Source organism: Clinocottus analis, unplaced genomic scaffold (assembly GCF_023055335.1).
Source record: "Clinocottus analis isolate CAN_PGR_092001 unplaced genomic scaffold, fCliAna1.0.p SCAF_19, whole genome shotgun sequence".
NCBI lineage: Eukaryota > Metazoa > Chordata > Actinopteri > Perciformes > Cottidae > Clinocottus > Clinocottus analis.
This window is the reverse complement of record NW_027175920.1, coordinates 4,710,955-4,783,043: the sequence shown is the minus strand read 5'-3', so window position 1 is coordinate 4,783,043 and position 72,089 is coordinate 4,710,955. Positions and strand designations below refer to the sequence as shown.

The following is a 72,089-nucleotide window of genomic DNA, read 5'->3' as shown; positions in this document are numbered from 1 at the left end:
TTATGAACTAGATTGAGGACAATTTTCCTGCTGAAAGGTGGTCTACCTGGAAGGCCGGGGCTCCCTGCCAGCTGCATGTCATTTCTATCAAATGTGGCCGGGGTCTGTCAATTAAGAAAACACAGGGCAATCTGTGGCTGCTGAAAGAGATCCCCTTGGCCTGCTCCCAGGCTGAGAGACGGCCTTTTGTTCCCAGGCATGTCTCACATACTTTCAGAGCCCAGATAAGCTCAGGCTTCATGAAGCCCTGCTTTATATTTGCCCACTGTAATGTCTCTGTGGGGTCAGGGAATATGGGGAAGCACTGTCGGAGAAAAGGTAATATCCCCCCTCCCTCACACACATTATGGGGTCAGGAATAGAAGCCACAGGTTAGGTGGTCCCGAGGCCTGGCCAGGGGGACTTTTTCGCTGAATGATCCCCTCCTCCCGCGTGCCCACCCTCGATCCTTTTCTACCTCTTTCATACCCGTAAACTGCACAACAAGCAGCCAGCTTTAGCCGTTTCCTGAAATCGCATGAACAGGTATACTCTATTCCTGGATCCGGCGGTGTGGGGGGATGGGAATTTGTTTTAGTACCAGCCGGACCACCCACAGACAAGTAAACAGGTACATCAAGGTGGGTTGAAATTTAAGTAGAGGGGCAAGGCAGGGGGAGGTTTGAAGCTGGCAGGTAGGGGGATCAGAGGGGACTGGGACCTCTTGATGACTTGGCGTCGTGGTTTATCAGAAAATATGTCTTGTAAGAGAACAAGGACTAAAAAGGCAAATACCAGGCATTCCTTTCACAAGCTACTCTTACCTGCATCAGATGCATTTCTAACTTAGAGTGTAAAGAACAAATGTATGGAAGTATATTATTTACATGACTATTTGCACCTGTTTCATATCTCTGGGATGTCCGTTTCCAAGTTTAATAAGTCATTTTGTATGATGACTTCTCAACAAGTGTGATGTAATGTTGTCAAATTTCATATTCGATTTAGCTCTGAGAGAGTTGTTTGCACAATTTCAAATGTTTTGCTCAACCTATAGAATCAAGAGTCCAATTTCTATGCATATATGGATATAAGGATATATGTAGCACATTGTAAGAGGAAAAGAGTACTTTTTTTTTGGTTTGGTCCAGCAAAATTTTTGTTGCAAGATTATTAAAAAGGTAAAACATGAAAATGTATTTTAAATGTGTTCATTTTCTCGACTTTCTTGGAGTGAAATACAAATAATATATAATAAATAGCACATATGTTTGCCTTTTAGATCAACAATTTTCCTATCTGGCGCTGTGATTGGCTTTTTTCCCAACATTTTGAAAAAAACATTTCATGGACGAAACAATTGATAAATGAATTGAGAAAATGTTTGACAGACTAATCGATTTCGAAAAGACTGGCCTCAGTTCCATCCAGCACCTTTGGGATGAGCTGGGATGCGACTGCGTGCCAAGCTTCATCACCAACATCAGTTTCCTCACTAATGCAGCCACTTTCCAAAGTGTTGTGGAAAACCTTCCAAGAAACACGGAGGCGGCTATCGCAGCACATTAATGCCTGTAGTTTGGGGATTAAATGTTATCAAATACAAGTAATGTGTCTAGTGTATGCTAGGTATGTGCCTTTTTTATTTTGATATTTATCTGATATTTTTTGGAGATTACATTTTTATATGACACTAAAGTACTGAATGTTCCATTTCTTATTTTTTTGTCTTAAACGCTAGTAGCCTACATAGTCATTTCCATTATCATTGTCAGCAAATTACCCATGCAGGAGTGAGGTATTTAACGTCCAGTCTGGGTGTGGTTCCATTAGATAGCTTTAAGACCATGCTGAGTGCTCTTGAAAATTAGTTTTTTGGCAACTTCCTTGGATGCACAGTCTCCCAGCAAGCCACCAAGGCTTTGTCAAGACTGCGCTGGTTTAAGCTCGCAGCTTTTCAAGCCTCCCATTATGCCTGACTCAGTCGGGCAGAAAGCAAAAGAGCCTTTTCTGCAGTCATGTGGGCATACTGGCATTATACACAGTTCAGTATTAGATATTTGTGAGTCATATAAACAGAAGGGAGGGCACTGAAGCTTCTTGAAGAAAAAAAGAACTTTATAATTGGGGAGTTATATAAGTGTCTAAATCCTCCTCCAGGGATTTAATTTTTCCCCCATTGTGTGTTTTGAAATGCAGGAAGACCTCACAGCAGAGGTGACAAATCCTCTGACACAGAAATCAGTGTGGTACAGTTTAAGGGCTGTAAATGAAGTCTTTGAGTCGTCAGGTGAGGTGTAGTTAACTGCCTCCTACTGTGATTCTTTATTCAACATTTTACAGTATTTACCTACAACCAGCCAATTACATTATGCTGCCAGATTTTTTTTTTTCAATGTGTGTGCCAATATCCAGTAATGTGGATGTTTTACAGCAGAAACTACTATTTCAATCTTGACCCAAATTGGACCAGAACAGAAAAAAAAACACTTAATGGTGAAACTGGAAAATTATTATATTAAAATACAATATGCTGGTTATTTAGATCTTTGTCTCTTTCTGCGGATAGTATAGCTTCAAATGTGTCTATCGCACCTCTTCTCCTGAAATCGTCCCACTTTTTGAGTCTCCTTTTAGACATTCAGGTCTATTTAGCCTCATGCACCCTTGTGTAGATTTGTTATGGTTCTCTTCTTCCTTCTGTAGCCTCCCCCAATTATAAACTGTATAGATTTCCCCATGGTGAGTCCCTGTCCTCTCCTCACATCTACAGTGTGTGCATGTGTGTGTATCTGTGAGCTGGTTGTGTGTGTGGGCGTGTGCATGGATGTGTGGCTCCCTGTTGGCCCAGATGCTGGGGTGTGTACAGTGTGTAAATCTGGGGCTAGTCGGGTCGCTCAGGCATGACCTGGACTATGTCGGGCCTTGTCTTCTGAGCGCCTCCAGCAGTGTTCTCCTCCTCAGCTCCGACCATCCAGCCTCACAAACAAGGATTTAGGTCATCTTTACCCCCCCCTGTATCAACCAAGGCTGGGAGTCACTGCCTCTGATGATCTGTGGCGGTGGAGTTTAGGATGTTTACCAGTTGTATTTCTGTTCCACAGCCTGTTAACATACTGTTTGCACTTGTTAGTATCATGTGAGTAAGTAAGAATCCTGAACATAGTAATAACCAATTTGGTTCTTCGAGGCTTATGAAATGTTCGCTGAAGCAGGCTGGCCCATACTTTTTGACCTAAGCAGGATTTAATTCACACACAATAACAAAAAACAATCATGACAGTAACTAGTTTTCTTGTAACTCCTCCAAATTAAAAAAATGTGGTAAAGCGGCACCAACATTTCTTATAGGCTGCACTATATTTTGATTTGATGCAACATTTTCTCATCATATCAAGAATGACACAGATCTGACATGCCAAACAATACATTGGCTTACTGGGCTCTATTTCTCTATAAACAACATTGTTTGCAAAGAAAACAGCAATCATATAAATAAATGTTAACACTGCAAATACACCTAGAAATAAATAGAAAGGTGCACTCAGAGTGCAGATCTCCCCCAAGGTGTGTCTGCAACGACCACTATTCTGTGATTAAATGAATACAACCCATAATTGGCGAACTCCCCGTCTAGACTCCACTAGGCCAAGTTGTTGGAAAACACACTTTCATTCCAACAAAAAAAAAAAAAACAGGCAGTTCCATATGCATGCAATAAGCTCAAGTCGTTGTATAAAATGTTTTATACAATCTTGCAGAAAACAACATTAAGCTCACCATGCTGTCTGACCCCTTAAAAGTGGCTGAGTGGTGGCGAAGTACTCGGCATTGTAAAAAAAAAAAAAACAGTGTCCAAAACACTGAAAGTATTTTCCCCTTTATGGCTCTGAGTGCACAGTAGCGGATGTGTGTTATCATTAGCAGCTCCTACCGGCCGGTAGTGAGTCAGGAGTCAACAGGCAGTCAATGGCAATGTAAAACAGGTAATAAAATGTGTTTTTTTTGAGAAAGTGTGAGTCACTGCAATCATGAGAGTTTTTTTTAACATGCAGCAATAACTGGCCACCCGAAATATTATACAGTTTGCTTCGGCAGAATGCGAGATCTGGTGTCGACAGACAGAGAGAGAGAGACATGCTCACTCACTCATTCACTCACAGACCACGCACACACATGACCCATCATGATCTTCCTGGTGGAGAGAATGAACAGAGAAAAGCTTATGAACATACTGGATATCTTTTTCTTTGTTTATGTTCTGCAAAACCTGCAGAGCCTCACCCGAACCCCAAGCACCTGAACCTTGACCTTAACCTATACCGTAGTTACCGTGTGCTTGTAGAAAACGAGAACTCGACACACCTAAAAAAACAAAAAAACATTGTCATTGACATTGGTTTTGCAGACCCGTTCAGTATCAACGTTCTTGTGAACGTAAACAGTTGATAGGACATATCTTTGAGCAGCTTATGATGGACAATTTCAGTTCAAAAGCGAGGGCAAGAGGAAGTAACATGTTTTATATGCTGTTCCTGATCCAGCTGTAGTGCTGTTAGCAGTGCAGTCACACAATCCATCCTCCATCCTCAGTGACAGGTAACAGAATAAAAAAAAGTTCTTGCTTTTCATTACCTTTGTGCTGCTTGGCAGAGGCAACTCATGAAGTGTCTCAAGTTCAGCTGGTTTTCTTGTGATACTGTGTTTCAAGAATATGAATTGTTTGAGGGTGAGGGTGAGGGATATGGTCTTGTTTTCACCCTGTGAGTCGGTGTGCGACATCATGGAACTACACCACAATAGCGGTTTTGAATACTTTGCCAGGTGTTTGTACACAGGTGGAAACCTCCAGGTCTGAAAAGTGAAGCCAATGCTGAACTGTCTTAAATGTGCAGTCTCTCTAAGGGCCATCAGGGGGCGACTCCTCTGGATGCAATAAGAAATCTGAAAATATGGAAATGTATGAGAAAATTACCTTACTTCTCACTTTATATATTACCTCAGTAAACATTGTGAACATTTAGGTCTCAAGCGTTAGTTTCAGGTCGTCGTCAATACAGCAGGATGGTCATTTTGTAGACGATGGTCCCATTTAGAATAAAACAGACCCTGACGCTTGGTCTGCTTTAGGGCGTGGCTACCTGACAGGTCGCTAACACTGCATTTTCCTGTCTGGGAGTATTTTCATTTTTACCCTTTCACAGTGTGTTTTCAGTACTAGAACATTTATTGTTTTCCATTGTGGTTGTCTAGAAGTGTTTGGGGTATTTACTTCCACACTCTCGTATCACATCTTGTTGCAAAAATCCAGTACGGCGGCGACCAAAATGCTCTAAAACGACTCTCCACTAACCAAAGGGTGACGTCACAGCGACTATGCCCACTTCCTATACACAGAAACCTGCTATTTATTTATTTAGCGTATTTACTGGCTTACAGGCGCTCCTCTACACATACCAGCACACCACTTGCACTTAAGGGAGTGCAAAGGCCTGTCCTAGAACAGGCGTATCAGTACATTTACATGGTGCCTCTGAAATCAGATTATGTATGGGTTCAATTGACTTAATGGATTTGAAGAGACTAGATCCTATTAATGAATAGGCTGCCCTACGGCACTGCCCCAGCCAATAGCAAGCTAATCTGGCATGCAAATTAAATCCTGCCTCAATATGCCTGCCTGTTTAATGCGATCCATTACACAGTTTCACTTATTTATATATACTATTATAAAAGAATAGGCTTATAAACAAACAGAGGGAGGGGGTTTGTTCTGCAGAGGGTGCTGTGTTGGCTTCTTTCCCCGTGTAGTGGCCCCAGGGCCATTCGAGGTGGAGCGCTATTCACTGACACTCACTTTATTTAATTTCACCTTTCCGTTTTCCTACAAACGTACTCTTTATAATATACTTTTCTGTATTTTACGTTGCAAGGAGTGGAGCTTTTTCTGTGTGAGGATATATACTGCATCATGAGAATATCTTGAGATTTGACCTGATTGTATGTGAAACATCAAATGTGATTTTCACTCCCGATTCCCCACCGTGCTGCGGGGAGGTACATGATTTGTGTGCGGAGTGTATTCAAAGTCATAATCTGGCCCATGATCACGCTGAAGGCTGAGCAGGACGTCTGCTGAGGAACTCCGGTGCTTCCAGCCTCTTCACTTCTGCCAGGCTCTTCATGCCTGGTTACCTTAGAGGCTGCTTTGTTAGTGTCGGAGGGAATAGGGGTCAGGGAGAGGCCAGATTTCACCTGACCTCTTCTGAAATATTACAGCCGGGTTTACTTTCGTCTCCAGCTGGGGAAGGAGCGGGGAAGCCCTGGGAGGAATCAGGCGGCGGTTAGTGAGAGTATTGTCACAATCTGATGAGGGTTTTTCCCACTGATGAGGTTAAATCATTGCTCTACAAGCATAATTTCAGTGTGTTGTTCCCTTGTAGCCTGTAGTCTCATGTAGCACCGGCCTTACTGAGGATCAAAGTCTGATCCAATCTGGTTCAACCACTTTCGGAGCATACGTCAGCACAACTGGCTTTTTGAGCAAAATTGAATAAGACGTGAATTGAATATTTTCTGTTTATCTGACACGGGTTCCCTGACAAATATAAATAAATAAAGCCTTCCCAATGCAGGTATGCTTGAGTGTTTGCACCTCATTTCAAGCACAATTAACTTGAAATGGAGTGCTGCAGGATCAATAGTCCCCATTTGATCCAGGGGGGGTCTGTCACTCCATGGAAATGGCACATATATGGTAATACAGCCAGCTTAACAACAACTTAGAGGATTTACTGTTGCCGTTTTCAGGCCAACATGAATAACAAACAGTGGGCCACTCTTGGGAGCCATCTTCTTTTATCTCAGCTTCAATTAATCTTAAAGAGAGATACCATTTAAAGCTAATGAACAGGGGGTAAAACTAATGCATATTGATACCAAGAGGTGAAAGCATCAGAATGAGATTGTCTGTAATATTAAGAGGCACGGGAGGGGAGATGTGTTGCAGGATGCGTCGCTATAGGCAGCATGGCTATAGTAGCTTCCCTCAGAACACAACATAAAAAGATAAATGAACACTGAATGACCCTGACGTAGCCCTGTTCCTTCATCATATAAATAACAAAAAGCAGAGCGAATAAAGCAGACTGTGCCGGGGCCAATTCCCCAACGGGTGCTTATAAGAAATTCAACTTTCAGGCGTTCTCCCTGCTCAGAATGTGGCATTTATTTGCAGGACTCTGTTTCAATTTAAAGGGAATGGCAGCTGAAGGAGGCACAGGGGACAGTGTCTCATCACCGCCACTTACCACTCTTATAGGCCTGCTGCCGGGGAGGAAAACCTCAGCAGGCAGCTCCACTTAAACAGTGAAGACCTCCACCAGTCAATGTAATGTGCAAGGCTCTGATAGCCTCATATTCTCAATCCTGTTTGAGTGTGTGGATGTTTGTAGCAGAGTGCTGCACACTGAAAGGTCGGTTGTGTTTTGAGGAACACATGTTTTTGTAACGCTTTTTTTCATATTCTTTCATATTTGGTCTTTAACCACAACTAAGAAGAATCAGACACCAACGAGGTTTCATCTCGTTAGAGTGGATTTATTTGTTAACTTCACAATCTAGTGTGAAGCTTCCATTACATAAAAAATACATTCGGAAGTTAAATTCCCATGTCCTTCACAAATGTAATTATTCTTGCAAAAGACGTTCACATGCTGTAGCGCTTCATTTGGCCAGCCCATGCCAACCCTTTAAGTTTGACGTTCGGATGAAAACATATATTAACTTTGACGCCACACATTAGACGAGAAGATTAATATCTCACTCTTATTCTTGTCTGGAATATAAGGCTTCAACCTGCTTAGCCTAACTTCGCACAAACACTGGCAACAATTGAAAACAGCTATCCTTCCTCTGTCAAGCAGTAAAAAAAACAAAAACCTTCCTTCCAGCACCCTCAAAGCTCCTAAATAAGGGCTGTATCTTGTTGTTACCTTTGGACACATTACTTCAAACATAAACACACGTTCATCAAATAATATCTCATCGTTTTACACTTTTTAGTAATATATCCTGCTATTATTAAGGCCTCCGTTTTAATGAGCTATAATAAGTTAAAGATCTAATAGGTAACATGCTCTGATGCTGAAAAAATAAATTAATGATCTCGTATTTTCACCCCAGGAGTCGCAGAGCAACCAGACTAACTAAAACAGTGGGACTTCCTGCCCAAGGACGTTCCCGGTACCGCTCTTGAAAAGACGGCATACGGACGTTCCTCGCCCAAAGGGTTAATGTTGATGAAAAACAAACAAACATGTCCATAAATAGGTGCTCTCCCTGGAAGAAAGACTTTATATGCTACAAGCTCATTTGAAATTCAGCTGAATGTCTCACACAATGGTCGAACATACAGGGCTGACGATGGGGGGTAAATTAGAGCTTGGAGATGAATTATCAAACAATTAAAAAAAAAAAAGAAAAAAAAAAGCCAGGCTGAGCCAAAAGGAAACAGAGCACAGATGATATTGGCAATGGTCTTGGTGATGCTCTTGTCTTTCTGGGTTAAGTCTGTCTGTCTTCTGATTTGTTTTATTCTCTTGTTTTCATGCGTTTGACTGCCGTAATGCAGCGAGTCACGAGTTGGGTTGAAGCCCAAACAGTAGTAAAACGAATGGTTTGTTTCCAAATCTATTTCTCAGCAATCAACAAACCAAATACGAAGTCACATGAGCCGCCAGTGAGACCGGTGAAATGGCAAAGGACGTGTCCACCCCCACCGTCGCTCCAACCTGCTCTCTGTGTTCCAGCGATATTCATTTTGATTTCAATTAAAGATCCTGAGTGTGACTCTCGGAGAGAAATTGCATGCCTTTAATTAGGTAGTCTAAGTTCATGGAAGCAATTGTTGTTTCCCCGGCACTTTCAATTTGATGAGCCAAGGACTTCCATTTTATAGCTGTGAATGAATATGGTTTATACCCCTCAGGTTCCTTGTCCTGCTAACGGTCTTGCAACCAAACAGAGAATATTACTTGTGTGCTTCTCATTAGTCATTGGCGTTATGCTGCTGTGGGAGAATAAGTCGGTGTGTGGACTGCAAGTGGGCTCCTCCATCTGTGATGAAGAGGTCAGTAGCTGGCTAGGACCACATGGTGTGGTGCAGGCCGCTGCCCGCTGGTCAATAATCTATTACGGGACATCCCTCCTCCTCCTCCATGTGACTAATGCACTGCACAGAGATGGTCTCTCAGAGGTTAATGCGGCTCGGCTGACCCCGGTCCCCTCTGACAAACACTGTCAATGCTTGATTCGGAAAAGCTCTTCCTCAGCCAAATGTGAGGACGATCCACTTTGCGGTTGCTTGGGGGGTGTTCAGGGATTCACTTGTGAGTCCTAAAGTCCAGTTGTATGTCAGTGCAGCTAATTGCCGAGTACAGTTGCCTTCGTGGTCCAGATATGATCCAGTGAATGTCCTAAAAGTGCACAACGGATTCTTTAATCCGCACAAGGTAGTAAGTTGAAACCATTTCTCACCAGTGTGATTCGAGGCGACGCACTCCGGTTCCGCTGCAAATTATCCGCGTTGGCATTTTCCATTTTTGTCAATAAGGCCCAATCAGTTTCCTCGCGAACAATGCCCGTGTGAACTCCACACAACTAAAAGCTATCCAGACAATGAATGTCTAATGGGGCTAACATTTACTTACACAAACTAATCATAAGAACCCTAACCCTGTTTTTGTCAATTTCTGTGCAACTTTTTTTGGACAAACGTTCAACGGCTTTTAGGGACCACTTTAAAACCAACAGCTTGATTTAGAATCAGCACATCATTTTCTTATAGAACAGATTGAAGCTCTTGGGAAAATACTTTTGGGTTGAGTCCTCCCATGGACTATCTGACTTCTGACCTTTTATAAGACTTTATAGATTACTTTTGAAACTTTATAGATGCTTTCTCATATTTGCTGCTGACTAATTTGAACGTGAGAAACTGTACTCCTTATCAATTACTTTATAATTGGTTCAACAAAGACATTTTTCACAACCTGGCAATGCAAGTGGTTATCAATGACTTGAAGTGTTTTATAAAGGATAACTAAATCATGTATCAACCCTACTTTACTTTACAAAGGGTAATGTATTACTACTGAATGTTTTTTGGGACTGAACAATACTTGAACGGTACCTCAATGCCGCACTAAAATGAAGTCAGATGGGACATGAAACAAAGGGTTGGTGTGATTGGAAAAGAAAACAAAGGTGGACTCTAACAGATATTTAATGTTTGGTAACTTTTGGTTTTACTAGCAAATATAATAGATTGTCTTTTAGTTTATTCACAATCTGTCCTGTCATTTGAATTTAGATCTCAGCATGGTGATGAGTGCAATATGATTATGGCAAATAGACATTATACAATAATACAACGATTAAGGGTGTTTCAATCCACCATGGAGGAATTGTTGCCCTTTTGGACATAAAGTAGTCAAACAATTTAAAGGCACAACAAATCACACACATTTCACCTGGTATGGACGTAAACAGCATCAATTTGAAGCTAAATATCAGCAGTTTACCCTCACAGTCATTGCTTCACAGACTGCACTGTACCTGTCAGGTATGACGGGACTACACTCTGCTGTGATTGTGTCTGTGTATCGGGATGTAAGGTTTAAGGTGCCTCCCTTGGTACTGCTGTTATAAACAGATCTCTGGATGGGACTCTGATTGGTAGAACATCATGTTATTCTGACAACCCTCACTTCCAATCAATTTATGCCACAAATTCTGACTCACGTTCACTCAAGCATTGACTGTGGCCTTGTTCCTCCATTTCCTTTTCCCTCGTCGGCTTCTCCATTCTCTCTCTTTCCCGTCAGTTCAATAAGCAGCAATTATTTGCCACATCCTCACACAAATCCATCCAAATTAGTTGTGTTTTTCCATATAATTTTCACTCAGGGGTATTTGCTCCGTAGTTGTAAACCTCATAAACGAAGTGGATCATGGTTTGTGCACATCGCACACTGTATTCATTCTGAATATGATCCACAGTATAAATGTGATATCTCTTTGTTTCACTGTTCTCTTATAATATATCACCTGCTGCCTTCTGCAAGGAGCTGTCATTTGAAATTCTAGCAGCGGGTCTCGTCTGAGTTGCGATGAGGACCACGGGCAGGCCTCATGTCTGCGTGTGGAGCAGAAGGAAATTAGCCGCACCTGAATGACAAGGCAAAGGCTCCCACCCCCAGAGGGACTGTGATCTACACACAAACTCCCTTTTAATAGACTTACACCTCATTTGGCCTCTAAAGCTTGTTGAAGGGTCCCAGAGGACGGGGAGGGGGGAGGCGGGCCCCTCAGAGGTCAGCCCCGCTGCTCGCTGTAAACCAGCTGCAGTGAAAGGGAGAGCTTGATTAGATGGCCATTCACACCCAGAAGGGGACCGCGGTGGAGGGACAATGCCACATTTTCCCTTGCAAAACAACCGGGACATTTTGTCTGGCCTGTCGCGAGCAATATCTGTTATGTTGTTGAAAGCTGTGTGAAGGAGGAGGCCGAGTGACCATGTGACCATGTATCCTAGTGGGTTTGGTACAGGCCGAATTTAAATAATATCTTGCTTGTATAAAATTTTCATACTGAGGGATATCGGTAGGTCGATGTAGCACCGCAGTATGGATTTGGGAAGAACATGCTCTATATAACATGAAAATAAACATACTGTGGTGGTACGATCTGCTAGAAACAGATTATGAGCTGGATCCACCCAACTTTCTACTATAGTTTCATGATAATCCTCATTTTAACACAAAAATAATATGTTTTTGAGAAATACACTTCTCTTTATCTTTAGATGAGAAGATTTAGACCACTCTCATGTTTGTGTGCCTGGTATGAAGCTACCTATAGCAGCTAACTTAGCTAAGCATAAAGACTGGAAAGCTGCCTGGCTCGACTTTTTTTTATCTGTCTCGAGGCAAGAAACAAATAATCATATTTCACAAAATGTGGAACTATTCCTTCCATCAGCCAAAGGGTATTTTGAATGTTTCTTTTAAAGTACAGCAGAAATTATTTGTTTTTGGACAATTTATGAACACAATGGGCAAATTTATTTGAAAACTGCCAGATTGAACGTATTCATTTTGAAGCGCCCTTAATTAAACACATATTAAGTGTATGCAAAACATTTGAAATCAGTTAACGTATTGGTTGAGATAGAAAATAAATGTCCTGTCAGCAACTATACCAAGACACACTTTCTCCACATTTCACTCTCCTCTTCATTGCTTTTCATGCTGGTGCTCTAACAGCGGTCGGCAGCGTATTCCACACTGTAATAATACCATGTTCTCTGTCTCAGCTTCAGACGTAATATGAATTCATTTTGGTTCATTTCAACATTAAGGGTTCTCAGATGCTTGTAATTGGAGAAATGAACTCTGTGATCTGGACAATGGCAGGGCAGAGAAAAAGAAGTATAGACTATATGTATATATATATATATATATATATATATATATATATATATATATATATATATATATATATATATATATATATATATATATATATATATACATAATGTATATATACATAAAAATATATATTCTACAATGTTAAAGCAGCCAAAAAAATACTCTCGGAAAAAAATCACCTATGACTACAACTATATAATTGTTGAAGGGCGAATATTTTTCAAGTGACACAAAACAATAAGCTGGGAATTCATCGTGCCCTGTGTTCTGACTGTCTGTTTTTTTCTTCACACTTCATTCAATGAGATCCCAAACCATTGATGGTTAATTATTTCTGAGGAGGCTTTATGCATAGCTCCTGTATCCCCGGGTTAATTCAGAAGCATTCCCTTGTCTTCCCAGGGGTATAGAGTTTGCATTTTAAGTGAGGCACAGCACAGACACGGAGCAGCATCTTAACTTCCTAAGTTGAAGTGTGGCCGGGGTTAAGTGGTCCCTATGCTCACAGCACCTATCTCAGCCCAAACATGACAGCTGGGGACTTGACTGTTGCTATGGAAATCCAACCCTCCTCCTCACTGCCCGTCCACCCCCACGGGTGCATGAAAATGGCCCAGACTGCTCATTTGAGACCATACAAGTCCTCCTCCTTCTCCCCGTGTTAACAAGTCAACTTTTCTGTTGTTCTGCCCTGTTTCAAACGGGGTTTATTGCAAATGGAAAATGGCTCGGGGTGCACTCGGGTGCTTAACGGTGCTCAGCTCGGCTTTGCAGCTGGAAAATTTCCTAGAATGGTCTCCAGTTAGCTGACTAGAGATGGAGACTGAGCAACTGCTGGCTTAACAACAGTCTTGCTCAGATTTAAATAACCCTGGTAGGAATGTAACACAAGCACTGTTTATTGGTACGATGGATTCCAGATCATTAACGTGATGAATAGTTGTTGTTTGTTTTTTTACATCTAAAGTGATATTCCTCATGATTTTCATTGGCAAACCTTTCTTTTAATGATATTAATGTTAAGCACCAGGCATTCAATGCATCTGTATGCTAGTATAATAGTGGATTTACTGGTAGGCTGCATTGTTTCTGCAATCCGTCTTTCCAGAGAAGGATTAAAATCCTGTACAAGGGAATCAAACATTTCCACATTTCACAAGATGAGTAAGACACAAGCCGATTTCACATAATGCAGAAGACAAACTAAACCAACTTGTACGCGTTCATCTTTATAAATAGATCAACACTGGTTGCCAACTGGGATGCGTTGACCATATTGCAAATCCAATTTTCAGCGATCCCCTTTATTTGGAAGGCAACTGCACTCTATAGGCCCGAAACATCCTTAATCAAATGAACTATCATTATCAGGTTATTGGTACTCAGTTGCTGCCTTCACATCACGTCTCTTGGTCTGTAAATATGAACTGCTGACTGGGAAAGACATCTTCATTCAACTCCCATTGGTAGCCGCGGGAGGGATGTATGTCATTTTAACAACTTCCACCTGCATGGTGTCAGGAATATTTCTTCAGATGTTGTAAACATAGCATGAAGTCTAATAAAGCAGTTTTTTAAAAATCAGTTAAAGGAAAATGTATGAGTCGAAATATTTGTGTTATCTATTTCAGGTTACACCAACAGGATGACACTGATAAACAAAAAGTCTGTCCAAAGCTGACTTCATGTGACTTTAACGTTACACAAACCTTTTCAAATTGCTGTAAAATAAGGAAAAACTCACAGTTTGACTTAATTAGGCAACAAAACCACTTGATTAAGTTTATGAAAATTAGGTCTGGACAACAAAAGCACAACAACACTTTAGGACATAAGTGGCGATCGCCAGTCTCATGTTTGAATCTCCTGTGCTTGTTAGACCTTCACCCTTCACCTTCACCCTTCTGCCCACTTTAAGTGGTCTTTGTCGATGTTTAATACTACTTCACTAGCTCTGACTCTTGTATAGTCACTTGATGCTTTTAATGTGTGAGCCCACCACTACACAGTATCCTAATTGACTTTCCATTGACATTGTAGCACACAAAAGCACACAAAACCAATAGACTACCTTTCATGACTCTTTTACAGTGTGCCATGATACTGGGCTGGTCATTGGGAATTCATATTAAAGTTGTCCATTTAAAGCACTGACACTCAAACTTGTTATATAAACATAGTTTATTCCCTTTGAAGCTGCCTGAAAAAAGTGCCGGAGGAGCTCCGTAGCATCGCCACCATAAATAATTATGGGCTATACATTTCATCACTCCCACTCCTTTCCTGTCTCAATCAATCCTGAGCCGCGGAGCCTTGCATGCTGCTGTAAAATGACTGGAAGCTGATGGATACAGTCCCCAGCAAGAACACGTGACCCGTCTCCATCGGCGCTTATGGCACTACTCTTAATCTAAATGTAGTCCTTGACAACGAGCGGATGCTCACTTGGCTATGTGGGATCCTTTGAGTTGGAAATTTATTATATAGGGAGTTCTTACTTGTGGTTTTTATTCGGAAAATTCTCAGTTTACGCCATCTGTTTTCTGTCACCTTGGTTAAAATGGTTTAATCTGAGCACCCGGGGAGGAAGAAAACAAAACATCAGTTCTCAGACTAATAATGACATGCTCTAAAGTTTAAGTTGTGTTGGCTGTGAGGATGCAGGTGGGAGCTGACCAATACCGTGCCAGCTCATCTCCACTCAGCTCCTTTCTCCAGGGCAAAGCGCTGGCCTGCTGAGAGCACACATGAGCGGTCCACGGAAGGGCCGGGATCCCCCCACCACCTCACCCCCCTCTCCACCACCCGCCGACATCTCATCCATCTTGCAGTGTGTTGGCACTGTGAAGGGTAAACTGGGCTGATCTGTGGGACAGGCGGGGAGGGCACAGGAGAGCAGCCTTCCCACCGGAGCCCCGGACCAGCACGTTCAGATTAGAGGAAATTTGTTCCACAATATTGTGGCCTCCTGTTTTCCAAAGCTGGGCCCGCACAGACGGCAAAGGCAGAGATTTGGGCGGTGGCCAAGCCTTTTCGTCAGGCTCCTCGTTCGCGCCACATGTGCCGAGCTCGACTCCCTGCTGATCCTTCTAGCTTTATAGCCTCCCTGCCTGATGGAACAAATGCTACGCCGCAGAAAATAAACTTATCTCATTTGGATGACAACACATTCCCCCAGGTTATAATGTGGCACCATTTTGAAAAGGCAGACAGGGTCAATTGTACATTTCCAGCTCAACCAGGGAGTCTTTATCTGTGAAAATGTCTGTCTCACCACATGCCTGACAGTGAATTTGGAACGGTTCGCCTTATTGACTCCCTTAGTATTAAGTGTGAAGTATTACCCTTTGTAGGGTGCTAAACATATATATTTTTTACAAAAATGTCACATCTTCTATTTGTGAGCAATCAAAGAAGGGCAAGCTTTATAATATGTATGTTTCAATCCATTACATCAGGCAGTGTCTTTTTTTTTTTCAGTGTGGAGGATGCATGACATGATTGATGACCTGAGCAGATTATCCCCAATACAAAAGCCATCATTGAACAGCAGGGCTGCCATTGTGTGTGGGATGTCTCCCATTGATTTAAGTAGTATATTTTCATGATCTATAAAGAGGCCAGCTGGAGAGAAAATTGTTTGCTCTCAAACATTTAGTGTCTATAAGCCATCACACTCTTGATTAGAAAATTATTATCACTCTTTGATCTAGTATTTATGTTTCTTTTCTTTTCTGGAATACAGTTACATTCGTGTGAATATAATTGGTTACAACCAACTGAATTAAGTTGACTTAATTGCTACCAAAAAACTGGATGTTTATATTGTATTTGCTGTGGTTTTGAGATAGCTCTTTGATTACCTCCACCCCAATACAATGGAGATGAATGGGATTTAATTTGTGGCATTCAAACATCTCCTTCAAAATATTCTTATGTCACACTTTAAATGATGCGATTTGAAACTAGAATCAATCTGCAAAGGAGCATCAGTTTGTCCCCTCTTATATCAGTGCCTATCCTTTCTTCTGGTCTCTTAAGCCAGTCCACCCATTCGTTCCTAAACAACTCTCTAATAGACCTCTTCTGTCCACGGCGAACCTATTAACCGCAGATTTGTTTTCATCTCTTTGACAAGCCCAGAGAGGGGTGTGCTTACCACACAAAAGAGCCCAAAAGAGCCATGGAACAAAAAATGTGAATAAAAAGACTAGAGGATATCATTATACACAAATTAATTCTCTCCTGAGCTGTAGCTGCCCTGTCCTTTGGCTAAGAATTGGACTGTCTTAATTGCTTTATCGCTTAGCCGTGTGCTTCCCTGCAATCAAGTGGCTTCCATTTAATTCAAGTGCCACCAAGATGGGGAGAAAGTGGTCTCTCCCTGGCCCTGGAGCATAATAGACAGTGGAGAGTGCGGGTACACCCTCCAAATTGGAAAACACTGGACCATAGATTAACAGAAATGAACACCATTAGCCTGGCGACGAGGAAATCATTTTCCCCCCCTCAGGTGTTTTGGATGGCACAGCTACACTGTGTGGCTACGGTGGCAACTCTGGGTGATCCGGATCTTTTTAGTCAACCCTGTTGAATATTCAGGAGCCGAGGGATTTGAGACAATGTTTTAGTATCAATTTACAGTTTTAATAAAAAAACAAGGAGGATTTGTCAAAACATAATCCTGATTAAAGATAAAATATTAATTAAAGGAGGTATCTCTTCAATAAATGTGTTTTTTTTTATGCCAGTCTACTGGGAAATACAATTTTATATAGAGGAAAAAAACTGAATTGTTTAATGATCCTCATTACCCTAGTTTATACGAAGAGTTTTATACAGTTTTATTGGTAAGTGAGTGTATTTTTAATAAACAAAACAAGTAGTGTCTAGTAATGTGGCAGTTTGCGATAACACGCTCATGAAAATACACAACAACACTATTCTGATTGAACAGCTAATTCCTTTTACATGGAAACAAAACCGTATGCACCTGGTAACAACATAGTGCTATTTAACAAGCTAGGTTTATCATGGCAACAAGCTCCAGAAAATACAAAGGAAAAAAAAAGAATAATTTGGTTAAACAGCTGGTTGAAGCTTTAGTATAAAGCTAACATTACAATCAAGTTGAAAACAATGCTGATATTGTGGTGGGCTCGACGAAATAATTAAAAAAAAAAAAAAATCCAACAAACCAAACTGGAAACTGGAAGCCATTTTAACAGACAAAGTACAGAAAATACAGTTTCACTAATACAAATAAAGTATCTGAATGGTGCTAATTATAGCAGAATAACAGCAGATGTTAAAACATGTTATAAATAGAGAAGTGACAAACAATTAATTGAATCTACAGTCATAAAAACAAGTAATGGGAAGTGGAATTGTTGTTACAGTCGCAATAAGTGCTACGTTAGCAAGCTAACATAAATAGCTTCCCCTTTCAGAGTGGGTTACAAACCTTTCAACAAGATGATTCCCTCCGAAATGTTTTAAAGGGATGTCCTACATCACTATTGTTGATAGCTAACGTTATGTGTGATGGTTGAAATAGGCGTAAATGCTTTCTACAAACATTTGTATAACAACACTGGCCCTCAGTCAACCATTAGAAAACATGCACAACAGTATCGGTATAGTTTACATTCCCTTACAGTAAAAAGTAAAGTAATGTGAGTATATTTCTAATTTCAGTTTGACTGACTCAAACCTCTCTAGGATGCATGTTTCATGGCAGCAGTCTGAAGTGTAGCTGTTTTCTGATTATAACACAGCAGACATCTGCAGACATGAGACTGTTCACTGATCTTGATCAGCAAGAGCTGTTCTCACACTTCCGCAGCGCTCGAGATGGAAGTGAATGACAGGTGCATGAAATAAAATCCCCCACCGAGAGCCTGCGCTTTATTTTCAAGCGTGGCAACTGTATATGATTTAGCAGGAATTCTTTATTTGTTGAGCGCTTTTAGTCCTCTGGAAAATTGACCGGTATGTGTCCTCGTGTTTCTTTACAGCGTGTCTAAGTCACCTAAAACTCTTCCTCCACTTCCCTTCAGGTTAATCAGGTGTAATTTAAAATCCAAAATTCCTGACAGTACATTTTCTGATGCTATTGCCTGTATGTTCTGCATGGCTGTTTGGATCAAAGACTGGTTATCTCTTCTATTGAGCTGTTCTAACCTCTGTCCACTCTCATTACATCCAGGCAGCAGTGAATTTCCTAAGCAATCAGGACTAACGTTCCCAGGCAGGTGTATAGACTACGACACTTTAACGAGTTAAAATGCAAAGCCAAGTAGAACATTAAATCAGAGTGAATGAGACAAGCAATACCCAGTCATCAGGCTTCGAGAAAAAACAAGAGTCAGTGGGTGACATGTCTGTACATAAATACAAAGTAGATGCAAAGGACAGTGTTAGATTATACATAAACACATTCTAAAATCACATTTCCCAGACTTTTCCAATATATTGGACTTTTTTTTGACAGTTTTCTTGAGCACAAAATAGTGTGTTACTTTCAGTGATGAATTAACAGAATAGTCCATGATCATTTCCTAATTGTGCAAGTTAAAAGTTAGGACATTACTAATAAATCACATAAACCAAATTTATTGAAGCTATTCGTGCTACTATCAGAGTTGAATTTATTCACACTCGTGACCTCTGAAGTTATGGTCAGTCTGCCATTCTCGTATACAATGGATTCACAGGAAATGTCCCATGAACTGGACAAACTTTGAAAAATTCCACTGTACTTATTGAGTGTATATATAGTTTGTTGCACCATGCCTTAATTGAAGAGGAAACATATTTTTGTATGTACAAGTATATACAGAGGACTACAACGTTTTATTAACTATCTGTAGCTTTATCTTACATTTGGGAGAAGACATGGTTTTGAAGCCAAGTTTTTATCAAACACTGACATCAGCCTTATCAGTGTCAGTCAGTGCCAATAAGAAGTAGGTTTGTCCCTAAACACTGACACTCAATAGCCGTAGAATAGTATAATATAATAAGAATCATTTCTCCAACTGCTTGTTTGAGCTTTGTAAATGTATCCGACTTAAAATCATCCCTCACACAATGAATTTATATGTAACATTGCTTTTAAAAAGGTCCTAACCAGAGAGGAATTTCCTTAATTATAGTGTCCCATAATGGTCTGTAAGCCGTTAGAGTGGCTTTTCCACCCTGACAGATTCTCAAAACTCCTGACTGAAACACTGAGTACTTGTAATTAGTTGACATGAACTCTTGTCTTGCCTGCAGCCCTGATAAAAGAATCAGCCAGCATCATGAATCTGGGTTATGCATGGTATTCAGGGTAAACTCTGGGTTTTTCGGTGGGGTGAGGTGCGAGGTGAGGGTAGATCTGAGAGTTTCGACGCTGAGACGCACCAGCTGTGTTTATAGATTCCCAGTGCACCTGCTGGGGTTACAGAGCAAGTGCACTGAGGGATTAAGCACTGGGGCACTGGGAGTAGAACAAGGAACAACAGATTCATGTTAGGGAAGCATGTCAACACCTCCCTGGTGTCTGTACTTAAGCTATTCATTGTTGCCGGTTGCTACGTAGGTTTCAAACTAATCTGTGCTTCTTTATTTTGTAGCTGCTAATCAAATATGCCCAGCTGAAGAGGGAATGTGCCAACTTGCCAACAGAGGAATCTCTGCAGAAAGACACTGAGATGAAGATGCGGAGAGATACAAGTTGAATTTAGCATCCATAGACATTTACGTTTTGCTGCAGTGTGCTAGTTCTTGATTACGATGTTGACATTTTACTTGGAATTAACCTGATTTATGTCATTGAGCGTAAAAGCACATAGCTCAGCATTTCTCATGATCACAGGAGATGGATTAAGAAAGAAGGCTTTCAAATTGAATATACCTCTCCCTGCTCAGCCTGCTAATTGTGCCATTTACCACTACTTGAGTCACTGACCGACGCTATTTAGTCAAACTAATGATGATGCACAGTCCAAGCCATCCCTTGATAATTAAAAAAAAAACCCTCATCTCTTTTTCTGTATTAGCTTCTTTTTTTGGGGTGGGGGAGGGAATTAACAGGTACACGCAAAAAACATATCGAGCCGTGGTCACTTTGTCCCTTTAAATCACTTGTGGCATTGTTAGCTGGGAAATGACTTTTTTTTCTGAATCCATTCTCTGTCACTTGATATTGATTACGCAAAGTACAAACTGTTAACATTCTTGTTTTGAACACTTAGTCAGGTGAGCCTGTTTATCGAGCGTGCAGCATCAGCTCAAAAAATCTCTCACTTACCTAGACTTTTATTTACCAAGTTTTGGCTGTCAATGTTTTAGGGAAATATTAGTAACTGATATGCAAGTTCTTATTTCTTGGTTTTAGACTGTTCTTCAGGGTCGTGATCGATCACATTACATATTTTTGTGTCATTCTCATGAGATAATTTTTGTTAGATGTATTGTGTTGTTGTTTAATAATGTTTATCTAGTTGTAATTTGCTTCCTTTTTTTCTTGGCCAAAAAATATTATTATCAATGAGGCTTTTCTGGTTGAATAAATAAATACCACCAGCATCTGTCATTGGTTGAAATGCTTAAAGTGACATTGTGATTTCCTGTCAAGTGACTACAAAGAGACATTAATTCACATTCTGCCTCCAACAAACAGTCAATTATTATAATAAATATCATCATGATCTTTTGCTGTCCTTAACCAAGTTTAGATGCCTAAACTTAACAGACCAAACTAAAAACCTAGCTTAACGACAGAAGTGACCTAAGCGTCCATATGAATGAAGGACATATGGTTCATTTTGGATCAATAACCTGATTCCACAGCCTGTTAATTAAATATATATATTTTTAAAAGATCTGTGAGGGAATTATTTTCAACATTTCAACATTTTCCACGTCTCAGAAGAAGAGCTTGTTTTTTGGTGGACGTGTCGTCTGCACTTGGAGATTTATTTACACTTCATAGTTGTTAATAAATTCAGGCTCCATCGAGATAGGGAGAAGACAAATCAGCTGTACTGTAACACCTTCCCTTTTCTGGCCTGATTGACTCTGATACCAGCAGTGCCTATAAAATAAAATGCCCATGTGTCCCAGTAAACACACAGCATTTGTTCTGAGGCAAAGTGGCTCTGCAGAGCTCCTCTCCGGCAGCACTGAGCCTGACTGAGCCAGGGAATAAGTAAATGAATAAATAGGCTGATGTTGAATTTTCCCCTCACTTGCCTCCACTGACACAAATAGGATCTACAGTAATTTATAATGCTGTTAGAGAGGCGTCTCTCTCTCTCTCTAACCGTGGTGTCTGTCACCTCACATGCAGGAGGCCTCTCAGTGCCAGAGTGGAGGACCTGCAGCACCCTGACATCCTGCTTTGCTATTCCACACACACGGCCCAAAGGCTAAGTGACATCAAGCCTCATTATTGTCATCACATGCCACATTTGTAACTGGTTAGCGAGCAAATTGTGATAAAATAGGCTGATGCCCCTTCTGAGCGTCTCTGGCTGCACAAGCTGGACTTTCCATAATGTTGGAAAACCACATTGGTGTGGCAGAAAAAGAGGATGAGGGGTGTTGTTTTTTGTGGTAGAAATGCAGTTGTTTTTTTTCTATCTTGTGCACTATAAATGTTACAGAATGCTTCATATCACTAGATGTGATGTTATTGAGCCGGAATTACTCGTATCACCGCAAGATAACATTGAGTTCTCTGGGATCTATAACACTGGACTACTTTATTACACCAGAGGCTGTGCGCTTCCATTTATATGCATAGTATTTCTAAATGCACGACATCTCGTACTGTCTCTGGTGAGCTGCTGCACATGTTCATATACTAGTCTCTCAGTCGTACAATTCTGTTTTGTTTTTTTCATTCCACGAGCGGAAATAATGAGGAGGAAAATCTCTTGCTTACATCAACCTCAAATTGGCGAAATGAAAATCTGTCTTAAACAAAGGGAAAGACCCCCATGGCGTCTGGGTCTACAGTTTCTGTCACATATATATTCCTTAGAGGTTTCATGTGACAAAACACAGAAAGTTGCTTTGTCCCTCCTCTTGTCACGTTACACCCCTTACCCGTAGTTTTTTTTCCCCTTCCTGTTGTCTGGCTGTCTGTGCTGTCAGCCCATAGCTTGGCACCTGCTCTCATGTTCCTAATTAGTCTCATTTAATTAATTATATACTGCAGCACTTCTCCTTATTCCTGGCTTCTTCTGGATTTCATCGCCTTTGTTTCAAACTTGAGCGAGAAGATCCGCTCTCAGAGAGGTGCTGCTGCTCACTTTACGGTTGCGACGACTTTTGTGATGATCAACTTACCACGAGGTGTTTATTCAAAGTATTGCGACTTCTCCAACAAAGGGAGGGCCGGATGAGGAATCATTGGACATTAAGCGGAAGTTTCTTTGTACTTTTAACTTTCTATGTTTCTTCGTAATGGTGATCTGAAGTTGTTGTTCTGCTGTGGGTTGTTGTGTTTTCTTGGTAACGAATACCTAATGGCATAAGCAGCTACCCAGCTGCCACTTCATCCTCCTGTTACACCGGGATGCATGATGTGCTAAAGAAAAGGTTCCATCAAATATTTACCACCTGTTCGACGCGACACAATAGGAAAAGATCAAACCTTTGACTGAATAGGTCAACCACAGACTCATTAAGTTTCCAGCAGAGCCAGCAGAACCATATCAGCCGGGAAAAAAGACAACAGTTGCAATGTTACCTTGTGGAACTCCTTATTGTGTTGTTTATTTTGTGTTCTTTCGTAAAAGTGTGTGTTCGTGGATTGAAAGATCTCGCAAGCTTTCTTGTTGAAGCACTTGTGCACCTTTGAGCTTACATCATCCCCGAAAGCAGCTTTCTCTCAGACTAACTCTGCATGGGCTCCACATTTAGAAAGGAAACACTGTCCTGTAACAGCTTGGTCGGTCGGTTTTTTCACAGATAAGCTTTCATACAAAGTGACTTACATTTGATGCAAGAATAAGCCACAGTTCACAGATCATTAGAATCGGCTTGTAGTTAAGAAGTCAATGGTTTGTGACTCTGAAGGAGATAATGTAAAAAGGAGATCAGAGAAATAAAACTGAAAATGAACAGTGGAGTAGGAGAATTTCAATATGTGCCTTTGTTGAGGTGAAAATACAGAAGATTATATTAAATAAAATACTAGATGGATACATGCTGGGAAATGACTGGCTTTTTTTTTTACTACCTTTAATCAATTCATCCCAAAAATGCCTATAATTAGTTAACTATTTAATCTTGTCCAAATAGATCAGTAGTTTCATTAGGCCTCATTTTCTCAACACCATTAGTTAGCCCTCACTGCATTGTTGGGTTATTACGATATGGGGATTAATGTCCCTTTACTGAAAGGCAAGGATGGAAGTGACAAATTACATATAATCTTATCACGTCTTTAAAAAAAAAAACTTTTTTACATTTTCCTAAGTCATTTAGATTTTAGTTTTTTAAAAATAAAAAGTACTGATGCATTTCAAGTCACATCTGTTACAAAGTAACAATTTCAACAATGTCATAAAATGAGGAATAGTTAAAAAAAAAAAAGAAAAAAGAAAAAGGATTGCATCTACCTCATAGAGGATCTACCTTAACAAGCAGAGCCCCACCCTGCGAGCATGCAAGGTGACGTCAATCAAACACATCCATTACGATGCGTGAACAGGTGCATGCTGGGTGTAGCTAACATGCTAACTTGCCTATTGTTGATTGATCCTGGTGGACTGCTTTCACTGGGACCGAGGACTCGTAGACTGGTTTGAGACAAAACTACACAACTAGTGTGTTCGCTAACTTTGCCCAACATTTGGGTCGAGAACCTAACAAGGGCTCACAAGATGAATTCAATTGATCACGCTGGAAGAAAATAAGACAGTAACTAAATTCAGCTACATTAAACAATTCATATTTGTCAGACTTTTCTCCAATCTTATATTTTTTTATTGTGAACACTACTTACCTCTCCAGGCCTCACTCGTTGACTGAACAGCCCACCACTTATACTAACCCAAGAACAACAAGAATATAAAAAACACTGTGTCAGATGCATTATTTCTAACAGGAGAATGTGTTCTCTGAGGGGTGTTTGTGTTGTTTTTGTGTCAAGAGATCGTGCACGTCACCTGAATCCCCTTCCACTGCTGGCAGCTGATCAGCTGACGTAACACGAGGCCAAATATTGTTTCCTCGACGGCAATGGAGTGTTTGAATTCTCACAGTGGGATCACACTTCTGAACGAGCCTGAGCATGACAATTGATTTTCACTTCTTTATTTATTTCCGGAACGCAACAGCCGTCACAACACAAATATTTGTCCGCTCTGTGAATGATTACATTTCCTCCTGCTTTGATTCGGGTTTGTTTCCGAATTACCTGTTTATGGAGAGGAAATGACAAGAAGTCGAGTTGACAGGCCTGGAGTGAGACAGTTAAATGCCCCTTGCTGCTCTGGATAATTAATAAATAAAGTACCAGGGGAGTCCTGTCATGGCTTCCTCTATGACAGGGGCTGTCTCCAGTGCGCTAAAGCATTAAATGACCAATTCCTGTCAGGCTAACTTCCACTGCACTCCCTTGGCACCCTCTCTCTCATTCTCCCTCTCTCTCTCTCTCTCTCTCTCTCTCTCTCTCTCTCTCTCCCCCTCACGCACACACACTGTCTCTCTTTCTTCCAAAGAGAGCTACTTTGCTCTCTTTGCTCTGAGTTTTTCAGCGACTGATGGCTCTAGTTCATTTCTGCTGAATTAATTGGTCCCTGAATGAATTCTGTTGACAGGGCAATTCATCATGTGTTTGGCCTGACAGTGACTGGGGTGTTGGGAGTGTGGTGGTGGTGGTGGTGGGGGGGAGGCGAGGGGAGATGCAGGAGAAGCTAGGGTTATAGGAGGGTGGGGGCGGATGGGGGTTGATGATTCTGCCCTCTCTTCTACCCGCTCCTATTATTCCCTCTTCTGCTAACAGGAAAAGCCTGCATCAAATTCTGCTTTCCCTCCTCACTTCCCTCTGAATATTTCCCAGCTCCCCCCGGTTGCAAACAAACACGCCTGGCTGACAGATCCAGCTGATTAGGGAGCTCTTCTGTCTGCTTTGGAGGATATCCTCATTACTGGCCAGTCAGGTAGCAAGGCCCGTTTAGCCCGGGACCACCGGCGCCTGTTATTTGGGACCTGACACGTTCACTAAGAGAGGTGCATTGCATTAGGCTTTTAATTGCATCATGTATCACACAATAGCCATTAGGGTAATTATTTACTGGTGAAGGGTAAATGAGGTTTGGCGCCGGGCTGAGCCAGCAAGGCAGCTAGGCCCGTTTTGGCAGAGGTGTTGCGCTCACCTATACGCTAACAAATCTAATCGCCAGTCATTTGCTTCATTTGGAAATATCATGTCGGCCAAACCACGCTGCCCCCTCCACCCCCCCCCCTCCTCCCCCCCGCCCCTTTTCTCACACTCACTTTCAGTCAAGCAGCGCACTTATTAGGTCCAATCAATCAATGCTCACTCATTAGGAACCTCCCCTCAAGTATCCTCTGGATGGCCTCACACAGCAAGAGTCAAAAATTACCTCATAATTGCTGCTCAGGCATCATAACAAGCTAGGCTGCCCCAGTGACACGGCCATACAAACAGGTCTAACGTAGGAATTGATGGATACTAGAGAATCGTATTATATATTGCCATATCCAATTAGATACAGCACATAAAGCAGCAGATCCATTCCCTCTTTTCATAACGTCCAAACCACCACTCGGATATAAAGACGTGAAATGCATTTTCATATTTTCTCCACACACCCCCCCCCCCCCCTACCCCTCCTCCCCTCATCTTGGTGTGTCACTGCAAATGATAACATCCTGAGGATTTATTGTACATTTGACACACCAGTAACCAAATTATAATTCAGTTGCTGCGGCATATTCATAGAACCACTGTACAAATCGCACAGAGAGAGTGTTCAGTCAGCATGTATTAGTGCGGAGCGGCTCGAAAGGTCAACAGTTGGATCTGACACTGTGGTTTGAAGTTATGCATGAGGAGGTTCAGTGTTATACCTGAAAGAGGAGTGGTTTCCTATTGCTGTCAGAGCTTTACTTCAATACACATCCCGCCACATGTTGAGCTCCTACATGCTTTCTTTTCTGCTTCTTTTTTAAGAATTCATGATGAACAGTAACGGATCATAAATCATTCCATATCTAATGTTTCTTGTTGTTGTTATTGTTGTGCAACTTTTCAGACATAATGATTCAACTTCCCCATGAGCAATCTACAGATTGAGGTTTAGACATTAAGATAATTACTGCTTTTCCAATGAGAAGTAATAATATTAATGTCAGAGTTCGCAGAAGAAAAAGAAGAAAAATCAAAGCTCCAAAGCTCCTTTTTTTCATGTATAAAATGTGCAGTAAATCAAAATGTCAGCACTTGTGCATTAACTTGATTGCTAAACTACCTTTACCTAATACTCTAAGTTTATTTACAGGTTGTGAGCTCACACTTAAATTCAGTCAATCTTTTTATATTTTACTGTAGATTTGTGAAATAAACTGAACGTTTGATGAGCGAAGACCAATCAGATCATCCCATCACTCTTATATTTATAGAGTACATAATATATATTTATTTATTTTCCAGAGGATGCTGTTGTCATCTGGTATGCTGCATTCAATTTGAGCTTGATTGACAGATACATCCAGGTTCACAGTTTATTGGTTTCAGAGGAGAGAGCCAGATATGCCAATTTAGACAGGAAAGTGACAAAAAAGTTTCCATCTAAATAAAATAATTCTGCTTCTGGGAATTCTCAGCTGGGGAGAGGAAAGAGTCAAGCTCTTTTTTTCCGCCCCTCCTCCTATAACAAGGGCTGTGAATGACATACATATACGACAGTTAGGGCCTGACAGAACATCCACTTTTGATGCTTCACAGGGGAGCTATGAAATAAACAACAGGCAGAGAAATTGAATTACAAAGCAAAAAGGAGGTCTCTCCTTGTGGACCCAGAGGCACCAGAGAGCACCACAAAACAGCTCAGCATTGGATGTCTAAAGGAGCTTATTTTCTATTTTGTACATTGTGGAAAATTGGATAAAAAAACGCAACACAATGATGGAAACTTCATATTATTTTTCAGTTAATATCCTATCTCTGCTATCCATGCAGCACCGCAATGAAAAACTCACTTTTCTTCCATTAAAACAAGATTACAAATAGTGTTTGGACCAAAAAAAGGCCCGGTCTGAATTAACAACTGAAAAGCTCAACAACTGTATTATGCATTCCCCGTTCTGTCTGACATCATTTCAGATGTACATGCTGCTTTATCTCGCGCTCCCGCAGCCCAAATCCTTTGCAAATCGCACAGCGCTAATCAGGACAGTGTCCACTTGTTGTAAATCAATAATGATATAACTAAGTCATACAAGGCGGCAGCGGCGGAGGGATTACGGAGTGAAGAAAGAGTGAAATAAGCTCTAAGAGGGATTTCATGCATAAATCTCTCCCTGCAACTTAGCACAAATTGAATTCAGGCACACTGCTAGAAAAATTAATTCAGCTTTACAAAGCGAGGAGAGGTTAAACACTTTATGTGCTGCTCAGTGATCCGAATCATGGAGAAAACATTTAGAGGCATTCTCAGTGTAGCCCCCTCCGTGCACCGTGTGATCTTTCTACTGCAAAAATAAATACATTTATCGCAAAACACTCTCGTGAAGTTCCTGAAGTCATTCCGCCATTGTTTATTTCAACTTTTTTTAAAGTTATTGTGAAGTCGTCTCAAGCATTTGTAGAGATCAAATGTGTGTTTGACATGGTGACACTTCATTTAAACCCACTGAACTGCACACTGTAATGTAGACACTAACACTAAGAAGGACATTTTCAGTGTTCGTCTACAATTATAACTTTTTTTTTTATATGGGATGGACTTCAGTGGGAAATATCTTAAATACAAAACATATCATAAGATGCATTTTCTGTTATTATGAGAAACATTTTGAGGTAACGCAAGACAGCTAAAGCTCCATATTTTATAAATTGTTTGAATGGTAGAGAAAGCATCCTGTGAGTCTTTGCTCAATAGATTAAAAGGTATTTTAGATGATGGGACTTCCTTCTGTAGAAACTTCTTTTCCAACATTTTTATGAAGATCCCTTTAAAGGTATTCTGTGACATGTTTCATTTTCATTTTGTTGTGTTTATATTTTTGTAATATTATCATCCTGAAATTAGGTTTTCTTACTGCCATGTAGCAGCTGGAAACATTGTTAATATTCTTTTTATGATGCTGTTTTGGGGGGTAAGCAGCATCGCACAATGCATCGTGCACCAATGGATCCTATTTTAGAAACTTTTCTATGTGAAATGTTTAATTGCAAAGTAACTTTAACTCTTCGATAAATTAAGTGAGATGTATATGATTTCCCTCTGGAAATAAAACTCAAGCAATACCTGCTTATTTTCCACCATTGGTGTTTTAGAAACATTTATTAAGTGTTTCCAAGCTAATGTTTCCAAATTGTGGTTTTGTCCCGCCAAAACCGGAGCTGAAACCAGCACATTTTCCTTAGTGAATAACTCATTAATCTATTATCAGGAAGGTTATCAATCAGAAACACCATGCAGCCCCTTTTGCGTAAAAGATTTCAGACACTTTTATTATTGTACAAGTGAGACCAGCATAATGAAAGTGATAATACCCATGAACATGAAAGACATTTTTTCTTACTGTATTTACAGAGAAGTGTCTTCACATCACACACAAAAAATCCTTCTACAAAATGAACCATTTGTAAATAATATAACAATTAAATAAACTCCACCTACCTTTAGGTTTACAGCTGAATATGCATATGATGACCATCTCTGCACTGCATAGAATTTATACATATACTTTTCCTCATGAACAACGTGGGTTTTTCCTAATAATAATAATAATAATAATAACAATAATAATACTGCTCTCATGATGCATATAGGCGGGCTGTAAATAAACATGAACAAGAACTAAGTCTTTGGCAAATGCAAATACATTCACTTGACAGATGAAGAAACCATCATTCCAGCGGAAACAACTTGGCCTGAAACATGTGATGGAGCTGACGTTCGGAGGGAACATGTTTAAGGCATTTAGCTGAAATCTTCGCCCTGCTCTTTGACGTTATTGGAGTTGTCAGAATCAGATGTGTCTGGTATCAAACTAGACAAATGATACTGGTTTGACTGGGGATGGCTGTTATATCCTTGTCTGTGGTTGAATGCCAAAGACTTAATCAACTTAAATAAAAATGTAAGCTGTGAGGGTAAAGTAGTGCACGTCAAGGCAGTGACATGATGGGCCTTGAATTACAGGAGAAAAAAAAAACTGTGAAGCTGTAAGTGCCTTTTGAGACTGAGACTTAATAGACTTACAGTCAGTTTCATGAAATAAAGCAAATATGCATCATCATTTTATTCTGCATAATAACGCTCCAGTGTTGCAAACCTCCAACATAGTGCAAAATTAACAACAACAACAAAAAAAACACAAAAAAGGTTTCGCCTGATGACCTCTTGTATCCTGACAAATAAGAAACAGTAAAACATAGCCAAGCAGTCTGCCGTTAAGTCGTTACGAATTATAAAAATGAAATAAAAAAATCATTTTAAGAATATATTTACTAGTTTCTTGAACTCTTGCAAATAGCGGACCATGGTGATATATTGTCATGGCTCCCTCTATTTTCAAACGGATGTTTCTTTATTTATTTCATTTTCATTTTTACATCTTGATTGTGTATCACAGAGAACATGTCCTAATCTTCTCATGGCATCAAAAGCGATCGATTTACTCATGCTGGATGTTTGGTCGTTGACTGTTCAGATGGATAAAAACAACGTCGGCCTGCCACAGCCTGCATGTGCCTGCTGCTAATCTCCTCTGATCTCACTGCGCTGCCATCTGAATCGGAGTGGGGAGACGAATGGAAACGGGGCGGGAAAAAAAAAGAAAAGGCTGCTGCTACATTTTAAGCTCCGGACAGCGTCCCTGCTGAGAGCCGTCAAGAAAAGGAATGTACAGTATTGATCCGTGATGGGATGAGACCGCGACAATGTCACTGGGGGAAAATAAAGTGTGTTATTTTAGTTTTTAGTCTTTTTTCTTCTTTTTTTTTCCTTTTTTTTTTCCCACCGCAATTAGCAGTTTTCATTGTGTGGTGTTTGTGTGTGTAGTGATGGAGTGTCTCTGATGATCTTCTTGTAGTTTTATTTTTATTTGTTTTGGCTTTTGAGTGTCCAAAAAAAAAAAAAAAAGCTGCGAAGAGAGAAGTCGTCTAGAGTCCGTTCCCCTCCCAAAAAAGGTTTCTCATTGTGTGAGCTGGGAACATTTTATGCGCAGTTGCTCAGTGTCCAGTGGACCATGCCGCTCACACCGGGGCAATATGGAGGCTAAGGCCATGGTCCTGCAGGTTGATTTGGTTTCCATGGTAACTAGTGACGGTCATAGGCAGTGGCAGCAGTGGGAGGGGCGGAGCCTCTCGATGCCGCACTATAATAATAAGGGGAACCTGAAAGTTAAGAGAAGAAAGGACCATTTGAGACAAAATGGCATTTACCACGTATGTAGTCATTATTAGTAGTTTCATTGTTGATGAGCTGTTGTTTGACACATTATTCCACACCGAAAAGCTCTTCCACTGAACATGTTAATAGTTAATTGGCTGTTGCTAAACCTCCATCCTCCAGTTCAGGGGCACACAATGCAGTTTACACGTATGCATGTCGTCCTGGATTTCAGAGACATGTAGACAAAAGGAGGTTAACCTTTTTCTCTGCCGTAGGTAGCAAGTTAATTAAGCTAACTTTAAGTCTATGACCTGTCCCATTTAAATAAAAGAAGACTGAAACTAAAACTGCATGTCCAAAATGAAAAAGACATCATTCGCACTTGTTGACGATCCATGTAGAAAACATGAAAATAAAGAAACAGTCTTTTTCCAGCGGCTGTTAGCCTAGTATTTTAAGTATAAGTTTCTCCTCTTAACATTGCAAGAGAAAATGCTTTCAGGACGTTAGTCTCAATCCTGATGAGTCCTGACAACTGTGTGGAATATAAGTAGCCTTGTTCATATAAAAACTACAATAACTAACAGCAGTGAAACCAGCACATTTCTAATAAATATGTGTATACATGATCAGATTTTGGGGGGAAAAATCAGGGGAGTTGAAACTATAGTAGAACAGCAGGGAATAGGAGGAACATAATTATTGGCAAGCATTTATATTATATATCAATTATACTGTTTATATACGCAGAATATCGGTGTGTGTGTTCGTGCCAGATTTGCTCGCAGCACTCAAAGAAAGTAGACCAGATGCCGAAACTATTGCTGAAGATCAACAGTCTGCGGCGGCGCCCTGGAGCACTGGGCGTCCGGTGTGAACAGCCCAATTGGTTTACACGGGCGCCATACGGACGCCAGCAGCGCTTCTGTGTCCGGTGGGAACGCGGCGTAAATAGTAAGTTAGTTTGCAGGGCATGCTAATGATTGCAGCTCCCAAAAGAACAGATGAATACAGTTTGATTCATTCCCATACGTTTGCTCTTGTGTTTTTTGGTTTCGGGGAGCTTCGAAAAAAAGGCAACGCCTCTTGTTCCTATAGCCCCATGCACATCGTTTTGGCGCGTGGAGAAATCATAGAAATGGAAGTAGTAGTGTAGTAGTAGAGTAGAAGAGACATTCCCATTAAAATCCACATAGCATGATGGTCAGAGAGGCCTCTGCCATTGTGGTGCTCATGCATTATATTTCTAAGGTCAATGCACAGGGCTGAGCGCAGTATTCTTTTAAACCAGTCAAACCACCCCAGCAAACCGTTCGTTGCCCGTTCTGCTCTCGTTGTATTTCTAAGGTAGAAATCCAAAGAAGCTGCGTCTACTCACAGTTGCTAAGGCTACAATCACCGTCGAGCAAACAGCCAATTAATCCCCTTTCTCTCTCTTTACTCACTTAGTAATGCTGGGTTGCTGAATCGCCAGGCGTCATTGTAGCTTGTGTACTGCGGGTGACTGTAAGGGTTCCCCGAAAACTCACTCCCTGCAAAACAAAACAACAAATCAATTAGCATTTCAATGCATTAAACCATTACCCCGTTCACATGCAGTCATTTCTCGTCATTCAACACAGGATGCAATTTGAGGGGGAAAATGATAGTCATCGATGTGCGATCAGTCAAGCAAGTAATTTATTTCTTTTTCATTTCACTTAAGTTATGCAACACTGAACAATACAGGATGCGACACTGAAGGCGGCTTTCCCTGTCCCATTTATGGATATCTAGCCATTCTTCTTCCTCCACTATATTCCAAACCAGTCCAATAAATACAGAGTGGTAATAAACAGTTTCATGCATACATTTTTGATATGCTGCAATAAATCCTGCAGCCTTTCTTGGAGGGATTTTTAACATCTCCAATCTGAACCCCTTCCAGTCTGAGCTCTGGCGTTTGGTGCGACAGCATTTCATTGCAGGGGAACTAACTTGGAGCATGTCAGTGAGCACTGCTGTTGGTTCAACATGTTTCTTTCTTTTACGAGACAATAAAGGCGAGATTTTTTTTATGAAGCTGGTGAGAAATGGCTTTGCTTTAACAGTGTTTTGTGCCCTGTCACTAAATCTTAGTGGTTGTGTGTAGGATGAATGGGTTGTAACACAAAACCACAAGCCATGGGATTAAGGCCCTCATCTTTTGTTTTGTGCCACATAAGAACAAATGGGAAGTAAAAGTATGTTTGACTTAACACTTTTCAAACCAAAATGATTTAACAGTTATTTTCGTCCAAATCCCAAAGTAAATTCAGACTGCACTGCCACGGGGTATTCCCACATCTCCTTCTGTTTTTACTGGAAGCTGTTAAATGGACTCGACTGTTTACAGACGCATTTCAAAGAATGTAAAGTCTCTATTTTCAAAATAGCCTTTCGTAACAGAGGCAGAAAGAAAAACTAGAAAGCACTCAAAGAGCACATGCCCATCGTGTGCCACATCATATTCAGACTGAAAGGCCAATCTAGATGAATCATTTATACATTTCTGGAAGCATCAAATCAAAATACAGATGAGAACAAAGCATCGTGGGATACACGTGGCAGATTTGTATTGGTATTGAATTAAGTATTAAGGGATTAAGGATTAGGTCACCCAAATCACAAACAATCAAACTTTTTCAATGCTTTGAACACCAGAAACAAAATCAATTTCACCTTTGTATTGAAGTGGCAGGGAAATAAGCTGTCATTAAAACCGGACAAATAAAACCTGTCCTGGAAGATGCCACTAGAGGTAATAAGAACTGACTGAAGTCCTTACTCTGTGACCTCATTTTCAAGCTCCAATGATGTAAAATAAAGTTTTGTGAAGATTGCCTGCTAACTAACAGACTAAAACAAACGGCACAGTTAATAAAACCCTCTTGGCCGAGGTGATAACCAAACTCGTCATCGCAGCCCTTCGTAAAAGAGAACAGAGGAGCAGCCAGAGCCGGCGATGGGTTGTGTGATTGCTAAATGATATGCAAACACAAGACACACTCCACTGGTTTCCCCCATCCATGTGGTTTAATCACATCAAAGCAAAATGCCGGCTGTGGTTTGGCTGAAATGTGTGTGTGGTGATGCTGGAGCTGAAAAAGCATATAAGCCTCAGCACCAAAACTGCATCCCTGGCAGAGGAACACAAGCCTGACCTCCTCAGAGAGAGAGAGAGAGAGAGATTTGAATATTTACTGGGCTCTCATGCCTCTGCCTTTTGACCCTTAACTGTTTGCTGTGAACCTGAACTGCAGGTTAAGTAGAGGAGGGGAAGGGGATATGCTCTGGAGCGCAGAGGCTGGGGAGGGCCGGTCGTGCTGTTTATCGACGGCCGGTGCGAACGGCCACGCGGGAAGATAATGAGCCAAAAAAGGCTGAGAGGAAATCAGGAAGGAAGGGCGAGCGACTGTCGTGGTCCCCATCTCTGATCACTTATTCGGCCAGCCTAATCCAATCATATACACCGGACTATGACAATGTGTGCGCGTCTTGCTCTGTAGGTCAATATGTATCCCCTCTGTGTGATTTGGCACTAAAGTCTCTTCACTCTCGTGTTAAACAGACCCTTAAAGACAAAATGAAGCGCCGGCGAGGTCGCTCACTTACCAGGAACCATTCCAGCGAGCGTTGAGGTCGGGTAGCTGCCCTGACCTGTGGGGGGAACGTGAGGGGGGTATCCAGGTAAAGTTGTGTTGGACATGTCCCGACCTGAAGAGACAAGAGGAAACGCAACACAAAAAAAAAACACTTCATCAGCGCTTTCCAGTTTTAATCCGTGACTATAGCATTAAAACATATTGTAGTGGGAGAAGTCTTCAGATCAGCAATATAGGAAAAAGTCAGCATTCAGAATTCTGCTTACTTAGATTAAATATCATCATGAAAATGTGCATACAAAACATGTATCACTCCAATTTCCCCCTTTGAGAGTATTATTAGATATATCCAATTACTTGGATATTACAACTGATACATTTAATGATATAGCATGCAGAGATTAAACTAATTTGACCTACATATATACAGTTGGGTAGTCAAATGCTCACACATTTGTAATGTTTAACTGATTATATATTTAAAACAGCTGTAGTCAAGTAAAACGTACAATGTTTCCCTCTGACATGTCATGGAGATGAAGAATAAGTACAACTCCTTCAAAACTCTACTTAACTAAAAACATTACTTGAGTTTTTGGTTTTAATCTTTGCTTTTTGTGTTCAATTTAAAAATGAAAACCAGACACTGCAGTTGCATGAGACGGCCATTTCCCCACGAACATTATGTTATAGACATCATGACTCATCAGCACCGCAAGTCAGTCAGCACAACAACTCCATTTTCACTTTAGTTTACAGATATTTTCAAAGACTACTGTCGTTTATTAAACCTGAGACTGATCAGTGGAACTACAAACAAGATACCAGCTGCTGTTTAGAGCCAACGGAATACCGGTCACATAAATATGTGTCCTCATTACACAGTTCTAACTTGTCTAAATATGGCAGCCCCTCTCTTCCTCCGTGAGTCCGAGCACAGTGGCCCCTCTGCGGAGCGTCAGCCGTCCGGCTGCAGATATTCAGCTCCGTAATTGAGAGTGACGGTTGGGTCGTCCTCGCTGGCCACGGGGACGTTTGGACAAAACAGCACGTAACCCCAATCTGCACAGGGGCCGGGGTAGGAGAGGCCCCCGTTATATTGTCAGCTGTGAGGGCCACTTGGACTCAAAGGGGAAACAAATCTGCTCACATTGGAGCTTTAATGAGGAACTTAGTATACGAAATGCACCATAACCCCACAAGAACAATGGTGTCCATGTTGTTACCTTTTTATGATCGATACAAAACGATCATGTGTCATAATAACCCAACCGAATTTTGCATTTCACTTGTTCTTTTGATTGAATAAGTCACTTCACACACTGGTAGTATTTTTCTTATACTAAGTATTGAAAAATCCTGGGTTTTTGTATACTATTTTGTAGCATGTGGAAGATGTCTTAGTCTGTAGGCCTGTATGTTTGTATGTTTTTAGGCTCTCGGCCAAGTGTCTCTTGAAAATTATATTTGAATTTCGATTAAAATTAGACCTAGATGAATAAAAAATGAAGATGTAGAATGTATGCATCTGGTAGAGAAGGGGTTTGGTTTAGTACACTGCGCCATAACTAAAAGGTCTTTCTCAATGCAAAGACAAATAATACATGATAGATCAAAAATAATCTGCAAAAAATACCCACGAATAATGTCTATGCTTCCTACAGAGATAGAATAGATCTCTAATGCAACACTTTACCTCCCAAGTACTAAACACATTTATCTGTCTGAATATCGAAAACTGACTCTTGCTGCCAATTAGCATCGCTAATGAAAGCATAAACCACAGGCAAATTTAGATATTGACTCTAAAATCCAATTCATACATGTGCAACATCATGAGCAACTTATTTGTTTAATTGAGGCTGAGCGAATGGGCCCTGTGGGTATTGAAGGACCTGCTACTACAGGCTGGCAGGCATGCTGGCTGCAGTGGAGGGTGAGGGGGAGAGAGGAGTGAAACGACTGGTGAGGAAGCGGGGTTGCAGGCCTGGAGGTCCACGAGACTCAGGCCTGCTGAGGAGGAGGAGGAGGAGGAGAAGGAGGAGGAGGAGGAGGAGGAGGAGGAGGAGGAGGGATGGAAGGAACCATGGAAGCCCCGTATGGCTAATCTTGGACAGTAAAATCTACAAATATGGGCTAAATATTTTTTTTCCCTAGGATGTTCAACACTTTCCTTCTTTTTACTCTATGGAACAGATGGAGTTACTAGTTACTTTGCAGATAACAATATATATATATATATATATATATATATATATATATATATATATATATATATATATATATATATATATATATATATATATATATATATATATATATATATATATGATTTGTTCTGCCACTAGAATATAATGCATTGCTCTAGATTAAACTGCTAAACAGTATTTACAGTGTTTTAAATGAGCTTCACCCTTGCATGCAACTTCATTAAAATGCTGCTTGAATTCACACCAATAATAAACTACACACTGTACATATAACATTTTAATATACTCTGCATCCTGAGTGACTTTTGATGGCGCATAAGACAGCTGTAGATCTACATATACATATATATATATATATATATATATATATATATATATATATATATATATATATATATATATATATATATATATATATATATACACACATATATATATATATATATACATATATATATGTATATATATATACATATATATATATCTCTACACATATACATATATATATATACACACACATATATATATATATATATATATATATATATATATATATATATATATATATATATATAGTATGAGCTTTCCTTTCCACTGCATTATGAACCCTGCATCTGAATGAATATACCATATTGTTGGCATGGAGTCCTAGGAGTTGTCATTGTTCTGTGTGGAGCGGCTCCAAGTTTGTTCGTTTGTTGCTCAACCAAAGAGAGAATTATTCAAAGTCACTATATTCCACAACATTACAGAAACTACACATTGGAAATCTATTTTCAAAGTGGATTCTCTCGTGAAACACATTCTCAAAAAGAAGAAAAAAACACTTTTCCATTTGTGATCATGAATCGTACGATAAAGAAACCATTCGGTCTTACTGCTCTCTATTATTTGCAAATCTCCGCACTGATCGCTGTATTGTGTGAGGCCTGCTGAGATGTGACTTTTGGTTAAAGCGGCGAGACTGGAGGGCTGTGGAGTTAAAGAGCTTTGCAGAGAAGAGTGAGGTCACGCCGGACCTTTCATTTATAATAAGAATTAGTTAGCCACAAGCCAGTGCACATAAGTCAAAGGGAGCCGTGGGAGTACTGTAGGTGGGGGGTCCAGCAGGGTGAGGCATTGTGTGTGCGTGTAGACATTGGTAACTATTGTCTAACTGTCTCGGCAAACACTGACCCAATCTTTTCTTCATTATTATTGCAGCAGCTACAGCAGTCGTACATGTTTTAATAAAAGTAAATACTCCTATCTCTTCATTACCTCGCTTCAAAGAGACGAAAAAACATAATGAGCAATGGATCTCTGCCAAGTTTAATCTCTTTAATAAACGGCTGAACTGGAATAATAGAAAAGCAGTTTTTATCTAGTGATGCCAATCGCTCTTTTTTCCTCAACTTTTCTCATTTCAGATATTGATTCTGAGACTCCAAACATCAGAATTCCACAATAGTGTTGTAGAAGGTTTAAGAATTTGCATTTTTTTTTAATTTAACAACATCAGTGAAGGGCTAAGGAATTGTGGGTAATGTGGGTCGGTCACTTTCAGCCGATACCTGATCAATATTACCCCCTATAACGATCCAGTGTATCTGATCAGGGCATCAATACTTTAACTTAACCCTCATTGGAGGCTTCAATCTTCACTCTAGCCTTAAATTACAACAATAAAACACACATTTTGTTTTCGTTTTTTTGTTCAAATGTTGAAGAAGACAAGTGAAAATCAGCTAAAATGTTGGTAAAAGCATTTGCCACTTTGCAAATATTATATAAAAGCAAAATATTGTTGTTGTGCCGAGTGTGTTTTGTTAAAGATTTGTATTACCTAATATGAAATCAGTGAATGTCAGTGCATTGCCATCAACTCCAGTCTTTTCCCATCACATGTTGACTCTGATAATACCAATAATACCAATAATCATAATCAAAGCCTCTGTTGAATCCAGTTTTTGTGTATTCCAGGATACAGTTGGCAGTGACTGCCAGCAGCTCTGTGGCTGTTGCTTTATGTCCCCTTTAGAGCCCTCTTTTTGAGAGGCGCCAGTTCGGAGAACTCTCTGTACAGCAATGATAGCCTCATTAGCTGCTTCCAAGCCTTTGTTGTTTTTACAACAGAGATGTGTGTCCAGATTCTCATTAAAAGACGGGCTTCTTTATATTGTCTGCTTCCTCTGAAAGTCCCCTCAGATTGAACGCCAGCAAATCAAGCTATTTATTTTTCCTCTGCCCTCTTTTTCTTTCCCTGCTAAAATCAATTCAAAGATTTTTTGGTTTGCTGTTACAAAAGCTTGTTGATTTCTGTCTTAATTTGAAAAGTGGCTTGTAGTCGCTGCTGAGCTGGGAATACGCAATATGAGTAATTCTTGCTTTTAGTCTGCCTTGACATATATGATTTTTACAGACAAGACCGCTGTATTTTGCAGGTATTTGCTGGGGAAGGAGAAGACATGACAGCACACTGGCAGTACGACGGGTTATTTCCTTGATTCAAACTTCACAGAGTGACTGAAAACATCATACAGTCTAAACTATTTTGTCAATACTTGATACTGTGAGAAGACAAAGATTTGTGAGTTTAATCTCGACCCAAAACAGCGTGACTAGAAACTTCGATGCACGTTTTCCTTTTCCTTTTTTTCATTAGCATCAACTCACTGTCTTAAAGCACGAACAGGAAAGCAAGACGACCTTCTCTCCATTTGGCACGGGAACAAAGTCATTTGTGAATGACTCTTTTGCTTGCAAGAGTATTAAATTTAGCATGACAGGGACACCTTCATGTTTGCTACAACAACAACCAAAAATCTTTGACCTCCGTTTTTCTAGGCTATATGCAGAATGGGGCAATTTATCACAAGCCAAAAAATCTCAGCACCCTAATTAATTACAACTAAGTAAAGAATGTTTGGAGAGCCAAATTGCTTTAATTCCCCAAACACCGACTGAAAGTCATTCATTATCAAATGTGTGCTCAAAGGTTAGTTTGCTTTTGTGAAGACGAAATAAGCATTAATTTCGGCGCTCGGGCCTGCGTTTCCCCCCCCCCCGTGGGGAGACGGGCGAGCGGTTTGTCATGAGGCCACACATCACTTACGGCAGGTTCGCTGTCTGATCTTTGCTCGCTGCTCACTGGACAACGGCAGGTCCTGATACTTTCTGTGTAGTTCACCCTGAGAGCACTCACTCACCTTAATTGAACGTAAAGTGCGGACGCTTGTGTTTGCTGGAGGAAGTTTTGTTTAGAGAATTAACAGGAGTGTATCGAGGCAGCTGCTCGAGGAGGAGAAGTGCCATTGACACGGGAGCTTTGGAGCATCCATTAACGGGCCCAGCAGGGAATATGTTTAAAGAGTCTTCAGTATGCAGTCAGAGTGGAGATGTGTAAAACTCCCACTGAGTGCTCAAGGGAATCCGCCGAGCGCTCGAAGATGGCACTTTAGCCTCAAGCGCCGTCGCGAAAACAGGTGGGCTCCGACTAATTTCAGGAAATACAGAAACTCTCTATAGAAATAGTGGACAATTGGCCGTATCAAGGCCATCTCTCCATTTATTTCTCAAAATACAGAAAAAAAAAGTTCAGAGCTCCTCCTTCCGCTATTCATAAATTCACCCGTGGCTCACACTATTTGAATTTTAAGCAGTTGGAATGAACAAGAATAAGAATCACTTGAGATGAAATCCATCTCTCGGAGGGAATTCATCAAAGAAATTACTTCCCATATCAACAATAGAAATTACCTCACAATATGCAATTGTCCTATCCACACATTCATGGAACCCTTTGGTGTTTTTATGGGGTAAGAGGGACTATTTAGCAGGTAATACAGCGTTAATGTGGAGGAGAGGGAGAGAGAGAAAAACTGTTTTAATGGAAGTGGCTTCTTGCCTCTCAATTTCGATGATGTGCACAATGCCCTTAAATCCCTTTCTTATTTGAGCCTGCTTCGCAGGTACTTTTGAGCCTTAATAGGATAAGCAGAGGACACAAAAGATTTCTATCTCTCAAGTCTTTCACTTCACTGAGAATCCCGATCTCTGGCAATGAGCACTTCATGAATCATTCATTTTTAATAGATTATGCAAATTCCAGGACATAAAATCAACAAGATCAATAACTGCAGGCGTTTTAATTGGTGTTGGAAAACATTTTAAGGATGAACATAATCTCCAGTTCTTTCCCCCGTAAAGACACAATTAATTTCAAATTGGATCTGAGCCTAAATGCTGCAGATAATTTACTACTTTTGCATGGCTTAAAATTCCTCCGGTAGGCTTATCGCTGGCAAGTAAACTGTAATACTCAGCCATTAGAGAGACCACACACCTGAATATCACCTAATATGCACACAGGCAGCCACTGAGGGAAAACCAAGCAGAGGAGCCACTAACCAAATACTAATTACCAAGCGGAAGTCAGAGTGATGTTTGTTCCATTACTTTGACCTCTGAGTGCTTTATTTCAAGCGATCTGCCACCAGAAAAGGGCACGAAATAAACGTATTTACCAAACACAAAAGCAGGTAATGTGCTTTTCATATCCAGACACACTCATGCAGACCCCCCCCCCGCCCCTCCACACACACACACACACACACACACAATCCCATCTTTCTTCCTCAACATGTCTCTTTGCACCTGTAAAGCAGTAAGGAGACCCTCTCTGCAGAGACCATCTAAAATATCCCAGGTGCAAACAAAGCCGCCTGCAGAACCAGGCCTGCATTCTACGGGGCCATCAGTGCACAAAGGACAAACACACACCTTTCTTCTCAGGAGGCCTGCCTTACAGGGGAAATCTACCTCCCACATATTAATGAGAAAAGGGCCCTTTCTTTTCTCATAAGACTGCTTGGCTATCATTTGAGGAAGGGGGGGCTGCAGCAATTTTCAATCACCCTGTCCTCCCCCACGCCGAACTCGCTGCCTTTGATGGCTGCTGCATAATTATATGAATTTTAATAAAAGCTCTGTATATTAATCTCAGGCCCCCGACAGTCATCGTAAACTTTCAGTAAACTTAACCTTCTTCTTGGTAATAGCACGGCAACAACGAAACAATATTTCAATTAGCCAAGCAGTCATTAACTGTGACAAGGAGAGGAGACGACGAACGGGGGGAAGAGAAAGAGGGAGAGAAAGAGATAGGAGGGTGAAATAAATGATCATGGTGTTAGAGTTAGGCGGCAGAAATGCCAGAGCGTATTTACCGAGGCACATTACTCGTGCTTTGAGACACACAAACTGTCTCCCGGCGAACAAATCACAGGAGCAACACAGCAGCAGCCAACAAGAAGTCAGTCCTGCATGGTGGCCTTTCTTTCTTCTTTTTTCTTTTTTTTTTTTTGCGAGACCTTGCTCTGATACACAGTCATAGTTCTGATGTGCTGACACCCAAAGGTCCTTGTCCAGCGGTGACTGAACAGCTCCCCCCACCCCCCACACACACCCTCCCCACTCCGCCCCAACCCACAATCTCTCTTATCACCCTGCTTGCTCAGCAAAGACCCAGACGGAGGACAGCTGCTAAGCTTTTATCGCATCACTGTACCACCTCTTCAGCTCACAGTGAAATGGTATTAAAAAAGTCTTCACACTTAACTTTTTGGTTGGCTTTTATTTTCACACATTTCATCTTTGTCGTCAATTGCACAAGCATTCTTAGTTGTTTTACTCCTTCTTTTTACATTGTTCAAACCCCCTCAGCTGAAGCTGTGGCTCGGCAGCATAAAGGCATACTGTATTATCTTACCTACAGGGTAGCTCTGCGACACGCTGGGGCCCAGGTCTGGGTTGACGCTGGAGGATAAACTGGGCTTGACTTCGTCCAGGCTGGAATTCAGGGCAGGGAGCGAGTACTCATTAGCCTGGGAAAAGGACAGTTGAATCATTACACAACCAAACAATACCAAGATGGAAATCCTCCCTTCTCCTCCTCCATTAAGCGCTCCACACAGGCCTGTGCGAGTATAAATTTGTATGAGAGCTTTGTGTGTGTGTGAGTGTGTGTGTGTGTTCAAGCTGCAGGGTGGCAGTTCAAGCATATCATGAATGTATTTTGGTATTGTCTGAGAGGAAGTGGGATTTTGAGATGAGTGAAAAGCCAAGGCGTCAGCTGGCCCTTTGTGCTTGACTGCAGTCCTACTCCTGATCAGCCAAGGGAGAAAGCAGTTCTGCTTTGTTACAGGCTCACCATGTGGCCCTGCTTGAGAGACACCATTCACCTTATTTTTTTTTTGCTTTTTGCTTTTTATTTGGACTCTAAACCACCTTTAAATTTCATTACCTCTTATCTCTGAATAGAATCACTTGTACAACTTGCACTTTTTGTTACATTTATCTGTTTGATGTTTTTCTTCTTGTGCGCATTCAGCTGTTGTATTAAAGGACTGCTTCACCCAAATCATGCAAAACACTGACTTTTTTTACACGAGCAGTGTCTAGTGATGCAAATGATTTTATGTGCTCAGGTTTTGCTCTGAAACATCCATCTCAACCCCATCTTGAGGTTGGTGACTTGGATAAGTGCGTTTGTGCTGATTATTCTTTTTCAAACATTGACATTTTATTTAACAAACTTTATCAAATGAAAATGTTCCATGCTAAAATTGTTGAACCCCTCTTTGCGTTTATCAAGTGAAGTCAAACGTCTCAACTCTAAGTAGTCTGAAATCTGCAACGTTATTATTTAAATCCAAAAGGTACCTTATGGAAAATTAGAAAATATAACTAAGAATGAGACCAGGCATTTGAGGCTGGCTTTCCAGAGTTTAGAGTTCTGATATCTATCTGTGGTCTTCCCAGAATCAATGTCCTAGTTACTCTGGGTAACAAAAAAACAAAAAAAAATAAAAATCAGTTTTAATTCAGAAAAAACAGCCAAATGTGTGTGTTTTTATAATTTAGGTGAACTGTCCCTTTAAATGTATAACAAACAAACATATTTTACTCAATCTAAAACATATCTCTTCCCAAATTGCCCGTTATGTCATGTTTAATAACATATCTCTTTTTTTTTTTAATCCACTAAAAGACACTTGTGACAGATGTTAGCATTTTTTTTTTTTTTTTTTAATGAGATGAGACTTCCGGAGTCTGAGTGTTGACGATGTTTGTCCAGAGCCCAGTGTGAGCCTGAGTGGCTCAGTGGGCCGCGCTCCCACAGGGGGATGCCCGTGACCCCGCTCTTGTCTGCCACTATCACAGATAAACTCTAATTGTCTGCTACAACTGTTCACTGGCACAATGTCGGATGTTTTTCTCTATTCTCGGAGGCTTCAGACGCCAAACAGACGTTTTATCATGCAGATAAAGGGCAGAAGGGGGAAAACTGAAAAGATGGGTCTGAAAAGGATGACCAAATGGCTAGCAGAAGTGTGGGAGGGGTGAATCCATTGAGTTTTGCATCTCCAGAATGGGTTTTTAATGCCTCGCTACAGAACCCAGACACTGGCTAATAGGGCCAGGAAAAAAGAAACGTGAGGCACCCATGAAAGAGAAAGTGCTCTGATTAATATTGCATTAAATTAAACCTGATTTTTCTAGACTGTTCCTGGCCTTCTTTTTTTTCTTTTTTTCCCCTCCCTTACTTGCCCTCTTTTAGTCCAACCCTTTTTGCTCTGCCTTTTTAATACTCTCCCTGACGCTCTTTGTGATTGCAAGTCATTTCCAATTCGTTTTGGTATTGATCTTCCAGTAGAAATCAGTTTTGTAATTAGCTGCAAATTAGGCCCTCTTCTGGAGGTGAGGCCTGTCCCACTGATTTATCACCTGCGTAATTCGCCCCGATTGGAGAGAAATTAAAATGAACTCAATTAGGCGACTGCTTTTGCTTTATGGGTCCGACTTGTAGTTTGGTGGGAGAAATTAATAGCCTCTTGTTGTTTAATAGTATAATGAAAGTAAATAAAGGTTATCCATTGTAATAAGCCCAGAGCTTTTAATAAGCGTTGGTTTCTGGCTGTCGTTTTGGCGTGGGGGGGGGGGGGTGGCTGGTCCCCAAATGCCTCTTAATTTTTGAAATGAGGATGGATGGCGAGTGTGGTTTTAATATGAGAAGGAATACATACTTTCATGCATCCACTTCATGGATACATGAAGTGGATGCATGCAAATAAAGGCAGCCTGTGAGACTGCGTCAGCCATTAAACATCAAGATGTGACACAGAATTGGAAAATAAACAACAAAGACAAGAAGCAGCAGTTGAATAACAGCAAAAATGGAGAAAAAAATCTAGGTATTGATTAATTTCATGTTGCCTTACTGTTATTCTCAATTATAGGGGATACAAGAAATGTGTTTCTCATCACAAAATCAATAATGTGTGGGAGTTTTTCTGGTGATCCCTCTAGTATTATACATTTCTGCTTGTAATCCAGTGCTCGGACATCTTGGACATTTGTTTAATTAGCTTTCTGGGTGTGGTTGGGGAGTATTTGTGACAAAGTATTTTTTTTTGTGCCTGAATCAGCATCACATGCACAATTTGGGTGTATTTACTTGTATGTGAAGAACGAAGAGAGTGGTGAGTTGCAGTGCTACTAACCTGTTCGGGTTTGATGTGCTCCGATGTGGGGAAGACGTCAGGGTACGAGGGACGTTCAAAGACCCGGTCCAGCGCTTCCAGCTGCTGCTGGGTGAAGGCATCTGCCCTAAGGTGTTTCCGTAAACTCTCCACACTACCCTGAGAATCACTGTTTGGGCCAGAACCCATCTGAACCATCTACAAGAAGAAAGAGCAACATTCGAGACACTGACCCCGGGAAGCTGGCCTTGACTTCAAGCTATGCACTTTATATTCTCCTCATGTATGTTCTGCACCACCTCTGTGGGGGATTTGAGGAGGACAGAAAGGGATGGAGTGCAGCTTTTTTACACTCCCTAATGTCTATGGTGAGCCACTGGCTACATCACACAGGTTTTTCCCCTGCACCCCCCACCCCACAGTAGTAACACCATCATGATCTGAAAGCCCTCTGGTAATTGATGGATTACCATTACTTGCAAATATATACATGTTTATATATATATATATATATATATATATATATATATATATATATATATATATATATATATATATATATATATATATATATATATATATATATATATATGTATATAGTAATGAAAGCATCAGCTAGTGCTTTTTTTCCTCTTCCTTCTTTCCTCCCCAAAACCCTCTCTCGGTGCTCGCTGAAATCAAGAGCAGCTTTTTTCTTTTTCTTTTAAAGCACAATTTCCCTTTCACAATCCAATACAGCTTTCCTTCTGTGCGAGTGCGGTGGCTCTATTTGGAAACAGCGGCGGAGGACAAGAGGCTGAATAAAATCGTACAGTCTGGTTCAATCATCCTGTTCTCCAAACACAGGACTTTTCTCCTGACTCCTGACCTGATTACCCGACTGTTGGTCGGGAGAAGGATGCCTCGGCTTCTCCCGTTGTCACTTGCGTGCGACGCTTTAAAGCCTTTACAGACCATCCTACCGTACCCCCCCCCCCTCCCCCCCCCACCCTCCTACCTCTCCTGTCTGCAGTGGCTGTGTCTGTAGGTGTCCTCCCCGGATCCCACAAAAGCTTCAGCTCCCTTACAAATCTGTCATTCTAAATTTGCGGCAGATTATGTTCTCCCCTCAGTGGAAGAGTGGTGATATATGATATGCAAGGCCCCTATTGATTGCCTGATCTGGTGGCAAGAGGGAGCTGAAATGAACTTGAAATGAACATCATGCCTCAACTCATTGTGCGTATAATACTCTACTTAATCCCACATTTTTCTCTGCCATGGAATTCAATTGATCAATCATGTCTGTGTGATAGTACCATTTGGGAGGGTTATTGCCATTCTATTCTGCTGCTTGACCTTTTTTCACCGGCTGAGGCCAGAGGATGAACCCGACTCTCCCATGAAGGAGCTATAAAAGAGTGTGAGTGTGTGCGTGTGTGCGTGTGTGTGTGTGTGTGTGCGTGTGTGTGCATGTGTGTGTGACACTGAAATTGTGCTGATAGCTGCGAAAATGTCAAGCAATAAATATCACGCCTTTGCTAACAATTTCTTGTTAACTATTTATTCTATTTTCACTGCGGTAATGAATACAGGACTTATTTACAAGCGAAGCACCGATCCGATATGTCGGATCGTTATCCATGCAGATGTCGGACATGATGTGACAGATTTTGTTATACAAATCAAAAGCTTTTGCTATCGGTTCATTCAGTCGGAGCCCATCACCAAATCAGTTTTTAGTGGCACAGTAATCTCTGTCCTCATGGTACCTCACATAAGGGTTGAGCTAAGATAAACATCTGAGGTATACAGATTTAAAATACAGGAAAAAGAGATAACTGGTACTCTGTATCAGCAGATACCCTCCGGTGAGGTATCGGTGCTGGATCCAAGAAAGCTGCATTGGTGCATCACAATAATTTTTCCTTCACTGTATCATCTGTTATCTTGTTTAGCTTGGTTTACCCCTGAATTTCCTCCTCTCTAAATTTAGGGACAACAAAAACAACCTGTTCTACACTGTATAGTATGCCCCTCTCTCGTGAAAAAACATGTAACTCCATTTTTTTTTAAACTTTTGGTGTTGTTCCCAATTAATCACCATAATATCCCCAAAACACTTTGTCACCTTTAGCTTTCACGTATGTTTTTTTTTTAAATGGACACTTGTGGGTGCAGTTGAATGTAAATGTAGTTTGACACTCATTTACTTTCTTGGCGAGAGTTTGATGAGAAAATCAATCCCACTCTCATGCTTGTCTGTTATACAATAAGCTACAGTCAGGAGATGATTAGCTTAGCATGACGACTAGAAACGGGGGCGAAACAGCTCGCCTGGTGGTGGGCAGAGGTAACTCAATCTTCCTTCTATCGCACCTCTCTTAATCTCACTTCCCCCCACGTCTTCCAGTCTTTATGCTAAGCTAAACTGACCCTCTTCTGAGAAAAAAAAGCAGATTCTATTTTATAAATCTGAACTTTTGGGTCCATTTTGTGAATATCCAGCTGGTTTTCTGCACGGCCTCAGTGAAGGACCTCACCTCGTACTACCAAAGCTACTGCTTGTCCCTCTATCAAGCTCAATTGTTGTCTTTGCTACAATACCAAAGAGAGTCATTAATTACTTTCTATCAGCCGGCCCGAGCCCCAACATCTGATCAATACACCCCACTCACACACACACACACACACACACCCACACTATATTTGTCATTCACCGTTGTGCAATACACTTCCCACTCACAAGACGAACCATCCTGGGTCAACCTACGTACTCGTCCTCCTCCTCAGACGGAGGACAGTCCCATGAGCCCTCCCAGCTACTGACTCCCATTTGACAAATCAGCAACGACTTTCCGTGATGAAGATGATTCTGGTGACATTTAGAATGTCTGAGTAAACTGCAGCATCGAAGACTTCATTCCTTTCTGCTCAAGTGACAAAGCCATCTAGCGGCCGTGGAAATGATGACTCTGGAGCAACGGAGGAAGCAGTGGGATGTTATTGTCGAGCTGCAAAGTGTCAACAACTTGAGTCAACTGTTTCTGTTTCCGGTCAGTCAACGTTGGTTTCTTTCCAACATGTCCATGACCGATCTTTACAGATAACAATGTGGTTTTCATGGCAACCGTGACAACGATGGTCGTTTTTGGGCCTAAATTTTCCAATATCTGTTATCTGTTAGTCGGCTTGAGGGGAAATTACAACGTGTTGTGTCGTTAATTTGCAGGACCTCTTTGGTCTTTTTCTTCAAAACAACGGAAAAAATGAAAACAACACTTTTTTCCCAAAGTCAGAAGAATATTTGACATGAAAACGTTCGATATTCATGTTTTGCCTTTACTCAAACTAGGAAAACAATGCGACATTGTTGCACAAATCAGAATAGGATGAAGTTTTAGGGCGGTACATGCTTTTAAATTCTTATAGATTTATCACAATTCTTTATTCATCTTTTCTAACCAAACGTTATCTTTGCTTATTTGGCCGAGGATAATGTAACACGTTTTTAAACGCGTATCTTTAAGCACTTATCATCACCGCAAGAAGTCAGATCCATTATTTGAACATTTCCAAAATCGGGCCATTATGCGGCGGTGATACTAATCTTTGACCACAGTGGCTTTGTTGGTGCGTTACACGCTTGTCCCGCTCTGTGGTCCTTTATTGATCATCGCTGCAGTTGAGTGTATTCATCTTGACATCGGTCTGCATTAACACTCTGGTAACGAGGGAGCAGCCTCCATCAGATCAGATAACCGGCTCTATAAAGCAGACTCCTCTCTACGGGTTTGGCACCCAGAGGTCACGACCCCTAGCAGGAGGCTTTAGCCAAGGCAACTATGGGACTACGGGTGAGTCTGAGTGACTCCCCGCCAAACAAAATCAGAACAATTTCCATGTAGGAAGTGCAGGTTGAGTATGAATAGTCGTTAGAATAAGGAGTTTGACTCTACTATAGGAAAAGAATGATTTCAGAATAAAAGTTTAAAACTTTTTCCCGTGATGAAAATCATTTCTAAGTTCCTGTTTGAGGCAAAGGGAGGTGAGCTGGCACCTTGAGGTCATGAAAGCCCCCCCTCAGATAAATGAGCTTACCCCCCCTTTTTAGTCTGCCCCTTGTTTAAATAACATGTCAACATACATACACTCTCAGTCTCTTAACACATTGTTATGTATTTCACAATAATACACCTCTATAATTTCTCGCCTGACTCAATTCTCTGCTTAATTAAATTAAATTAAAACAAATTGGATGAACTCAGCTGCATTTTGTTTTGTCTAATTGAATGTTTTGATTATGTAAACATAAATGAAATACTGTGATATGGCTGTTCAGCATCACTAAGTATCTGGTATTTGTGTTTGATAGGAGCTAGACGATAAATTAAAGGAAAATGAATCAACTAAAGAATTTGATCATCGATTATTTCAAAATTGCCCAAACATGATCTGTTTGCAGCTTCTCAAATGTGACAATTTGCTGCTTTTTTCAGATGTATATCATTGTACATTTTCATTTTGGGGGTCAAACCAAACAAAACAAGAAAATTAAAAGACAGCGCTTTGGGCTCTGAGAAACTGCCACGGGCATTTTCCAGTATTTTCAAAGAGCAAACTGGGAATTAAAAATAATTAGGATATTCCTTATCTGCAGCCCGATGTCAGATTCCTCATAATATTCAGACGGGAGCATTTTGGACGCCTTACTTACTGTCGGCCATCAATTTGCAGTGATGTTCCTGAGCTTTTAAAGGCTTCATTAATCTAATTTGGAGGTTGCACTTAGGTGCTGACATTTTGCTGCGCTCTGAGTTCCTGTGTTGATTCTTCCTCTCCCCCCATAACAGATGCTGATACACAGAGCAGGGTGTGACGGCGGCCCGCTCCATCACTCATCTACATCCACACACATCGGTTCAGTCCTCATGACGCTCACAGATGAGAAATAATTAATTCAACAGCTACTGAAGCACAGAATCACATCCATTCTGACTGCCACTGGCTATTGTTGTTGGCTTTTGAAATATATGATGATCATCTTATCATAAAATTTCTCTCTCTCTGCATTTCTCTCATAAATCAAGAAGAAAGCCCGACACAAAGCAAGAAAGCAACCAGTATGGCTGAAATTAAGAATCATCTGCAGGTCGGATTGTGCATAATTGTGGGTCGGCTCTTAAAGGACGTGTGATATGACTTTGAAAGACCGGACGCACTTCATGGACGCTGCGTGTTCTCAACAGAGCACCAAACTGTCTGCTCGGGTCAATTCAGCTCACTCAAACGCTCACTAATAACAAGAAGAAGAACAAAAACACCCGTGAAAGCAGATTTGTGCTTAAACATGGGATACTGTATGACAGGTTTTTATTTGACCCTGAGAGAAGCAGCTTCTCCTTTGTCTTTCCTGGAGCCTACAGTGTCAGAAGCAGAAGGGGGTGGAGGGGCTCGGATGTTAATCTGTGAGGTAATAGCTTTTCTCTGCAGAATTGCAAATTCTAATATATGTCACTTTGTAAAAGGTGCGGACAGCCGCGGTCGCCAAAGACACCATCTCTAGGGGTCTCTCCCTCTCTCGCTCTCCACTGTGTCCGTCCGCAACAATGGCTGCCAAGTGTAACATGCTACTTTTAATTTGCAATAACACGTGACAATAGCAGATTAATGGCTCTTATGACACCTGTGTCCCTGAAGCTCCTCTTGCCGAGACCCAGTGTACATAACGTGTGTCACACTACATTATCTCTACATCCCTCCTGTAATGGGGGACCTTTTTTTAAGGGCACCGCTGACTTGGAAACTTAGGAGCTGTCTGCCTGCTTGGCAAAGAGCCACAGCTATACTGGCTAAAACAAATACTCTGGGCTACACAGCCAATCCATTTCAGTGGGGCTTGTGTTGCGCACCGCCCTCCCTTCTGCAACCCTTTCCTTCCCCTCCTCGCCTGCGCTCATTTTTGTGCATGTTTCCAACGCTTGATAATGACTGCTTGTGCCACAATCATCATGAGGCTTACCAAGTTAAATAGGGCTCAGGCAAGCTACTGTGCTGTGAGGAAATTTAATCCAAGCATTAACTGACTATAGACTTCTGTCGACTGAAGGAAGCAGAATATGTCTGAATAGCAAACAAGGCAACACGTAAACACAGAGCTCAGCTAAAAGAAAACACTGCTTTAACCCCCAAATGACCATGAAACACTTTGAACGCATCACAAACCTGCTTCTTATTTCTAGTGCCAGGGTTATCCAAATATTAAGGCATACATATGGATTCTGGGAAATATTTGTATGATCATATGCAGACATATTTCTTTAAAAGTGACTAAAGACTACATTTTCATGTGTAGATTTTTTTTTCTTTGTTTAATGCATGAATGGAAGCAAAGAAAGGAGGCTCACATTAAAATTAAAAGTGACTTCACCCAAAATACTGACATAATCTATCCTCCATGACAGCTACGGCTCTTTTTCTAAGAACACTTTAGTGTTTCAGCTACATAATCTTGAATTCAGTTGGTCGTCTAGTCTTTTTTGGGGGGGGGGTGTAAGGTGCACTTTAAGGGAAGACAGCAACTGGACAATAGTGTCTACAGGGTAACATCGACCGTAATATACTATTTTTACAAACCGTGGCTCGAGGCGAGACATTGCTTTTGCAACCGTGTGTGTGCAGCCAAGGCCTGGGGTTTATGTTTTGGAAAGATAAAGTATCCCTGACCTCGTGGTTCCAGGTAGGCACCAGCTGGCCGTTGAGAGAGTATATAAGAACCACCGCTCCCTCCGTCACCCTCAGTGCAAGTCCTACCCTAATGCAAACACGCACACACAAGCGCACATACACACAGCTTTCTGCTCTTTCATCGTAAGGCTGCCCGGGCACCTAAATCACAGAAATGGCAGCACATCAGGGGAATCATTTGAGACTGAATAGCCATAGAAACATGGCGCTGTCACCTGGAAGACCTCCACAAAACAGGCCGGCTCTCCTCACACACACACACACACACACACACACCTTACTCCTCTCCATGCCCTTTAATACCTCTTTGCCCTTCAGTAGCAATCTGCATAGAAATGTGTGCATTCTATCATTCAGGGACTAGACATTACACCCTGGCTAATATGAGAGGTCCTCGAACGACTGGAAATGAACCCTTGAAAATACCAGACGTTTGCATTATGCCGCCGCGATTGCATCTCTTACAGGGGAAGACTTGATTATGTCATTTGCCATGTCCACGTCATGCTGGTTTTTATATCTTTGCCAGGAAATCTACCTCTGACAGGTCATTAGTCATCCCTCCCTCCCTGCACGCACATAAAACATCAATTCCACCCAATATCCCGCAAACCCCCGCGCTTCTCAACAAACGCCATAACAAAGGAGACGCTATGTAAACTGCTGCCGTGCTCTGATTAGCTCTCATTCCAGAGCACCGCAGAAATAAGGCACTCATTTCCCCACCCTGTTTGAGATAACTGCCCCTTTTCAGCAGCCACATCATCCCTGCCGCACATGCATGCTTTGGAACATGAGTGCATCTGTTTAGCTATTCTCATCAGACTTATGTAGTGACATTAAGGAAGCCTATTGCTTACAGAACCAATAATCTATATCGCCTCAGGCCCCCTTATATCCACTCACCTACTACTTCAGCAGCAGAAGTGGAGCCACTTTTGTTAAGGGGAGAAGAAAAAAAAAAGCCCTCCACAAAGCTACATCGGCTTTCTTGACTGACCTGGGTGGTTGGCTACATCATCTTGACATGTAATTATCTAAAGCCCTTTAATCACTTCCATAAAGATTAATTGCAGGAGACAACAGCGGAGGTCGTGTCTTCAAATCAAAAGACTCCTTGGCAGATTGACACAGCGGTGTAAGAGGGTTCAGACTTAGGTGTTTTATAAGGGTCATCTACTGGAACTGAAGCAGGTTTTAATGCAGTAATTGCAAGTTCAGCAAAGTGGATTTTATAGCATAAAGCTGCACAGTCTGTTCAATTTTGTTTAGCTTTTTTTTGGTAGGATTTTAGTTAGTTTCTGCATGCTAATCCTGTGTTATGTTTCACCTCGAGACAAAACAAATGTATCTTACCTTCATCTCTTTTCCTCTTTTCACCGTTGGATCGTGGAATACCCAGAATGCCATTGATGGAGTAGGATCCTGCCGGGTCGTTGGAGACGCTGGTTACAGGCGGAGAGGTTGTGCTTGGTACTAAGGTGGAAAAAGACAAAAAAATAAGCTCGCATATAAGCTTGCATTCCCAATGAAAAACACGCCTGATACAGTGTGTGCTGTGATGCCGTATCGGCCCTGCTGAGCTGCATTATTACCTATAGTATGGCCTGGTGTCGACAGGGACGACCCATCAGGGGATGGATGGAAAGGCTGCTGGACTTTAGTTCGGATGATCCTGCGGAACGAAGGAAAGGCAGATGTCACCGCCGCTTTTCTACGAACCAACTCTCCTCCCCGGAGATCCCAAACTGCCCCTAACTACACGGAGATATTGTGTGATTAAGATATCAAGCATTTCACCGAGGGAAGAAGGGATCAGTGGTTCTACCTTTTAAAAGGTGAAGTCTGGAGAAAAGTCTTCATTGCACTTTTGGTCTGAGTGATCTTGCAAACAAAGCATGAAATCACATCAATTCACCTCAATGATCAGCTTCACTGACTCTACCTGGGCCACACTAATCAGCTCCCCCCACCACCTCCCTTTCTCTCTCTCTCTCTCTCTCTCTCTCTCTCTCTCTCTCTCTCTCTCTCTCTCTCTCCCCCACTGTGGAGGGAGTTTCACTGGGGCAGATTGCAGCCCTATAGTAGCCCTTTGCTTCCCAGATCAAACATCTCTGTAGAGCAAGCGGCCCCCATGTGCCAATGCGGATGAGGTTGTATTGATCGGGGCTTGGGGAGAAAAAGTTGGGGATTAGTCACACGGGCAAACAGATGCAAATAGAAAGCTATAAATTATATGTGACAGGAAAGCAATAGTTCCTTATTGCCTTGCACAAGCTTACGCCAGCATTAGATTCCTTTAATCTGAATGGCACTTGGGAAGAAAGGGAGCTGTCACAATAATTTGTAAACTTTAAAACTATTCATCATGTATGCCACGAGCGCTATTTTAGAGCACAAAGAGGTCGGATGAGGGCTGTGGAGCCTTTTAGGCTGGATTTCTTTGCACAATTCAGATTTATTTTTCTTTGTTCTCATTTGTTCGCATGTTTTATTTCAGTGGAATGAAAATATTCACCCGCTCAGATTACACAATTTTTAAGCCAAAAAATACTCCTCTCATATTTTCGACATATTATCCAGAAATGCATCCGATGATTTGATTATTAATGTAACTTTAGGTGCCAGAAGGGAGGATGTGTATCAGCATGTGTATCAGAGGGAAAAAATACAACACTATCACAAATTTTTAAAAAAAAGAAAAGAAAGAAAACTCCCCTTCGAGGCAAAGCTACCTAACAACAAGCCTTTCCAGAGAACGCATATTGACGTTTTAATTTTTTCCACTTCTCCCCATAACAGTTATTCGACCCCTTGACTTGTGTGTGCTACATAAATTCAAAGGCTTTATTTGGTATCCATGTTCTTGATATTGAATAAGCAATTTGGGAGAATGAATTAATGACCTGGCTGTTGCTGAAAATCCCCTGAAGAAATATTAAAATTGCTTTCCTTCTGAATCAATAATATTGAGCGCCATTGAGGACCTTTTTTTTTATATGTTTACCAACAGGGTAGCGTTACTTGTTGGTTGTGGAGGCCCTGACTTGTAGTACACCACTATCTCTGGAGCATTTAATAATGCATGCAGGCGAAAGGTGTTTAAATTGGGCATCCTCTTTTGTCAACAGTCCTGAGGTCAGACTGTCTGCCACAGAAACCCACGACTGGCTCCAGAGTCATCCAACTGGAAAAGGCTTTGGCTCCAGTCCTTCGCTTTTTTTTTTTTTGTATTGTCTTAACTGGGAAAACCCACAATTTAACACTTCACGTCATTTATTTGCAGACACTTTTTCTTGTGATTTCCAAACACCTTGTGGTCGCATCAGCTGATCTGGAGCAGTATGCTTCAGTGATTGAAGTACTGAAGATGTTTTCATTGATTTGATTTGATTTTCTCCCTTTGCAGACTGCTCTTTTAGAAATTCATTGAAATGTATCGAAATATTAAGCTCGATAAATCTAAACAAATGCATCTCATTTGAGTGTGCGCCCCGTGTGTGTGTGTGTGTGTGTGTGTTCGTGTTCGGTGTATGTGTGTGTGTGTGTGTGTCTGTGTGTGTGTGTCTGTGGGTGCGTGTGTGGCACAGAGCAACACATTGAAATCTTCTGCTTCAAAAAAAAAACAGAGAATATTCAGCATTAAGCCGTAATAGAAATTCAAAGTAGCTCTCATATTTGGCTGATAGAATTACAGTTCTTTGTATTCAGAATTTAATTTCCCACATAAACAAAGACACATAAGCCCCCCTCCTCACCACGGGTTCAAAATAGAAAGCTTTAATTGGAATTGAAAAAACCTACTTTATAGAGCTCTTTTAATGATATTAATGTACATTTTGAATTTATCACATACATGTGTCTGAGCCTCCTTAAATAGGGCTTTTTAAGCAGCCACGAAGCATGAAATGAATTTTCTTCAGCCTTTTCTCTATTTAAAAGATGTCTTGTGCGGAGCTGTCCATGCTCTCCCATCAGCTCATTAAAATGTAATGCTGATGCTGGCTCTATGGAACAGTGCCTCTTAACCAAAGTTCATCACCAGGGATCTCTGGTGGAGGGGTGAGGAGGGGTGAGGGTGAGGTGGGGGTGTCCTGGGTCTTCCTGTAGCTGCCACTCTATGACTATGCTGCTGTTTACAAATTCATTTCAGAAAACTCAAGAATTGTAGCATAAATAGTGATTCTTGAAATGTTAAATATATATATTTACCTGGTAAAAGACGTTTTAAAGCCACAATCAAAACAAAATATGCTGCACCTTGCATAATCATTATTATTTACAGAAATATACCACCCTGAGTTTTAATGCTACGATTTTAATTATTTCATTTATTTCCAAACGGGGCGTGTTTTCTTTTTTTTTTTTTTTGCTACAATATGTTTGTATTTTTTTTTTTATTTGATTCACTTTATTTTCACACGATGCAATATTTCACGAAATTGCAGCCACTCCGTTTCCCCTTTAATTCCCCGTTTTTCTTCAAAATAAAATCCTGCAAAAAAAAAGAAAAGAAAAAAAAGGCATGCGCGTTGATCTGTACATGTGTGTGTGTGTGTGTGTGTGTGTGTGTGTGTGTGTGTGTGTGTGTGTGTGTGTGTGTGTGTGTGTGTGTGTGTGCGTGCGCGCGCGCGCGTGTGTGTGTGTGTGCAGCAGCTCCAGCACATTAGATGTGCTAAAGAAAATTGGCCTGCTTTATAGCGCCACGGGATCTGGTCACCGAATATTGATCGGTTTTCATCTCGACAGATTCACTCAGTCCTGGATGTACTGCTGATTGTTGAGGGAGTTCGGTCTGAAAGATTGAATTGCACCTCTGGGACCGCAGGCAGCCTCGTGCACGATCGGCGCGCCGGGCAGCACAAAGTTGGTCAAACAATATTCTGCTGTGGTGCGTTCACAGACACTCGGTTGTAAGTGACTCATTAACGTGTTTACGTACAGCCCGTTGTTTAAACCAAACTAAATTCAACCACACATCCAAAAATGAAGAACAAAAAGGTTGCATGCATTTCGTCAGTTATATTTTTGAATGGTTGTGTCCTACCTGTTAATGGACGAGACGCTGGGAACGGTGTCGTTGTCGCATACGCCCTCTGCGAGAAGTCTGTCTCTGATCTCCCAAGCGAACATGGTTGGGTTTTGTCTCTTGTAGTCTGCGATTTTGTCCACCACTTTCGGCGTGGCCACTTTGGGTTTAGAGCCACCAATCACCCCTGGTTTGATGCTGCCAGTCTCGTAGTATCTGCAATAATAAAAACGAACATTCTCCAATGATAGCTTACGATTTTTAAGACGCAATTGTACCTATGCCCCCCTAAGATAGACGTATAATAGCATTTTAAACGCATTGATACACACATAGGCTGGAGAGTTATTGATTCTGAGAACTACTTTTTTTCTTTCTTTCTTTTTTTTTTTTTTTTTAACAAGAAAGTCTCCAAAAGTTTTTCCCAGCAAAACATCAAATTTGGGATTTTTATGAGTCTAATATGCGTTTTCAAATGTCCATGATGTCTCAAAACAAACACACATTTTCTTAAAAATGCAAGAAAAAACGCATGAGCGCATGCATGAATACACGGCAATAATGTATATCTGCAAAATTCCTATTGAATCTTCTCAGTACACACCAAAAATGGAGGAGAAGCCCACCTGAACTCGACCAACCATCCAAATAACATCGATATTCTAAAAAATTTAGCACGACTAAAATATGATTCAATGCATTTCAGAATTTCCCCCCCCAAAAAAACCCCAAACGTGCTGAGTTTTGCAGGTTGAGCTCTCTCCTCCACCTCCACCACTGTACATCGTGCATATTCCATCCACCTCCCCGCACCCAGCAGAGTGTACCTGGCTGCAGGGCTTGTCCGGAGAGTGTTCACCCACCTGCCCAGGATCTTGCTGACGCAGCCGTGGCTGACCCGCAGCTGTCTGGAGATGTCGCAGGGCCGGACGCCCTGGTGGGCCAGCTCCACTATCCGCTGCCTCACCACGTCCGGGAGGGGTCTGCCGTTCACAAACACCCCGCCGAGCTGGTTGACACCGCCGTGCCCTACGTGGGATACAACAGCAGCACACACGCAACCCTAACATTACACAAAGTCGTAACGGAGAGGGAGCGAGGCAGGTGAGTTTGTTTTGGAATTATTGCAGCGGACGGATCACACATATTAAGGTTTGTTTCCTCCATGGAGCAGGTGGATTTGCATGTGTTTATGGTATTGTGAAGAAGCACGAAATGCTGCACTTGAACATAAAAAAAGAAGACATTATTATTTTTTTAATATTATGCAGGCACGTTTTTTCTGTGTTTTAAACGTTTTATAAATACAGCACAATGACCAGATATTAATCTGTCGACAGCCATTATTCCAAATAATTATAAATTATTAATGAAAAAGAAGATTTGGATATGTTGGTGATTGAAAGGTATATGACTATAGAAATATAAACCAAGTGTCCATAATGCATTTACATGTTTATATATTTTTTATTGAATCAAAAATGAACGTTGCAGCTGAACATTTGACCTATTTATCTGTTCGTTTTGTCCAGGCTTATTGGTTTGAATTTGTACCTTTTGTGTTGAAAACAATGTATTTTACATTTTGAATTACGATTAATTATAATACTATCTTTATAATAATATTTTTTAAATAAAATAAAACAATAGTGTACACTGAACACTTACTCAATCAGCATATGTTTTTTTCATCAGTCACACTGGTATTGTGCAGATTTAGTTCAAATAAATCCAACCTGCATTAACCCACAAAGATCTGTGTCATAACTGCTATTTTAATACTCATTTTTCCCCCCAATATGAATGTATTTGGTCTCTACTACTTTAAAGTTTCTAACCAACATAATTTTTCCTCGGCAGCTCCACGGCTCATGTTATGGCTATTACGTTACAAGCTCCCTCATTTTCCCAGCACGGTAATTTTAAATAATTGAACGAGCTTTGATTACTCATATTACATATTATTTAGTAAACGAAGAGGTCATCAATAATTCACACACGTTCACCAAATTACAGGTACTGCATGTGGACTTGTGGTGGACTCACAGACCTCGAAGAGTATTCGAATTATTTGAATAATTTGAATAATAGATGTGTAACTGACTTATCAGGAGGCCTAAACACACACACACACACACACACACACACACACACACACACACACACACACACACACACACTCTCTCTCTCTCTCTCTCTCTCTCTCTCTCTCTCTCTCTCTCTCTCTCTCTCTCTCTCTCTCTCTCTCTCTCTCTCACACACACACACACACACACCCTGCGCGGGAAGCTGGAGAGTGATACACGTGCAAATGACTAAGTACCTACAAAACGCATGCTCTTTGTTTACAATGACAAGTTTAATGTCTGCATGTGTGCAGAAGTATTCTTGTCATTCATTACATTTTCCCAGATTTTGAAAGCAGAGCATTGGCTGAAATGTGCTCACATAAAACCATTTAATCCACTATTGTCCTCATGTTTCCATGGTTCTCAGTTTAATGCAACGCCTGTATGCTCCAACATGCCGTTGTCTCATAAAGGTACACATGCTTTCTGCTGCAGGCCTTTTGCAACATGCAGAAATGACACATTCTTCTTCTTATTTCTAGCCGCATATACGTGTCAACGCTGCAGGGGAGCTACTTACAGTGCATCGCCGTGAAGGGGTCTGCTTTGCAGTGAATATCCATTGGATAGCAAAGGAAAGAGTGATAATCAACTGAAGTCGCCGTTTCGCCGTCCGATCGAGGATGAAAATGTGAAGAAAAAAAGGTGGCTCTACTCGATGGAGGGACTTAGTTTGCCCCTCCACCCCGACGACGACCGGTCTGATGGCAACTTCTTCCCCCAAAAGTTGCCTCGTCTTTTTTTTCTTCTTCTTCTTCTTCTTCTTCTTCTTCTTCTTCAACAGTCCGGTCCGGGAGCGGAGGTCTGGCAGGTGCGCAGCATGACCGAAGGGTTGTTTCAGTAACGCGACCTGGCGGTTAGTTTATCGGTATGGAGCAGAGGTAAGTCTCACGGCGTGCCAGCGATCAGCAGTTTTGCTTCTTGGAAAAACGAAACGTTGAGATCCAGCGTGCGGCAGCGGGCCCGGGTATCTCCTCAATCCCGGTGGCCTTGATTTCACGCGTCAAAACCGGCGGAGGAAACACGCGCGCGCACACACGTCGGGGTTTCTCCTCGGCGCTGGATGCGTTATGCTGGATCTTTGGGCTGGGAATGAAGCCTCTCTCTGTGTCTGTGGTTCTAAAAGCTGCAACCCTCCCCTCTTCTCCCCCCCCCCACCCCCCTCCACCCACCCACCCACCACCCTCTCCTCCCCTCCTGCAGACCCCCCTTTTGCTTATATGGATGACTTGTCAGACAAAGGCAATAGATGCCAACACTTTGTGATTCGCTAACGCCAAAAAAAAAAATCAAAAAAAATTGGGGGTCCAAATGAGGAGGTCTCTGGGTCTGACCAGCAGGAAGGGGAGGGCGATAAATAAGGAATGGATTTGGAGTTAGAAATAACAGTTTATTAGACATTAAAACTGCTGTGAATTATATGCTCGCTTACTGGAAGTTTTAAATCAATGAAAGATGTTTTTTTATATTTTTTTAAAAAAAAATTCCTTTCTGATCTTTTCCCCTTTACTGCAAGGACTAACAGCCTGTCTCTGGGAATATATACAGGATATCTATTTGTCCTCACAATCCGCATTTAGCTCCATTCTTCTTTGTAATCTTCTTTTTAATTTAATCTTCTTTTTAATTGTTTTGCTCATCTCTCTTTATGTCCACTCGGGAACCCAAGTAGGCCTAACATAATGTGTTTCTAGCTTTATTTCTGGCTCTAATTCGATATAAAATGTTACACATGTTGGCTCATTTCTGGTGAATGCAGATGTTTCGCCCTCTTTTTACAGTCGGTTGATGGCGTGATGATTGCAGTGGTCCAAACTGGAAGCTGTGGTGGCGGCTCGAGGTTGGAGGTGAAACTGATCTGCATGCAGTAGTGCTGCTTCGCTTCTGTAGATGGCGCTGTATCGTTTCTCAAATGTAAAGGCGCTGCCAAAGTAGTCCAATAAAGTACAACTTGGGCTGCACTTGAGTGCTTGTGATCAAACTGAGGAGACGAAATATTGTTCTGGAACAATAATCCATGAGCCATAGATCCATGCAAGGTGTTTCAAAGAATTAAACAGCAGATAAGACTCGGCCTACCTCTGCATATAAAGTCCTCTGACTGGGAATATAAACTGAACAAAGCCTGATGGAGGCATGAAAAAGTCAAGATGCTTCGTTTTGGATCCCATTAATATCATATTTTACACACACATTTGTAATATCTTGAATGAAAAAAAAAACAGTTGTTTTAATTCAGTGTGCTAAAATATGGAATCCATTTAAATATGAATGAAGTACATTTGTAAAACATTTGTAACAATAAAGTTATTGTTTTTCAATGGAAAGCGATACAAGACATGTAAAAAAAAAAAGAAAATATATATGTATTCCATAAAAACAAAAGCAAATACATGATGATAAATTAAAAACTGATATGCCTAAAGGGACAATAATAGATTACTTAATACACAATAATACAACTTATAAACTATCAACAAATCACTCTAATAGGCACCTCAAATTTTAAAATAAAAAAAATCATAATTTTCGGTGACAGTCTCAATTTCCTTGCTATTAGCACGCGCTCTCGCCAAATATTTGACCATTTTGTTGGGGTGGGGAGGCTGTAGGTGCTGATGGTGGTGGAGGAGGGAGGGGGGGGGCATCTCTTAGGGGCAGACGGACACATCTCTGCCTCCTGGTCAGGTTAGGGGATGATTTCTCTTTTTGTTACTGTTTTTGGAGTGAGCTTCTGGTACAATATGTAGCACTATAGGCTGTAATTTCACAGCCGGCTGCACATTTCCCTTAAAGCTACATTCTCTCCCCCCTGTAAGACCCCCCACCCACCCACCACCACCACCACCGCCATCACCCCCTCCCTCACTTTTCTCCCTGGTGCCCTCTTGCTCCCCACAATTTGAGGGGGGTGGAAAACATTTTTTTTTAACCACATATCCAAACGAATACACACTTTTCACGTTTATATTTTGTTTGGTGTGTGCTTGAGCAGCACGTGCGATGTCCGGCGTGTTTGACTATGTGGTCCGATGGGCCTTATAAAAGCCTCTCTTTTTTTAGGAAGGGGCCGTCCCATTCAGCTGCTAACACGGGGTCAGAGACCCCTGAGAGACGTTTAAACAATGCAGCAATGCAGTTTTACCTTTTGATAATTCAACACTGACAGTCTTCTTGTATTCATCTGACTGAAAGCCAGAAAGCAGCCCGAATTAACCGGTTTTATAAAACCGAAATGTGGACGAATTTAAATAAATGACTGACTCCTTTCCTCTGTGACACGCAGCTGCAGTATTTAAGACGATGCCACGGCATGTCAAGAGTTTGGAAAATGTTTTTGGAGCCCGGCTGCACCCATTAGGAGAGGTGTAATGTATTGACAGAGAGCAATTTATCTTTTGCCCCGCTTCCTAATGGCCTGTGCAGAGAGGAGAGAGAAGAGGTGGCATAGAGGAGGAGGAGGAGGAAGAGGAGGAGGAGGAGGAAGAAGCAGCACCGATGGTCCAGCTCCACCCGCCGACCATCACATCACACTTTCAGGCAACTGTGGGGAGGATGGCCGAGGCGTCTGTGTGGGGATGCCGGTAAAGAACTTTTATTTCTCGAGGTGGGAGACGCTCGAGGTGTCATTTCATGTTTTTATTTCTATTTCTTCCTCCCGTTTAGACTCTGCTGGTTGTCTCGCGTTATTCCAACGTCACCAATCGATCTGAGTTTCCCTGCAGAGGGGAGCTGACACTACTGGTTGTAAGTTGAATATTAATCCTTTTCGATTGAAGGGAGGGGTCTTGTCAGGAGAGTTATGGTGATTCCTGGCGACATCAAGGATGATTTTGGACTATTTGTACATTCGGTAAATCGAAGAATAATGTCCAAAAATGTAAATAATTCTGCATGCTGAAATAAATAATATATTTAAAGTCTTTTTCGGGCTCTTTATTTGACTAAAATATGTCGAAAACACATATCAACCCTCTTGTATTGCCCCTAAAATGCATGCAAATGAGTAATAATTACACCATTTTTAGGTCTTTTATTTTTTGAATGAAACGGGAGGAGTCAGAAGTTCAGCTGTTGCCTCCACCTACATTTAATCCTATAACACTAACACACATATCTCTTGACACTGTTACTGTATATTGGATTTCCTCACTGTGTCCATGTTCTCCAGCAGCGAGCAGCTACAAATACTCCCGGGCTACAAATCTTTGCTGGCGTGAACAGATGGAGCATCAATTTGATTCCATCCTGGACACCGTGAAAGATTGATTTTGCACTTGCTTTTAATTTTGCCCATAATTAATTGGATCATTACAACTGTTTTCCATTGATCCCCTCGTTTAAATGTAAAATTACAACGTGATCTATGTGTCTTATCATTAGTTTTTCTATATTTATTTATTTATTTGTATGTGTATTTGTTATGTGGAGGATTATGCTACAGCAAACAATGCTCTTTAAAAAAAAAAATAGTTTCAGATATTCATCGTCAGTTATTTGAGCCTCTGTTTCCTGTACAATGCAGTAAAAACAGATTGCATGTTGAATATTGCAGAGTTATATAAATATAAACTCATTATAACCCTTAGAATGTGGCCTATTGATTTAAACACACACAGACACACACACACACACTGGTCCTGTTCAGCATCTCATAACGAAAAATCCCAATTCTCCAGATGTATGCTATGATATAATGTCCATGCAATTTTCAAGTAATATATACAAATTCGGATTGTATTATAGGAGTATTATAAGCATTATTGTAATTAATCGTTATTTTCTCATCAGTTGTCAGGCTGATGATGCATCTTACATTTTGACAAACAAATATATTTTCTGTTAATGAATGGAACAACATGCACGATGTCAAAACCGTGATTTGGTCCGACTTTAACTCCTCAGACAAAAAGTCCACATACATGATCAACTTCCACACATCACGTGACTGGCAGGATTGAGACACATTGAGAAGATCGACCAGGTCATCTCACACATTAAAAAGACATTTATTTAGTTCATTTGTGTCCTATTCCTTGAATTCAGGAATGTGTTAGTGAGTAAACCCACTGACTTTAATCTGAAAATGTTTTACAATCTGACATACATTTTTATTGAATTTGAACCCTGTAATATAAAACCAAAAAAAGTCACCTTTTCGTTTCTCTTCGTGGCTCGATGGCCAATTTGCTGCCCCATGATATTTAAAACCGTGCTCTTATAAATAAACGTGTCAGTTTAATGCAGCCAATTTAAGCGTTTACTGTCTTTGATGGGGAATCGTCAAAAATTAAGAATAGACGTAAACGTCAATGCGGAAGTTTACAGCAGCCAGCTCGTATTTCACAAGATAAAACACACACAGGAAGGACTTTACAAATGGTAACTCCAATTAAATTATTCTGATATCTGCATGTTGGCAGGTTGGCTGTTCAGCTGATGATCTGTCCCGTCATTAGTCCTCCACACACACACACACACACACACACACACACACACACACACACACGCACACACGCACACACACGTGTACTGAGTGGTTCCAGTGATTTTGTATTGTATTAAAGATCCCAATGCAAGTGAGATCAGGTTACATTACTTTGATTAGAAAACACTTTGTTAAATTACTTTTCATACCCTGAGCACAAAAGCAGTCAGACAGTTGAGTTTCTGAGCTTTTCCATGCCTCAGGTACAGCAAATCATTAAGAAAAATTAACATCTCATTTGCATTTTAAACGTGAAAGAAAGGCCAAATTACAAAAAGTAACATTTCATATTATTATTGTTATCATTGTTATCATTATCAGGATTACGCGCTGTTATACTGTACAAAAGCTCTGTCAGCATCTTATTTTCTCTTTCTTCTTATAGCAAACACAACAATATATAAATTACCATATATATTCTGAATATTTCACACACATGTCCATGCTTTAGCACTCTAAGTTTAATAAAAGCGCCAAAGACCTACAATACACACTTGCTCCTCATTCATTATGCAGATTTGCATGTAATTGTTAAATATGCCCTGCAGTGCTGGATTAAAAATAGGACTGTATCCTGTCATTTTCCAAAGTATTCTCCATGTTGCATTTATTGTACTGGGAACAAGGGCTAAATCCCCTCTCTTCCCCCATCAAACTTTCCACATGAATAGTTAAATGTGTTCCCCTCTGGTTGGAACTTAACAAAGGCTGGAGAGGCGTTACAGTAAAGCATATTTAGGGCATTGGAAACTAAATTCATGAATATTATAAGAGATGTATCTTAACTTTTCCCACAAAACTTCATCCTGATTTTCAACTGACATTTCCTTATTTTTTTTCTATATTAATAATTTATACAAACAAGTCACAAAACCCCCCCAAACAATCTCAAACTACAGCAGCCACCAGAGCAGCCTCTCCTCCAGTGGATAAAGGCAGCACACACCAGTCCTCCCTTAAGGCCCTGGGTTCATCACCGTGGGAGAAGCTGATCCCACGTCTGGATCCTTCAGTGTGTGTGTGTGTGTGTGTGTGTGTGTGTGTGTGTGTGTGTGTGTGTGTGTGTGTGTGTGTGTGTGTGTGTGCGTGCGTGTGTGTGTGTGTGTAGCCCCGAGGCGGCTCGGAGGTGTCCCGCCAGCTGCCTCTGTCCCAACCAGACAGCCAACAGCTTCCAATCACATGTCAGCAATATGGGAAACAGAGCTTCTGTCCAGTGGGCCGCTGACATGTGTTAGCCTATGGCATGTGAATGCATAATGTAGCAGTCACCTCCTGGTGGCAGGCTTTGAACTCACAAATGTGTGTGTTTTTTTTTTTTCCCCGCACACAAGTTGATTTCTTTAATTTCCCCTCTTTGTCTTTGCCGGTTGTCTTCATTTTAATGATGATATGATAATATGAGGAATGTCAGCTGCACATTTGTTGATTAGTTTGTGTGTATGTGTGTGTGTGTGTGTGTGTGTGTGTGTGTGTGTGTGTCTGTACACATATAGTCCTCTTCCCAGAAATCTACGGATGAGCAACTCCCACATAAGCTCCTGATCACTTCTGTAAATGCTTCCTGTCACCTTCAGTGGTGTAATGATCATGAAAATTGTGACCTTGATCTATGGAAAGCCATAATGTGACTGAATGGCCTCCTCCCACGCACTTTCTCACCGGCTCCGAGCTCAGAGGTATATGCTAAAGGACGGATCCGAGGAAGATTGTTTAGTGGCAATAAAAAGCCAGTAGTTTGGCTTGTAATGGTTCGGGCATTCCTCCTCTCCACAGCCATTTGGCTAAATCTCCGGTGATGGAGGCCTGTGTGAATTTAGATGAGAATCTGGGAGATGTCCTCAAGCGAGATTTTATTGTCTGGTGGTCCAACATGATCAAGCACATAACTGTGTTTAGGGGATAGAGGAGTGCAACACTGATGTTATGTCCTGTGCTCAACATTTAAATGTGGAATTTAAAGATCCCTCTGCCACCATGGCGTTATGATGCACATACTGGTGTTGGAAGTTGTCAGCTACTGGTTTACTATCATTGTTTACGTGTGTACTGAAAGAAGAGCGCTGTAATCGGTGACTATGAGCGTAAAAAATATATACTTTCCTTGGGTCACAAAGCGAGAGTTTGTTTTCTAAAGTGCATTGTTTTGTGCTTTGAATAAAGTCTCTGTTGATATGAATTTGAATGTGTGACAGTCTGATATGTTTGGCACAAGAGCAACTTTTTTTTTTCTTCCAATGTTTGTTTTTCCATTTCTGTTTTGCTCCAAGTGAAGATAGAAAAAAAAAACGAAACCTTAATCTCTGGCATAATGTTGCTCGGATTCTCATTTAGTAAAAATCTGGTTTGAGCAACATTGTTTATGATCACACCCTTGCCAGCTTTTCATATTTAAACGAGCAAAGGTTTAATTACCAAATGATGACAGTGTCATATGGTGCCATGATGGCACAGGGTGTCTAATGAATGCAGAGGAGCGAGGGATGCGTACGCGACACTGAGTGACAGTGGGATGCACAGATCAAAACAGAAAAAAAAGAAGAGGGAGAGACAGTAAAACATCTGTAATTTGCAATTCACTAATGTTCAATGGCTGCTCATGGATTAAGAATTTTAAACTATTGTGTGGCAGATGGAAGAGAAGAGGGAGGGAGGCGTTGCAGAGCAGGAGGAGGGGGCTTCTAAGCAGCATATTTACATCTGTATATCAACCCTGAATTCAGTAATCAGACAAGAGAAAACCAACTCCAAAAACACTCTCGGCACGTCGCATCTATTACCTATTTTCCAGCAGCACAAACATTAGAGAATGAAATCAAAAAAATTTGGTGCCCAGGCGTATTTAAATTTGCCAGGACAGCTTGTAGATTGTGAGGAGTTTTGCGCACGACTCGCTCTATCTATCTCGATATAATCACGAGACAGTTTGGAGTGCTGGACCCGGGTCTGCTCACACATCAGAGTTAATTTCACCGGAATGTTGATGTGCTCTGAAATATTGCACCAAAGTACTATCAGTTAGTGGGCCGCCAAAAGATGTACATGCTTAACCAGGCATGAAACCTTGCTGAATTACACAGTATTTATACTTATCTCAGATCAGCGCATTTGTCATTAAAATTTGGTCTGTTTTATGGATCTGTTTAATGATGCACTGTGGGATAGTGTTGCAATGTATAGCCCGACTATTGGCACGTTTCACTCAGCGGCATCAATACAAAACCACAGCAGCCTTCAACTTTCATCTCAACTCAGAGGCTTCACGTATCCCACAATCCTCGTTGTTTTTGTTGAGTTTTCTTCAATGGAGGACTCTGATCTTTTACTTCAGTCAAATGCGTAAATATCCATTACACTTGTTATGCAGAATGGTCCCAGTCACTGTTCTATCAACATGTATATTATTATATTGTATTTTTTATTATTACTAATCTCCTACCTTGTAAACAGCGCTGCTTTCTTTTGGGCAAAATTGTATTACTGACATATATAAATATATATATATATATATATATATATATATATATATATATATATATATATATATATATATATATATATATATATATATATATAATGTTGGGTAGTTTAATCTATCACTATGCATTTTATAAGAAGTGTTTTGTATGTAACATCTGAACGCTTTTATTTGTTTTCCTACTTTCAAGATGGCCATTGATTTCCATTCATTTCTATATTGTATGAAAATCATTCAGCAGGCTTTTTGAATCCTTCGCTGCATTATATTTGACATGCCAGTGTTCACAGTGATGAATCACGCAAATCAAGAACAAGCTAGTTTCGAGAGTCTGCCAATTGATTTTCATGCCATATGGAAATGAATGGAAACCAATGGCTGTCTACAGCAGCGAGGGTCAAGGCGGTCCAATGTGCCCCAACACGAGTCTGAGAGGCCACGAGACGACATAAAGAAGGGAATGCTTTAGGGGTTCTCCCTCTATTGACCACGGTGTTGTCCAGTTGTCTGTTTTGTTCGTTTGTTTAAGTTTTAACCCTTTCACGATATGTTTTCAGTTAATGGAAGTTAATAATAACATTTTGGTCGCCTGAAAATGTCAACGTTCGGTTGTCCTTAGCTTCACTCTCTCACGTCACTTCTGGTTGCTAAAAAACAAGATGGTGATCGCTAAAATGCCAAATTCAAGACGTCAAAACTTTAGCAAAAATATTGCAGTACTGTTTGGAAGATAGTCAAACTATTAAAGTAAAATGACAAAACACATGTATGTCACTCACTGCTATGCTCTTTTAAACCTGGATTCATTCAGCACAAGTGCACTGTGGAGAGCTCACCCTTTCACCAGTAATTAAGTGTCGTTGCCATGCTGTGACGTGATGAGTTTACCCCGGTCATCCATCCTGTGACACTGAGGGCTCCTCCCACTGAATCACTCACCAGGAAACAGCAAATTATCTATTCAAACAGCTTGTAAACATCGAAATAGTTGTGCCAACGCTGCTTATCCAGAAAACCCAGAAAAAAAATATGCTTTTCGAGCTCCTGTGGAGGTTTTTGGACTGCTGTCTTTATTAAGCCACACTGAGGAACCCGCTCTTATCATTTCGATGTTGTTTTCAAGAAAAAGCGCTGACGACCTGTTTTCGGTGCATGCTAGATGTACTCTGAGGTAGACACATGTTGTAGCAGTTGTTGCCGGCGATATATCCGGGCCCTCTGACTGTACAGGTCTCCCATGGCTCTCTCCCCAGGACTGTGAAAACATCTGTCACAGCGGCTGCCATTTTCCTCTGTGGTCAGAGCGTCAGGTGAAGGTGCTGCCTGCTAGCCTCATGACATGGTACACATGGGTACCTCCAACAACAGTGCTCATTAACAGGCAAATGGAGCAGGAGCCCCAGCAAATTGAGCAGCGGTTCGCCAGGATCGGCCTTGCCAGATTGTTCAGATAGCCAAAGTGACATCACCAAGTGCCAGCCCCCTTTGCCCCCCCACCCCCCTCCCAAAAAATTAACATCCCTAATCATCTGCCAGGCTAAACATTATTCTTCATGATTCAGATCAGCCATGCTTGCCCTCCACTCACAGAGTATCTCTGCTCTCTCTGGGCCAAAAGCAGCCAGCCTTGGACTGATTGCTCAGCCTTTTGTGCCCTTCGTTTGTGAGAATGGCAAATCGATTCGAAAATCATCAGCCATGAGCGTCTCTCATGCAGAGCTGGGCGCGTGAGTGTTGCAGATATGAAATGGAAATCAGGAAAACAGAAAGTGAGAAAGTGAGGCCCCTATTCAAGGTGTCACAGAGAAAGAAACTCAGAAAGAAGTTTTGTTTTTCAGAAGAAGTATGGAATCTTTGAGATGACGCTCAATAAAAGGGGTCACCTCATTACAAAAAAAATCCAAAATGAATATTCAAATAGGGCCTGCCACAAATTAAATATATTAAATTATAAGTTACTCATGTTTTGCGATGCATTTAAAGGCTTATTTATGCCAGTAAATAATGTACATAGATTTAAATTATGATCCACTGAAAACACATTAAACATTTTTTTAGCTTTTTAATCTAATATCTCACATTTAAATTTGGATATTTTGATCTTCGCTTCCTAATTACATATTTTTGATAGCATTGGTATATTTATAATTATCTCATATAATATACATTTTAGAATTGACCACTGAGGAATACCTCTGCATGTCCTCCGGTACATAAAATTACACTATTAGTTGAGCTAAAAATGAGAATAAGGATCAAAATAAACCTTCAAATTTGACCAAAATAAAATGAACTACGAGAAGAAAGGCCAACAAGAGGAAGAGAAAGGAAGCTTGGCATATCTAATTAATTACAGCATATTACGATGTTTGTTTACAGAAATGGAGTGCTACAAGAGGTCTGATGTTAATTAATTTAAAGTGTACTTCCCCCCTCACTCCCCACAATGTGTTGATGACTGCTACTGAGGTACTTTCATGGCAGGTAAACCTATGTCTCATTGGATTTCCATCAATGGCTCTGAGGTGTGTATATGGAACAAAAGCTTGCCACACAGATTAGGGAGAGTGTTAACATGATTGCTGATTAATAACGCCAATTAGGGTTCACAGCAAAGCAAGGAGAAGAGCAGATCAGCGCGATTATGTCTGAAGTGTACTAACTGAGGAATCGCAACATACTTAAACTAGCTTGGCCGGAGCATCCCGTAGCATATTTCCAGGTAGAAGACAAACGTAAGACGCGGTCGCTTCATTGAGGAGAACTTCTTGTCTTTCATCCAGCTGTATTTTTAGATTTCGTACTGTAAAGGAGTAAGAAGTGCTTATCCATGTGTCCTGTTGACTTTTTGTGTTGCCACTTTATCAGTGTTTCTGGGAGTGAGGCGCAGGGCTGCACACACAGTATAACCAGAGTCTCAGGAGGTCCCTCTCTGGACAATGATGTATTTAAGCCCCTCCAGAGGTCAGATGGACTCTGTCCAGAACATCACCTGCAATCAATAGTGTTGGTAAACCAGGCACAACTGAGCAGACATGGAGGGTCCTCTTCTAAACACACTGTGAGGGAACCGCATGGGCCATTGCACTGCTAAAACTGTGAGAAGAATGGCTTGACGTGCTGCTACTTAAGCACCGGCGACAGAGGGAGGACTTATTTATGTGGGGCTCCACTGGCACACTCACGTTGTTGTAACGTTTCCCCAAAAAGCTAGCGGCAGACAATGTGCTGATCCCACTGGAAAAAATTTGGGAAACAGCATTTAAGTGCTATGTCAAAGATGGCAATGACGTATACATTTTGTTTAATGAAGGTCACGTCAAGGTCAAGGTTAAGGTCCAATTCTTTTTACATTTTTTATCCAGGATTATTTTGCAGGCAGGAAAATCTGCATAAATAAATGCTTAGTTTCATCTGACAAGTTTAAAAGTGCATAAAGACTCATCTGTCGTCTTGTCTTCTTGCACTCGGCCATGGAGTTCCTTCTGTTTTACAGAAACAACAGTAGCTCCACAAATCAGATTTTTTTTGCAGGCGGTTTTAGACAAAAATAATGTGAAAACACACTAGAGGCAATAAATTATGTTTTCCAAAGTGAAAATTGAGACATGCAGCCAGTAGTGGAATAAACACTGAGGGCTGTAAAGGTGAAACATCTACTTTGCAAATACTTTAAAGGTATTTAATGTATTAATAAGGACGTTAACTTGAGTTCAAAAGTCAGTTATTATTGTATTTGTTGGAGGATCAAAAGCATTTGTTTGCAAGTTTGGGGTTTATTGTACATTTTGTATTTAGGCAGTTTTATTTGACATGCTTGTTGA

The 72,089-nt window shown here is 41.0% G+C and overlaps 1 protein-coding gene across 1 annotated transcript; it reads right to left on the bottom strand.

The window, feature by feature from the left end:
* Positions 1 to 29,202: 29,202 nt before the first annotated feature.
* On the bottom strand, positions 29,203 to 59,865 carry LOC137789694 (paired box protein Pax-2a-like). The gene is made up of 11 exons (XM_068583448.1): positions 59,823 to 59,865; positions 58,037 to 58,202; positions 57,192 to 57,389; positions 53,740 to 53,819; positions 53,501 to 53,620; positions 48,341 to 48,348; positions 45,440 to 45,607; positions 42,646 to 42,760; positions 34,697 to 34,798; positions 32,509 to 32,595; positions 29,203 to 31,046 (listed from the first exon to the last, which is right to left on the bottom strand). The coding sequence occupies exons 1-11, from the start codon at positions 59,863 to 59,865 to the stop codon at positions 30,925 to 30,927; spliced, it is 1,209 nt and encodes a 402-aa protein (XP_068439549.1). The 3' UTR covers positions 29,203 to 30,924.
* Between the last annotated feature and the right edge of the window lie 12,224 nt (positions 59,866 to 72,089).

Bases quoted from the DNA above. Each gene is read 5' to 3' on its own strand.
- LOC137789694 (XM_068583448.1), bottom strand. From the start codon at position 59,865: ATGGATATTCACTGCAAAGCAGACCCCTTCACGGCGATGCACT. The intron at 58,203-59,822 runs GTAAGTAGCTCC...TATCCCACGTAG, and splicing joins CCCCTTCACGGCGATGCACT to GGCACGGCGGTGTCAACCAG. The intron at 32,596-34,696 runs GTAAGTGAGCGA...TTTGTTTTGCAG, and splicing joins GCTCGCTGGAATGGTTCCTG to GGAGTGAGTTTTCGGGGAAC.